The sequence below is a fragment of the Dysidea avara genome, chromosome 2 (genome assembly GCF_963678975.1).
Source record: "Dysidea avara chromosome 2, odDysAvar1.4, whole genome shotgun sequence".
Lineage (NCBI taxonomy): Eukaryota > Metazoa > Porifera > Demospongiae > Dictyoceratida > Dysideidae > Dysidea > Dysidea avara.
The window spans coordinates 27,521,107-27,593,195 of NC_089273.1; the positions used below are offsets into that span (position 1 = coordinate 27,521,107).

The 72,089-nt window shown below is 37.7% G+C and overlaps 4 protein-coding genes and 1 long non-coding RNA gene across 5 annotated transcripts; all 5 read left to right on the plus strand.

Moving 5' to 3' along the window:
- Positions 1–3,956: 3,956 nt before the first annotated feature.
- On the plus strand, positions 3,957–7,035 carry LOC136247972 (uncharacterized). The gene is made up of 2 exons (XM_066039790.1): positions 3,957–3,975; positions 4,991–7,035. The coding sequence occupies exons 1-2, from the start codon at positions 3,957–3,959 to the stop codon at positions 6,904–6,906; spliced, it is 1,935 nt and encodes a 644-aa protein (XP_065895862.1). The 3' UTR covers positions 6,907–7,035.
- A 3,291-nt stretch (positions 7,036–10,326) lies between these two features.
- On the plus strand, positions 10,327–42,598 carry LOC136244071 (uncharacterized). The gene is made up of 2 exons (XM_066035595.1): positions 10,327–10,461; positions 40,185–42,598. The coding sequence occupies exon 2, from the start codon at positions 40,189–40,191 to the stop codon at positions 42,436–42,438; it is 2,250 nt and encodes a 749-aa protein (XP_065891667.1). The 5' UTR covers positions 10,327–10,461; positions 40,185–40,188; the 3' UTR covers positions 42,439–42,598.
- Positions 42,599–51,590: 8,992 nt separating this feature from the next.
- On the plus strand, positions 51,591–53,522 carry LOC136247973 (uncharacterized). The gene has a single exon (XM_066039791.1). The coding sequence runs from the start codon at positions 51,591–51,593 to the stop codon at positions 53,520–53,522; it is 1,932 nt and encodes a 643-aa protein (XP_065895863.1).
- Positions 53,523–53,801: 279 nt separating this feature from the next.
- Positions 53,802–55,880, plus strand: LOC136247974 (uncharacterized). The gene has a single exon (XM_066039792.1). The coding sequence runs from the start codon at positions 53,802–53,804 to the stop codon at positions 55,878–55,880; it is 2,079 nt and encodes a 692-aa protein (XP_065895864.1).
- A 12,397-nt stretch (positions 55,881–68,277) lies between these two features.
- Positions 68,278–68,808, plus strand: LOC136244079 (uncharacterized). The gene is made up of 3 exons (XR_010695049.1): positions 68,278–68,561; positions 68,622–68,650; positions 68,741–68,808. It is a non-coding gene; the product is annotated as an uncharacterized lncRNA (long non-coding RNA).
- The last annotated feature ends 3,281 nt before the right edge of the window (positions 68,809–72,089 follow it).

Consider the following 72,089-nt stretch of genomic DNA (forward strand, 5'->3'; position numbering starts at 1 on the left):
TAGTTGATATGATTCAGCAACACCTCCAGAATTCACTTCAAACTCATGATCTCTCTTGTATGGACCAGGTTTTGGTTTGCCACATGGCTTAATGGGTACATGATAAGGAAGAACTGATAAGTTTTTGGCTTTATGAATTTCCAGACTTGGTGCTAAATGTTCTCCTGATGCACTAGCCTTTTGATACACTGCTGTGATTGTACCATGTGTCGTGCCTTTGCCATCCACAGTGTCTTCAGCAAAGTCAGTATTGTCAATAGCAAAGAAAACAAATGTACCCTTCTTGAGGAATGGTGGTACATAGAGCCCACCAAATTTTTTAGTGTTTTCCACAACAGCATTGGCAATTGCTGTTTCTAGGAGCAAAGTACGGTTGTATGATATGCAGTAGTTCTGTGCATGAAGGAGATTCATCAGTGTCTTGTTCCTAGTGTCATGATGGATGGTGAGGGCCAACCCCAGGACCTGTGGGTTTTCTCGTGAGCGTGGTATCCGGAATGCATCAGAGGGCCTCTTGTGCTTGTGTTGCACTTGTCTCCTGGTTTTGAAGGCGTACATTATATTCTGACAAATGGTCAAAGCAGATCTATCAACTGTCCTATTTTTCACCTCTGTTTGTAGCTCCTCCTCAGATCCCACCAAAATCCACCGTATCAGGTTGTAGAGTTCAGTATGAATATCATCCCTTGTGCTGGATACTATCATCGCATTATTTTTCTCCTCCTCAGCAGATTTGGAAATGCTCTCACGTACCATTTTCGCTGTCTTATATATCATCTTTGTCTTTTCTATTTCATTGGTGGAGTTTTGCATCAAGGAAGTGCAGACCATGTCTTCTTCGCATGCTTCAGGACAGTAAAGAAGAGATGGCTTTCTTCTATCCTTCTGTCTCGTTGACTTTACAGTTGGTAATTCTGAAAGAATTTTGTCCTTCAGCCATTGCCTTGTCAGAGTTGGAATGTGTTTTTGAGCCTCATCCTTTCCACCAAGCATAGATATGTAGGTTGTCTCAATAACATCCTTGGGAAGATAAACTTTGCTTTGGGTATGAACATCTACTAGATTGATCAATTCAATCCAGCATGACATCTGCATTGGGAGGGGAATCTGTGGAGACTTTACTTGATTGCAGGCATCATCCCTTAGTACATGGAATACATGTTGTGTCCAGTATACCTTGTAGTATCGAACATCAATTGCATGAGCATCACCAGGTGATATTGCATTATTTAAACGTGTCATCAATACTGGATTCTGTGAGATTTTAACAGCTTGTTGAAGTTCCTTCCCAGCATTTTCAGTGCATACTGTGAAGAGATCCTGGCCATCACCCTTTTGACAAAAAAAGCAGTAATATTACCTCAACGGTTCTGTTGCAGATCTGGTGAAAGGTGCTGAGCTACTAGGTGCTGTATCTGTTTCAGTTTCATCCATTTTAAATCGTGTTCTTTTATGTCCACGTTTTTTGCAGTATATGTTCTGGTACAAATAGCATGTTCTAAACAATCACTTGCTCGTTGGATTGATATTGCATTTGTGGCATCAGAATAACAGCTACGATGCCACACAGGCTTGTTTTCAATGAATGTTTTACTGCTCATTTCTTTCAAGTATCCATTGATATCAACATATACTCCATCCTGCAAACTGGCCCTTTCTTCAACTGCATTGGGTAATTTCTGATATGATTCAGTTTTGGGATTTTTAACCAATGTTCCTTTTTTAGGAGTAGATTCCTGACAAATAATGCACATTTTCCAGTCAAGTTCTTTGGATGAACTTATAGAGCTTGTTCCCAGTTCACTACTCATGATGTGCTGGGAACCGAATAAGCAACAACACTAAACACATGCACTAGCTTAAAAGGGACAGAACAAACTTACTGAGGAAATTGTGAATTGTCAGTAGAGATGTCAGTAACAGTCCTTCTCCAAACTGTAGTAAACTAAACTGAGCATGTCCTGAAGATTACTGGCTTCCAATGCAAGATTTTAGACACCAACATGCAAAGAATGTTTGATATTTGCAAGGTGTGCAGGATTTTTCATGCTGGTAAGACACCTGTACACAGGTGTCACCTTTGACAAATAAACTGCATACTTTGTGGATTCTAACAAAACTCCACACACACACAGGCCATTGCTCAAATAATATGACACATATAGCTATTGCTAAATTCTTTAGCAGATAAACACCCCTCAGCAATGATGCAATAATCAATTATAACATCATTCCTTCAGATTGTTTATCCTCTGAAGAATCCTAGCTCTACTTGTCTTACATGCAAGAGTGACGATTAAACTACACCCTGTATAATGAACGAAGGAAACTTTCCTATGTAATAAACAAAACTTTTACTTTATGTGACCGTTTGTGATATAGATTATTATCACCAGAGATGTAAAAGTATAACCAATAAATTTGTAGGGGACTTTCTATGTCAAACAATCATTAAATACCAGATATTTCTTATTTAGTTAGCTGCTGTTTTAAAACTGAAAATTGACAACTTTGTAAACATCTGTGCAAATGTAAACATTGATTTTCAGATTCCTCATGCTCTAAGCTTTCCAAAAATATATTGGTTTGCTAATCTCCATAAATTTTGAACAAAAGTACATAGTGAACCTGACTATATAAGCACCACTACTGCAATGGTGCAGGTATAAGCACCATTTTATGAACAGAGGATGCCAATGAACTCCTGTTTCTTTCTGTATAGCCTGATGCTGTTGCCTCCAAAATATCATCTGAAAAGAATCTTCATCATACTGCTTGCTTACACTGTCCTCATGTTGATCTATAACAGTTACTAGGTCATCATGTAGATCTTGTTCAACATTGAGCCCTTGTGTTTCATTTAATTTCTTAACTTTTCTTGTAATTGGTTCACCAACTTGTTGCTACTGTTTAAGTGACTTTGTAATGCTTGTACTCAGAGCGAAACGTCTGGAGCTGTCAAGTAATCAAGGTTGGCATGCATGTGGCTACTCGGAGAAGTAATGGTATGTGAAGTAGGAGATCTAGATGCATCATTTCTTGCTCTGTTGTGTAATCGTGTTGCTGTAGATTGTAAGGTTTTACGATGTGCAGCACACTTTGTATACCTGATCACTCACAATGACTTGACACTACCGGTGTCTAATAGTCTGTCTACTGTCATTGGTAACAATGTTGGCAACCAGTGTTCTACCTATATGTACAATATTAATATAATGCAAAACTAAATATATTATGAAGTATAACTTACGATCTGTTCCATAGCATTTTCCTTTATTGTGAACTACCAGATTAGGAAATTCCAAGCACAGGCTTCCTTCACATAAATGAAAAGTGTTTATTTTATTCAACAATACAATTATATCATTGACACAAGAAATACGAGATCCAACTGGAGTATCTAATTGTGGTAGGTTGATGGTGTAGCCCTCCAGAGTGACACAATATTCAAAGTTGGAAGATATTTGAACTCATACACTGATATGTGGAGGAGAAAATTTCATCTTGGTTAAACTAAGCCACTCAGAAGTACTCTCAACAATGTTCCAGCCTGGGATGCCATTCTTGCTCAAGCGATCATGTAACTCCATCAATCCTTTCACTTTATTATGAGTGAACGATAGTAGTGGTAATGATACAAAATCTGTGTCTGGATTGCTACTATTGGAGGATGCCACTGATTCAAAAGTTAAACTGGCTGCTAGCTTTGCTTTTCTTTTCTTTCTGTAGCCTTTAACAGAAGAAAGTTTTAACTTCTGCTTACTCATATTGATTTACACCTGAAACAAACAAAAAAATGCGTTTTCCCCTGCGCGTTTAATCAAGCAATGGTTAGTACATTGTTGGTGATGAATGACATATTTAAATTTTTTTTTTATTATACCTTACACAGATAAACGATTCCATACATAATCCAGTTCGATAGCATATATCTTGTTTATCCTAACCACGGAGAAATGGACTTGACAGACAACAGTACAGGCTGTTACAGCTAGCAAAACAAAGGTCTGCAAACTCGAGCGACAAGACTGAAACAGCGAATTCAAAAGAAACAAGGCCGCAGAACTATATTGGTTCGATTGGTGATTAAAAGTTATCTGTCCCAGGCAAGTTTGACAAACATCCCATTCAGAATCATTAACTTACGGCTAGCAAAGTGGATACGGCGATGCCCTAAAAAATCGTCTATTTCGAAGCTCCTGACTTCCCGAAAGAAACTGCAACGATGTTAAACGATAAAGGAACAGTTTAGTCCAGCACATGCAGGCTTTATAATGGTAGCGTTGTACTTGTTGAGAATTTTCTCTTCACATTCCACACCAATTAACTAGAGATGCTGATACGCCAGCAAGACTGTACAGACGGTATTGGCTCAAGAGTGGGGTTTCCAATCCCGGGGGGTGTAGTATCTATGATAGTACCTAATTGCTAGATTCACCATGAACCCGGAGGTACGATTGTTGTCATCACAGAAATATTGATTTTAGTAGAGCAGCTCAGGTATTTCCGATCACCATGTACTTTCGGACGCAATATTTCCTAAAGAAGCAACAAGACTCGATCAATTATTACACTATTATGAAGACCTATGACTATAACCTCCATATATAAAATATAAAAAGATTCGGTTATATCGTGTGGCTGAAGGGACCTCGGAAATCCACTGTCCAAAAACGTCGATGCTCGGACAAGGACATGTACGCTCGGACCCCACCCTCTACACCCTTCCCATGCAACTTCAAAAGCTATTGTGTGGTAGTGATTGATAGAACTAACCTTGAGCTACCCCATGATATAAGCAGATTAGATTTTTATTAGCTGGTATTGTAGATAGCCGATTTTTTTCCCAGAGGTGGTAACTTGATCAAACGTCGGACGCAAAAATTCATTTTATTTTCGACTTTTCATTTATTTGTGATAATTTTGGTATTTTATGACTTTCAGTAAAGTACTACCTGAAAAGGTTTTAAATATAGCAATTTAAACTCAGGTATAGGGCATGGTTATCATATCAAGATTCCGATTGAGGACTCTGAAGCTCTTCCTCCTGTTGATTCCTATGTGTATGTAAAGTGGACAGAAGCTGGAGAGGAACCACCTGGTTGGTACAAGGCGCGAGTTGGTCAGTACTTCCTAGACAGATCGTGTAAAATTGTTTATGATGACAGTGATGATCAAGTTGTTTCTGAAGTTGTTGCTTTACATACAATAGAGTGGAAACCATGTGCTAAAAGAGCAAGGAACTTTGTCTCCCTTGATGGGAAACCTGCTTTTACCAAAGCCAACGGGAAACCATCAGTTAAATTTGCTGACTCAATGGAACACTCACTCAAAGGATATGCTGACGATGTCACTTTGATCTCCTGTGATATCGATGTTCATAAATCAGTTTTACAAACAATTGACCTGAAGGCAGCAGATTTGGACTTGACTTTTAAACCATCTAAATGTATTTCCTTTCTATTTGATGGCTCCAAAGTTGCGCCAATGGGCTTGCCATTATCCAAAGGTACAACTGGACCCATCAGAGAAGGCCAAACCAAATTTTTAGGAAAGTTAATTGATGTCTCTTTGAGTGCTACCAAGAAAGCTGCAGGCAAGCGTATGATAAGCCATCTTACTGACCTACTTTCTGCATTTGACTCACTCCCCATCCGTGGTGAGTACAAACTGTGGATTTACCATACCTATATTCTCTCACTGACATGGTTTCATTTGTGTGTTGATGCTGTCTCCAGGGGGACCATCTCCAAGTTAGAATCTATTGCCACGCGGTTTCTGAAGAAATGGCTGAATTTTCCCCGGAGTGCTACACGAGTTATTCTGTACTACCCAGGTGTTTGTTGTCCTAGTATTTCTCATGTCTCCAGGGAGGCAAAACTAAGTTTGCTAGCCTGTTTCAGTGCCTCCTCTGACTTGCGGCTCCAGGAACTTAGCCTCCATTTGCGTCTTGGGAATGTTGCTCTACAAATCCAAGACAATGACTATTCCATCCTGTCGATTGCTCAAAAACAATTATCTGCCTTCCCATCAGCTCGGTCGTTATATATTAAGGCTAAGCACCAGTTGTCAGATTCCATCAAAGCTCAATGCAAAGACCATTTACAGTCACTAACTGTTCAGTCAAAGTTTGAGAGTTCCGCTGAACTAGAGAGCTCCTGTAAAACTTGGAACAGGCTACTGAAGGGATTCCACCCCGGTCAATTGTCATTCCTCCTTCGTGCAGCATCTGACACTCTACCCACCGCTGTGAATTTACAGAGATGGTCCATCCTATGTGAAGCGAAGTGTTTGCTTTGCGATTCACGGCGCCCAACAACTGCTCATGTTTTAAGTAGCTGCCCTGCAGCATTAAATCAACAGCGGTATACCTACCATCATGATCAGGTTCTTCGTGTTTTGGCCACTAAACTTTCTGAAGCATTTGCTGACATCCCATTTGTTAAAGTGTTTGCTGATATACCTAATTTCCATGCTGATAATTCTCCACAGTCTACAATTCCGATGAGTCTCCTTATTACATCCTACCGTCCAGACATTGTTATATATAATTCCCAGAGTTCTTCCATCACTCTGTTGGAACTAACATGCCCTCTGGACTCCATCCATCACATCCAGTCTGCTCGCAATAGGAAGCAGAGCAAAACTGAGTATCTGCAGCTGTTGGCTGAATTTGATCGCCTAAATATTGCTAACTATTATGACACCATTGAAATCACGGTACTTGGTCATTTTCAAGTGTCTTCCATCAAGAATTTATCTAGTTTGTTAAACTTTGTTCAAGCTGATATAAGGATTTCGAAGCACATTATTAAGGAATGGTTAGATGCTGCTGCCTCTGCCAGTATCTCTGCCTCTCAGAGAATTTTTCTAGCACGAAACTGTACAGAGTGGTGCACAAATTAGACAGTTTTATTTTTGTAATTACAGTAATTAGTCTTTTTTGTTGTTGTTTTTGCCTTGCCATGCCCACAGTGTAGTCCTCTACTTTTTGTGTTTGCATGCTGTCCGAGGTTTCACATGCCTATTTGTTTTGTTGTACATCTTTTCATCACAATTGTTAATGATGGTTATCTCTTTGTTTTTCGTCAGTTCTAGGTGGAAGAAACCAAGCTACATATAGCTGTAGTATAGTACGTCTACACAAATTAGCTAAATAAGGCCACTCCTCTTACTCATTTTACACTTTTGAAATTATAAAATCAATTTCAGGTAGTGGAGGTCAGCAATAAGCTGCAACAGTGTACAAAACCTCGCTAACGCACATATGACTGTTCTATTAGAGTAGGTTTATTGGTTGAGTGAATTTCACTTGTTAACTTTCGTGTTGTAAGCTCCTGTATTTTTCTAGAATCTGTTCTGGAACAATTCATGTATGTTGGGTCATGCAAACACGAAAACCTGTACAATTTAAACCAGCGAAATTTGCTCAATACATAAACTACTCTAATAGAACAGTCATATATGCGGTAGCGAAGCTTCACACACTATTGCAGTTTACTGCTGACCTCCACTACCTGAAATTGACCGAAACAATATCAAAAATGTCAAATCAGTAGAGAAGTGGCCTTATTTAGCTAATTTGTATAGACGTACTATACTACAGCTACACTGTTAATATGAGGTGTTACAGGTGCACCGATCGTAAAGGTGTTCATGTACACCCATGGTATTTACAACACCCTAAGGGAGTACTGTAGCACTAGGGGTGTTATTGAACACCACAAATGTCACTTTATTCCCCATAATAGCTAAGCCACTGTAAGGGTGTTTGCCTACACCTTGGTATATTGAAACCCACAATCGGATGCTTATATTAAAAATTAGGTTATAAATACATTTTGTTAACTTCTATAAGAGTGACTTGGAAACAACCATGTGATGAGTATAAAAGTGTTGCAAAAATATAATTGTGTACTGCTAATGTGGTTTGTTGTTAATCATTGCGTATAAATTGAAATCAACATGAAGGTTACCGGAATGTTATAGCAAGCCTACGTTTCTTTTCAACAAAATGCCACTATGGAGAGCACTAGAACACCTTTAAAGTGTACTGTGATGCCTTTATAGCTATTCCTAGAACACCCTTAGGGAGTATTGTAACGCCTTTGTATCACCTTTTAGTTGCTCCTAGAGCACCCCTGGGGAGTACTACAACTCCCTTCAAAGGAGTTTAATTTACACAGTAGTTAGAACTCCTCTAAAGGTGATTGGATTACACCCTATTTTTAACAGTGTATATATGTAGCTTGTCTTCTTCCACCTAGAATTGACGAAAAACATCCTATACCTGTGTTTAAATTGCTGCATTTAAAACCTTTTAAGCTAGTGCTTTACTGAAAGCCATAAAATACCAAAATTATCACAAATAAATGGAAATTCCGAAAAGAAAATGATTTTTTGCGTCCGACGTTTGATCAAGTAATCACCTCTGGGAAAAACCGGCTATCTACAATACCAGTTAATAAAATTCTAATCTGCTTATATCATGGGGTAGCTCAAAGTTAGCTCTATCAATCACTACCACACAATAGCTTTTGAAGTTGCATGGGAAGGGTGTAGAGGGTGGGGTCCGAGCGTACATGTCCTTGTCCGAGCATCGACGTTTTTGGTTAGTAGATTTCCGAGGTCACTGCAGCCACACGATATAACCAAATCCTTTTATAATTTATGTATGGAGGTTATAGTCATAGGTCTTCATAATAGTGTAATAATTGATCGAGTCTTGTTGCTCCTCTAGGAAATATTGCGTCCGAAAGTACATGGTGGTCGGAAATACCTGAGCTGCTCTATTTTGTGAGATGCAAATAATACTTTTAAAATTTCGTGCTCCACACAAAGAACAGGATAAAACTTGCTGCTTAGCTAGATATTATCTAGAGTTAATGTAGTTAAAAAGAACGCACGGTAATAAGCAAACGATTCACTGGGTTCCCGGCACAGGGTTGCTTCCTCTCAAAAAGCAGAAAATGAAGCACGAATTTTTGAATTCAAATTGCCCTACCAGCCAAAACAAGAAAAGCCAACTCTTCCTCATAGTGATGTGATGAGGTTGGATGCATGGTCTGTCTATGCTGTTAATCTGGAAAGGGCCTGAGACTTCTCACCATCTAGGTTAAGAACGTCAAACTTTTCGTGCGTCATTTCAAGGGATTCTCTCAACGGTACCAAAAAAAAGCAGAAAATGAAACACGAATTTTTGAATTCAAATTGCCCTACCAGCCAAAACAAGAAAAGCCAACTCTTCCTCATAGTGATGTGATGAGGTTGGATGCATGGACTGTCTATGCTGTTAATCTGGAAAGGGCCTGAGACTTCTCACCATCTAGGTGAAGAACGTCAAACTTTTCGTGCGTCATTTCAAGGGATTCTCTCAACGGTACCAAAGTTCTTTTCAGTACTTCTGATGCCACACTGGTCACTTAATTTAATTTAGAATGATGATAAATGATGGTTCAAAACGATTTTGTACCTTTTCGGTTTGTTTTGGGATGTTTTGCCGTATAATGGTGATGTAGGGTGATTAATGAAGGTTTGAACTGCTGTGGAGAGTGAGAGGTGAAGTCAAATTTGGACGATTTTGCTGCCTCCCTTGATGCATAGCTTAGAGCAAGGCTTGGAAGCTGTGGATGAAATAATAATGGACAACCGCTGCTACCAAACGTTCAGTGACATCATTTGCTATAGTTTTAGTCGATAATTGATTATTGTTGTAGCTGCAGAGGCGCTGGAAATGGCTAGAAAGCGCGACACGCTTCTTTGATGCTACAGAAAAATGTGACGCTCGTCACCCAGATGATGAGAAGTCTCAGATCTTTTCCAAACTAACAGCATGGACAGAATATGCACCCAACCATATCGAAACACTATGAGAAAGAGTTAGCTTCTCTTGCCCTGGGTGGTAGGGTATTTTGAATTCGAAACTTTGTATTTCTTTGTCTGTTTTTTAAAAGAAAGCAACTCTCTTCCGAGAACCCAGCAAATCAATCACTTAGTTCTTTGAGTACTTTTCAATTACAACAACTCTGGATATGATCTCACTAAGTAGTAAGTTTCATCTGGTCCTTTTTGCGGGGCACGAATAAATTTAGCATCCTGCGAGATATTGAAAACAATATTTCTGTGAAGACAACAATCGTGCCTCCGGTTTCATGGTGGATCTAGCAATGGGATACAACACTGAACATCCCACAATGGTAGGGGGATTGACTTGTAGAAGTCGATTTTTCGGATTGCGGACCCTATCCAAGTTGCATGCAACATTTAAATCACTGCGCATGCATCTCTATCATATAAAGCGTTAATATACGTAGTTAATGAAAGAGTGTGTAAATGTGACAGCTTCTTAAGTTTTATTGAATCTATTTTAATTTAGTAACTAGTAATTGCAACGATTTGCTTATTACTGATTTATTCATTTATTTCTTGAAGCTTTTACAGATACAGTATTCCAACAGATATGTACGTTATCGATGTGATATTGTATGGGCTTAAAAATTACAAATTAATATTTGTATGTGGAAATACTTTAAAATAATTATATTTCGTCCTGAGTGTAATCTGCAAAAATTTTGTTTGAGTAATTAACGTTATAAATGTGTGTATGATTGTTTTGAAATTTACACATATACAATGCCATATGTGAGCCTCTGAGTAAAAACCGGTCATTTCGGCAAAATTATATTTTGTTTAGCTATTAGCTAAAACGTATTGAAATAAACTGGGTAAAAGTACGCGTTCTACAAAATAATTTACACACGTTCCAATCGATTTGTTATGTACACAAACAAATAAAGCCTATACACTACAAGATTTTTTCCCCGGGCTGGATGGACTGCCCTTGCCTACCACCCCCAGCACAAAGAAAGCACGTGCTGGACAACTGAATAAAAAGGACCAGATTGCTGAAAGTTTAAAAGTCCCTGTGCTCATCAATGCGGCCTATCTCAGGAGAGGCATACAAGATACTCATTTTCATTGAACAAGTTACTCCTGTTCACTGGAAGTACAAAAATCTTTGTTTTGTGTTCCAGGTGTTCGTACAGTGTACGATACGTTAGTTATGAGCACTTATTATTATCATTATTATTTGATTAGCAGAGCCCACCTGTGGCGTAAAGCTAATTTTACAAGTGCAATTGTATTTGTGACCGTCTAGCAATAACCCGTCTAGTTAGCACAATCAAACTTTTTAATTCACTCACCATTATCTGCAGTGTCCAAAGAATGGATCACCAAAATTTTAGCCTTCTCTGGTGTGTAGTATTGAAATTAAATCGCTAGAAAGTAGGAAGAACAAGGAAATCGATGTGCTCAGTTACTATACTAAAAATAAACTATAGACGCTTGAATTCGCAGCCATATCTTCATGTTTGGATTAGTCTACAAATTTGGAATTTGGTTTACAATGGATTGGCAGATCAACCAAGGTATAGTTTTAGCCTTGCAGTCACTTTCGCATAGGCGTATTAAGGCGGTTTGTTAGAAGAAACGATAACGATCTTGTTTACATTTACTGCATCATAAACAAACGCACGTGACACCCATACCATTGAAGATACAAAAACACAACAAAGATTTTCGAACTCTCAATGAGTAGGCGAATAACATGGTATATAGTTGTAATCAATTTGAGTTTATCTTTGTCTAGTACTGTCCCCATAAAAGCTTGCATACTTTCTTGTAGCATGCGTAATTTTACGAAATATTTTAATTTTATTCATTTATTTATTTATTATTGCTTTATAGCATACATACAAGATACATACAGTATAAACATTGGTCCTTAAAATCTGGTGTATGCTGAAGGTCCACTGGCATCCAGTGCCAGTGGCCAGGAGTAAGTAGTAATTTTTTTTGTTTTATAGAATAAATATAAGATTAGAACATATAAATAAACAGTTAAACAATTAAATCAAAAAACTGAGTCTGATTGCAACAGAAGCACTTTTTATGTAATGACCTTGTGAAGATCGCGCTCCTCTAATGTACTGGATTGCTGAACGTAGTAAACAAAATGACAACCTACATCTAATCCATCCTAGTACTGTGGCACAAGGGTCATTCCAATTGTCAGACAATAAACTCGCCGATCGCTTGTAAAATACAACGGCTTCATGGCCCATTTCCCCGGAAGCAGAGAACACTAGAGGAGTAAAAGAACAATGTTCCACTTGACGGATTCGCAACTCATAAATTCTCTTCTTTGTTATTTCGTGTTTCCTGTAACATGACTGAAGGGTGGTTCTACTGTTGGATGGTTCAAGTGGGTTAAAACTCTGACGTCCGTATAACATTTTTCATAACGACCACCCCAAAATCCATTCATGGCAATGTCCAAGTGTACGCCATCCTGAGTGTTGGCAGTCTTCTGTTGAAACCTTTTATTACTAAGAGGCTGCAAATGAGGCTCAACCTCCACATCATTGCACACTTCAGTTAATAATTCAGCTGTGATATCCCTCACTTCGTTGTGGTGTAAAGGGAATCCAACGTTTGCACAAGATAGGGCATGATCAACAGAAAAGTTAGTACCACAAGCACAGTCGGAAGGTGTACGAGAGGGCATTCAGCCATACCTCAAAGCAAGGGCATCTTGAAAGGCAGTCTTGTGTAGGGAGAAACCATGTTTTTGTATAGGTAGGGCAGTAAGGGGGTATTTATTTTGCGGATCTGACCGGACCGTAGGACCGGAAGCTCCTGCTTAACAAGCTAGGTGTTTAAAAGGTCTATTTTACGGACCATGCAGACCGGAAGAGGTATAATTAAGGCATGCATGCACGTGGATCGACACTTTCATGATCGTGCGTGTTTTTTGAATTCCGTATGTATACTCTCACACATATATCTTTGTTGCTTGTACAGAATTTTTGGCAGGCTCCAATGAGATTCTTTGAAGAATCACTTTAAATCTGTGTTTACATAGGAAAACTTGTTAACAATGCCTATTATGGATAGTAAAACTGAAGTACTCTACATGCCTGATATAACCATGGAGAAGAAATAATAGAGACAGCATCATTATCATCCTTGAAAACTTGCAATGGCCTACACTACAAGAACATCGCAAATCAGCTAGACTAGTTTTACTATATAAAGTACTACATGATTTATTGATTATACCAAACTGTTACCTCCCATTTAAATCTACTGTATTATGGACCCAACACTCACACAACTTTAAACTAGTACCTTACTAGCCAAGAATTGATGTATATAAATATCCCTTCCTTCCAAGAACTGTACCAAAATGGAATAGATTAGATGCTGAGATTATTGAGACTGACTGTGTTGAAGAATTTAAGCAAAAGTAGCCCCTTCTATGTAAATAGTTAAGTAACTTATCGTAATTGTATATATTTTTATAGTTTAGTATTGTAATTGTACATATGTATATAATTAAGTAACTTGTCATAATTGTATATACTTACATAATTAAGTAACTAATTGAAATTGTACACATGTAATTTCACATCAGCATTATACCCCTAGAGGGTCCTGCTGATTAACAATAAATAATAATAATAATATCTATCTCACAATCTGGAATACATAAGTTTCTTATAACACTTGATACAAATAAAGCTAGTGGTCCAAACTGTATATCCCCTTACATCTTGAAGCATTGCGCAGATGAAATAACACCAATATTACATGTAATATTCAATCATTCTCTGTCAACTAACTCATTGCCATCTGATTGGTTAAAAGCCAATGTATGTCCAGTATTCAAGAAAGGTAATCACAGTAGTGTTAGTAATTATCACCCCATATCTTTGACCTCCATTTGTGCAAAGGTTATGGAACACATTATATATCATTCCATCATGAACCATCTAAACAAAAACAACATATTAATTGAAAATCAACATGGCTTCAGATCTAATCATTCATGCATAACTCAACTAAATACTCTTACAGAAGACATATACTTTGCTCTAGACCATCAGAAACAGATAGATATCATCTTATTGGATTTTTCAAAGCATTCAATACAGTTCCACACCAACGCTTATTGACCAAACTAAGATATCATGGAATTAATGGTAGTACTTATAACTGGATCCAAACCTGGCTTACCCAACGTACTCAGTGTGTTGTTTTAAATAGTGAAACCTTTAGTCCAGCATCGGTAATGTCTGGGATACCACAAGGCACAGTTCTTGGTCCTCTAATGTTCCTATTGTATATAAATGACATAACTAAAGACATCAATTCACCACTCCGCCTGTTCACCGATGATTGCTTGCTTTATAGAGTTATCAATAGTGTAAAAGACATCAACAGAATTCAAGAAGATTTAAATAAACTGTCAGAATGGGCCAACACTTGGCAACTTAAGTTCAATGTTAGTAAATGTACAGTTATACGTTGCACAAGATCCTTATCACCATTCACTCACGACTACACACTTCACAGTCACATCCTAGATATATCTGATCAAAATATGTACCTAAGAGTCTTAATTCATAAATCACTGTCTTGGTCACCTCACATATCAAATGTTGTCAATAAAGCATCTACAACACTCAATTTCTTAAAATGCAATCCAAACAAATGTTCAAGTCAAGTTAAAGAATCAGCTTACCTAACAATGGTGAGACCACAACTAGAGTATGCATCTGCTGTCTGTGATCCCTACCACATTGGAGATATTTAAGACTTAGAGAAAGTACAATGAAGAGCAGCACACTGGGTGTTGAATGACTATGGCAGATTCAGTTCAGTTTCTCTAATGTTGGATCAGCTAAATTATCCTAAATTACAAGTTTGGCGGAAATTATCTAAGTTACAAATATTGCATAAGATACTCTACCAACAGTTATCACTCCAAATTCCTCATTATTACTTACCAAAAATATGACCAACAAGACAATACTACCATCTTCACCATATCTTACCTACCTCATCCACCACGGCATACCAAAACAGCTATTTCTCAAGAACAATAAACGACTGAAACATAGTACCAACTGATACAATTGAAATTGCAGATACTGATCTATTTATGACTAGACTCCAATCATATTCACAATAACTCGTCATCCTCAATCATCTGCCACTACCAACTCTAATAACCAGTGTTCCTGATAACATGTTTTTACCTAGTGTAAGTAATGTAAGTAACTCTTTACTGAATGATTCCTGCCAAAATTCTTTTCCAAACTCAATTTCGAATTCCAATGGTATTGAATCTCTAAAGCTGATTTTTCTGAATAGCCATCGCATTGTAGCGAAACATGCCTCCCTTGCTGTTTTACTTTACGATTATAACCCTGATGTTATAGCAGTGAGTGAAACCTGGCTCTCATCTGATGTTTCCTCCTCTGAGTTCTTTCCTGATGGATACTATGTATTCAGAAAAGATAGGGCTGATGGCTATGGTGGGATGCTCTTGGCATGCCGAAGTTCTATTAACTGTCAAGAACTTGTGTTTGATAATAGCACAGAAGCTGTGGTGTGTAAGGTTACTCTAAACAACTGTTAACCCCTTATAATTTGCTCTTTCTATAGACCACCAAATAAGATATCCAAACTATAGATAATCTGTGTAATTTATTTACAACCATCACTTCAACCCATCCAAATGTTCCCATCTGGCTTATCGGTGACCTTAACCTACCAAGCATTGACTGGGCAAACAATTCCACTAAAGACTCTGCATATCCTCTTATTTTGTGCGATACTATGATCAATTTTTGTTCAAGAATATGGTTTCTCTCAAGCAGTTAATTTTCCAACAAGGGGAAACAACATTTTAGATGTATTCATCACAAATAGACTATCCCTTGTGCATAGTTGCAGTCCATTGCAGGTATTAGTGACCACAAGGCAGTCTATATTGAATCCTCTGTTTCCATCACTCATCAGCAATGTGCTCAGCGAAAATCTTTTCTTTGTCATAAGGTAGATATGGTAGGTATAAAAGAAATTATAAACCAATTTAGTAACACCTTCTTAAGCAAGTACTCCTTGTCTACGCCAGTTGATATTTTATGAAATGAATTCAAACAAATGTGTTTTGACTGTTTATCCCATGTACCAACCAAGCACTTTAGCACTGGGACTAAACAACCATGGGTAACCAATCGCATAAAGCATTTATCACGCAAAAAGCAGCGCTTGTATAACCTAGCCAGACAATCTAATTGCAGTAGGAACTGGGACTCTTATCGATGTATCAAACGTGAGGTCCAAAGAGAACGTCGTAATGCATACAATAACTATATTGAAGGATTGGTTAATTCCAACGGCGCTGTATCAAAAAGGTTGTGGAACTTTATAAAGAGTCAAAAGAAAGACCATTGTGGTGTAGCACCTTTAAAGGTTGAAAACAAAGTAATTATTTATTATTTATTTATTTCATTGCTTTACAGATACACAGCAAAATTACAAGGATGGTAGGTACAAAAATAAGACAGTATGATTGGAAAGGTGATCTGAAGGACAAATGACAATCAATGCCAGATGCCTATAAAACTAACTACTTATACTTAACTTAATTACCAAAAGCCTATGAAACTAGTTATTACAATAAATGATAGTTACAAGGGTTGGAGAGCTTAGCACAATTACAACAAGGACATGCGAAATGGAAAGTACATTTATTATTTGAATTAAAATTACTTAAAAAATTAATGATAGTTCTACTAAAGCTCAAATACTTAATGACTACTTCACCTCAGTATTTACTCCAGTAACAGAAGAAGCTCTCCCCATGATACATGAACAATCGAAACCAGACATCAACCCAATTCTTGTCGAAACTAATGGTGTCCTTGAACTGCTTAGGGCCCTGGATGTACATAAAGCCTGTGGACCTGATGGAATACCTGCAAATCTATTGAAGGAAACCTGTGAAGAGATTGCTCCATCCTTATCTTTTATATTCCAAGCCTCATTACAACAATGTATATTTCCTATAGACTGGAAAAAGGCAAATGTTGCGCCATTGTTTAACAAGGGTGACAGATCCAGTGCTAGTAATTACAGACCTGTGTCATTAACTTGTATTTGCTCAAAACTATTAGAGCACATTGTCTATTCACATATTTATACTCATCTTAGTAAATATAACATCTTGTGTGATCAACAACATGGCTTCCGCTAAGGACAATCATGTGAAACTCAGTTATTGCTAACAGTAAATGATTTTGCTGAGAACTTGAACAAAAATGAGCAGACTGACATTGTTTTTTAGACTTCTCTAAGGCATTCGACAAAGTATCCCACCAGCATTTGTTCCACAAACTTTATCATTATGGTATCTGAGGAAAATTACTAGACTGGATACAACATTTTGTTCTTCAAAGATCCCAGCATGTAATAGTTGAGGGTCAGCAAAGTGATCCATCTACAGTAACTTCCGGTGTACCCCAGGGCACTGTCTTGGCCCCATTACGCTTCCTGTGTTTTATTAATGATTTGCCAAATGGGATATTATCCAAAATTAAATTGTATGCTGATGATGTGTTACTTTATGCTACTATTCATTCAGAGCAGGACTGCCAACAGTTACAAAGAGATCTGGATTCTCTCGGAAAGTAGGCTGATGAATGGAAAATGGTATTTAACCCTCAAAAGTGTGAGTTTCTCAGAATAACCAACAAAAAGCATCCAATTCTAAACCAATATAAAATTCAAACCAAAAATATTAAGGAAGTTGCCCATGCTAAGTGCTTAGGTGTAAAAATTAGTCACAATCTAACTTGGTTTGAACATATAAAGCAAATTACCAACAAAGCTAACAGAACCAAAGGATTTCTGCAACACAATTTGCATAACTGCCCACTTGAAATTAAAAGTAATTGTTACAAAGCGATGGTAAAGCCTATATTAGATTATGCATCCATTATTTGGTAACTACACACACAAAAGGATATCAATATGATAGAAAGAAGTCATAGGCAAGCAGCAAGGTTTGTGATGAATAACTTCTCCCATTATGCCAGTGTCACACAAATGCTAACAAACCTTAACTGGCCAACCCTTGCTGAATATAGAGAAGAACAGAAAGCTGTTATGATGTTTAAGATCACTAATCACCTCATTGACATCTCGGCAAATTCTTTCCTCACACCTGTACCAATGTTACATGATACAAGAGGCCATAGCAAGAGATTTATACAACCAATGACAAGAATTGATTCTTATCTATATTCCTTCTTTCCCTCCGCTATTAAGCTTTGGAATTCTCTACCCCAACACGTGATTGACTCTAACGACATTGATCAATTTAAGCAAAGACTAGCTGGTCTAGCAACAATTATTAATGTTGATTAAGCTATTTGTTTGATGTTTGTTTGTGATCTGTGCACCATACTCTTTTCAGAGGTCTGCACAGTAATAATAATATTATAATAATATCATTGTACCTAATGTATTTGTGTTTATGTGATTCCTGAACACACCAGCATGGCTGACTGCTCAGTAAACAATAATAATAATAATAATAATAATAATAACGCAAGGCTCTAAAGGCAGAAAGCTTGTGCGGAGAACTGATGATTTCGCGTGTTTTCGGGTCCCATCAGAGCTAGTGGTGTTCAGTAGCTATCTCAACATAATGTAGTGTGCCATTGTTTCGAAGTGGACAAGAGTGAAGATTTAGCCGTACGCGAAGTTGTAAGATGGTTGAAGATTTAGTACAGGTGATTCAGAGACAAAGGTTGAAGATCAGCATATAAGGCCATGTGTGACTTCTCTGGGGAAGTATATTTAATTAAATTATAAATTCAATTATTGTAAATTTTGGATAGAGGTGTAGCCTGTGCATTAAAATCACATGCATAATTAAATAATAGTTATACGGGCACAATGTGGAGTCTATGAAATTTATAAACCCGAAGGCCCGCGCTGTAGTACTAACGGCCTGAGGGTTTATAAATTTCATAGACTCCACATTGTGCCCGTATAACTGCTTTAGACTCTATTTCACATTACACTCAAATTACTTACCTCGTCCACGGCTGTTTCTACTGTAGGCTCGGAAAAAGCGGCTGGTTGTCTTACGATAATACTAGCGCCATGGCAACTATGCGTCCTCAGGTGAATAAATAATCGCGCTCGTTAAATCACTGCAAGTGAATAGCGCATATCGATTGGACAAACCCGATTTTGAGCATATGTCATATTGTGCTTAAAGGCGTGGAGTATATTAGAAAACAAGGTGGAGTATATGAGATTTATTACCAACCCAAAACAGCCTAAATAGAGTCTAAGTAGCTATACCCATTAAAAATCATATATTAGATTCTATTTAGGCTGTTTTGGGTAGGTAATAAATCTCATATACTCCGAGCCACCATGTTTTCTAATATACTCCACGCCTTCAGGCACAATATGTGACCGCATCAGCAAAAACCCGACTTGTTCGCACAAGCATGCGTATTGAGAATATTGAAATTTAAAATAATTCGTAAAATTACGCATGCTACAAAAAAACTATGCAAGTTTTTATCGGGCCAGTACTTGAAGAAGAAAGCCTCAAATTGATTAAAACTATATACCATCTCATTCGCCTTCTCATGGAGAGTGTTTCGTTTCTCTAGCTCCAACGGTATTCGTGTCACGTGCGTTTGTTTACGATGCGGTGAACGTAAACAAGATCATCATCGTTTCTTGTACCAAACCGCCTTCATGTCCATATTTGCAAGTATCTACAGGGCTGATACTACACCTTGGCTGATGTGCTGATCCATGGTAAACATTTTAAGCCAAATCGCAACGTTGTAGACTAATCCAAACGGAAGTTATGGCTGCGAATGTAAGCGCCTATAGTATATTTTCAGTACAGTCGCTGTACAAATCGCTTACTTTGCTCTTCCTACTGTCTATCGCTATAATTCCAAAACTACACACCACAGAAGGCTCAAACTTTGGTGGTCCATTCTTTGTACACTGCTAATATTGCTGAGTAAATAAAAAAATTTTAATTGTGCTAACAAGTCGGGTTTTTGCTGAGACGGTCACATATAGCAAATGCTCAAAATCTAGGTTTATCCAATCGCTATGCATTTTTACGTGCAGTGATAACGCGCAATATTATTTTGTCACGTGAGGACGCGTAGTTGCCATGACGCTAGTATTATTAATAAAAGCAGCCGTTTTCGTCGAGCCTACAGCAGAAATAGCCATGGATGAGGTAACTAATCTGAGTGCAATGTGAAATAGAGTCTAAAGCAGTTATACGGCCACAATGTGGAGTCTATGAAATTTATAAATCCTCAGGCCCATAGTAGCGCCCTCGCTTCGATCGTGCGCTACAGCCCGGGCCTTCGGGTTTATAATTTTCATAGACTCCACATTGTTGCGGTATGACTATTATTTATGTTACTATAGTGTCTGAGCCAGTCTGAGCAAGAAATGTTTCGGAAGGATGGTTAGCTGTTGCTGCATGCCAGAGCCAAAACATTGCTTCAGTGTGTATATTACCAACGGCAGACTGATTCAACAATTATCAAATTAATTAATACTTATTCTTCTAATACAGATTAAGGAAAATTGGCCAGTCAAAAAGAATAGCTATAGCTAATTTTATAATACTTCCAATTGAGTTTTACGTACGTATAGCTATAGCATGCTAAACTATGAAAAAACTACTGTGATATTTACTGTAAAATTTTCATGAAATATTGGTTTTGCATAATTATACACAGAAGACAGGAAATCTGACCATGTGGCATTGGCTAGTGGTATCAAAATATGACAAAAGAACTTTCTGGCAGAGTTCAAGAAAGTTCACAATGTGAGTTTAACACCAGATGGGATGAACATGTGTGCAAGTCTTTGTAATGGTTGATTTGTTTAATATGTGACCGGATCTTGGAAAATCTACCTTTTGGGCACAAGCAAACTTTTTGGGAATTCTCAAAAGAAAATTTTAACACTTTCTTTTAAAATTCTTTTTTGCACATTTGGATAAAGTTACTATTAAACCTTCTTGCTGTAATGTTTCACACCCATAGCTTCTTTTTCCTTGGAGATATGGATGATTATATCAGACCATGTAGTAATTTCACATGCATGTTGCTATTGATGCATGTGAGTTATAGCATTGTGATAGTTATCATAATTGTGATAAGTTGCATCCTACAATCATGAAAGTGGCAAAATGTTACAATTGCTCAGCCCTAATTCTACTCAAGTGTTGTGATGTCCACTTTTAAAGTGTGACACTTAATTGATTTGGCCATTAGTGTAAACATATTCACTACTAGTAAAGTAAGCACTTTAGTGGACTTTAACTCTATATTGCTGTTTTGACAACTGGCACAATACAGTAGTGACTGGGCATGGCGCTTAATTGACTAGTCCATTAGCACTGTAATTATGTAATTATGTCCAAAAATTTAATGATGCATGATGGTGGCAGAAATCACTGGATAACTGTCAGTAACCTGACCAGGAATTACATACATTTATGTTTTATAGCATGTAGCTAGCTCTCATGTTTGAGGTCAAATGGCTTGGTTGTGACAGACAGAGAGTCAATGCATATTCTAAATTTTATAGATGCGCATGAATATACACGACAATCTTGATGACTGTGGAATATAAATTATTAGCATTACTTATTCTATTGCTTTGTACTTTGGTTAACAACCTGGATCTTTACTTCATGTATGACCAGCTTATCACCATCTTTAGGAATTTATTTAAATGTCTTCGAAATCAGCACTATAGTTTTCAATATTTCTTATACTATAGTAAAGGAATTTCTATAAGAAGAGGATATTTAAAGCCTGACAGCAAAACGGTGTGATTCTACATTCCAAGGCAACCATACAGATATCAGTGATCTGATGGAAAATGGTACCCTCAGGCCTCTATGGTAGTTACTATGGCAACAAAGATGCGGCTTGGAACAGATAATTCCTTGTTCAGTATTGCTTACAAATTCTGGCTGTGCTTCAAATCATTATCTAGCTATACACAAGCTTGGTTATTTAGCTGTATGAAAAGCTTTCAAGCTGCTACATGTACAGACTGCATGATATATTGTTGAGTAGGCACTATTTTCAATCATTTCATTTGTTTTATCACCTGAACAGCATGCTCGACACTATATTAGTTAAACGTTTGCTGCTGCCAGGCAGCTAAGGACATTATAGCTAGCAAGATTGCTAAGATAATCGTCGTCTCTGATATGAACGAGCAAGCTTCACCTAGGACCGCCCAGAGAAATTAAGAGGCTCAGGGCAAAGATTTAAAGTATGGTCCCAGGGGCAAGATGGGGTTTTCACTCTGAATCACAACTTCACCCAAGCTGCAAGTTAAAGGCCAAAAAAGTCAATAAATGCTGACAATGACAATAGCTACCCCTCACCAACCATATCTCCTTATTTAAAAGCTTGCTACACTGCTCCTCTGAAGAATACTGTGATTGCTCTATTACAGTATATCGATCTTTTAAACAGGTCTTCAAGAGACCCTTGATGCTTGTCTTCATTGTACCTCCTGGGGCTCCTTTCAGGGTGGGGCCCGGGGAAAATTCCCAATTCCCTCCCCCCGTGGGCGGCCCTGGCTTCATCCGTGAAAAGTTGCTATCGAGGTTGCTATTTACTGCAAGCTACAGTTACTGCAGTTAAAATGGCTCTTGAACGTATTAAACACTTGGCTTGCTAAACAGGAACTTCCGATCCGTAAAATAGACATTCCCGATTTTGATACAATAATTATTCTAGATTTAGTAGTGTAACAAGAATGATGTCATCATTAAATTTATCTACCCTCGAAGAAAGAAGAAACAATTCTAAGATAACTACAATGTATAAAATAATTAATGGTAATCTAAGTATACCTACAAATGTTTTTATATCTAATCATTGTCCATCAAGGGAAGGATATTATAAACAGCTTGACACTATGATTGACTCTAATAAAGTTTCCTTTTCCCTTCTACAATCAGACTCTTGTCCCTATGGCAGGTTTCCATCTATCCGCCACAATGAAGTGAAGGATTTATATATTTATATATATTTGTTAATGTACAAACTCAATCATGAGTATATTCGTACATATGTAGTTAGCTACTTATTTACAAATTTATATAATTATTAAATAAATCAAGATATGGAACTCTGATAATATGATCATCTAGTTGGTTCCATAATTTTATATGTAAAAGGAAAGAAGGAGTTCTTATAAGCATCTACCCTTGTTGGCAACTGCAGAAATCTTTGATGGTGACCTCTAGATGTGGTGTTGCTTGGTCTAAACTGCTGGTGAACATTAATATATACCATGTCATTAATTATTTTATATACTAGTGAAGCTCTCAAATTATTTCTTCGCTTCTCCAGTGTGTGCCATTGTAAACTGTTCAACATTTCTGTCACACTAGCTGTTCTATTATAGTTATTCATCACAAACATTGCTGCTCTTCTCTGTACCATTTCTAATTTATAGCTATATGTTATGTTCATGGTATGGGGACCACACTGTACTGGAAAATTCTAGAATAGGGCGAACATATGTATTATAGCAGTAGCATTTAACTGTTGCAGGACACTTTGCTAGATTCCGTTGTAAAAGACTTCTTACTGACTTTGCTTTTGCAGTGATCATGTTAACATGTTGTGTCCATTTAAGATTTTGTCGATAATGGCACCCAGATACTTTGTATGACTTACTGATGGTATTAAGGTATTAGATAGGTAATAGGATGATTGAACATAATTCATTTTATTGGTAATTTTAGTGGTTGATGGACGGCCAACTGAAGAGCGATGACCCCTCAAACACATCACTGCAAATCTTAACAATGAAAAGCAAAGCCTACATCGCAGCCAGAAAAAGCATTTGCTGTAATTAATGCTATGCTTCTACACAGTGAAAACAAACTAGTGAACGTCACTATTAAATGTAGTGAACGTCACTAGCTGATCAAAACAATCTAATAGAACAGTCACCTATTTTACAATTGGAGCAGTCAGAAAATCTGAGGGCCACGTCCAGGCATATTCACTTCCATAAGATTATTATATGTGAATTTTGTTGATTACAACGCTTAAAACCTGATTACATGTGATAATAAATTGGCTGATCGTTATATTAGACGAATTGACTGCTCTATTAGAGTATTTCGATCTGGATAATGTCCTGGACTTTTTGAAGAGAAACTTTTGACATTTTTAAGACAGGGGATAGTCAAAACACCATTTAAGTGGATTTGGATTGTGTATATGTGTGCTGGGTGCAGTAGATAGGCTGCTACTGTCAGAGAAGCCTAAATACAATGTAGCTATTCGGACAAAAAAATCAAGGTGCGGTCATCGTGCATGTGTCTATTTGTTACTGAACGGTAGCTGATGCTCTCAATGTTCATCAAAATAGCTTTGAATTCGATATAGGTAACTATTTGATTTGCACGAGCTTCACATGTGGCCGAATTTAAGATTGCACGACAGAGGTGACTTTGGAACTTTGTAATTCACAGCCAATAAGGACTAAGCCAAATATCTGCATATATTTGGAGAGTATAAGAGTTGCTATTTCATATCAAGCACAGAAAGACTTGATCAGCTTCAAGCATTACGAGCAGTGCCACTCGACCGATAATACATATTTTTGTCCGAGAATTAAGAACATTTGGGCAGGTCACTTTTGCAGCTCTTGCAACCAGACAAAGAAAGTTGCAGGTCTGAAATTTTGCTTTTATGGCCTAGACCTCTTTAAAGGCATAGCAACAGCAGAAATTTTCTTTGTTGGTTTAAAGAAAAATCGCGTCCTAACCTATGTAGGTCGAACATTGGTGGCTTACTCTACATGCAACACAATTACAATAATGATTGTAGTCCGGTTCTAAAAATGTCAGCATCTGCAATTTCAATAAGATCTACTGGTAAACAGTTCCAATCATTAATGTTTTTGAAAAATAACTATTATTATTATTATTAATTAGCAAAGCCCACCAGGGGCAACACGCTAATGTTCATTACAATTACATGCAATACCAATCAGATTGTTCTTAAAAGTGTCAATGTCAATCTTGTCAATATCAGAGATAGGTACTGTTTTATCTTAGAGATAGCTAGTTGGCTCTATTTTGGTGTGTTGTGGTAGATGCATGTGGTAAGATGGATGGTACTGTCTCGTGGATCGTGATGTTGGTAGGTAGTAAGGAGGAATTGCAAGTGATATCTGTTGGTAAAAAACTTTGTGTAATGTTTGTAGTCGAGATAATTTGCGTACTGTTGAAGTTAAGAAAAGGAGGAAGTATGGTGCTGTTTGTCTGGTGCGTCGTGCCAGTTTCACGCCTCTGTGCTTTTCTGTAGATGGTTTATTTGGCTCAGAGGCTGATAATTTTTTGCGCAGGCTTGCAGACTCTCTATCAGTTAAATGGGAAAATAATTATAGTGTTGTGATGGGATATGTGAGGGCACGATTATCATTTGAAATTATTCGAACAGCCTTATGTGTGCGTGGATCACGAACGAAATTGAGATCACTAAGTTTGGCAGATTGAGCAGCTATTAATGAGACATCTTATTGACAGTTGTGACAGATATGTTTAATTGTCATATTTACTGTTGTTTCATTGTGTGTATGCTTTAATGTGTTTTATTTAAATAATAATAATAACAACTTTTCTAAAGAGATGGAAGGCATCATATTTGCAGCACAAGAGCAAGCATTATGAACAAATACAATCAAGGCCCATATTTACAAAATGCCCTACTCTCCTAGATGTCGATTGTGTGGCACATCGGAAGAGACCATTGATCACTTGATTAGTAGTTGTGCCTTCCTAGCTCAGAGAGAATACAAAAGCAGACATGGTCGTATTGCTTCATTGGTCCATTATACACTTTCTAAGCAGGCGGGCTTTACAGTGCCAGATCTTTGGTGGAGGTATTCACCTCCTAGGGTTTGTGAAAATAGTGTTTGCAAGCTACTTTGGGATTTCTCAATTGTGTCTGATGTTCCACTCCAGCATAACCGTCCGGATATCACTTATATCCTTAAAAACAATAATGAAGTAGTTTTAATTGACATCGCTATCCCTGGTGACTCACGTCTATCACACAAGTTTGCTGAAAAACATTCTAAATCTATTGACTTGAAAGTTGAAGTTACACGAGTTTGGAAGGCTAAGCGAGTATCAACCATCCTATAATTGTTGGGGCATTGAGATCTTTTCCCACTGACTTTATTATTATTATTATTATTTATTACAGGTAATTTATAAGGCTAAACAGCCTGTTACACCTGATCAACAGGTAAAAAAAGTACAAGTAGACTAATTACATACATTTATACATAGTGTTAGATGAATATTGGTCAATCAATTTCTTATAATCATCAACTGATGCTGCACATTCTACTTCTTGGGGTAAATTATTATTACTTTTCAGCCAGTTTACAGAAACTTGGTTTACCATCTCATCTAATACAAACATTGTAAAAGACAGTTTTGTATAGCACCACCTCAATAATCAGGCGATTTATGAGTATTTGCCTTTTTGTTGTACTTGTTTAATTGTTGTAATGTAGCTAGTTTTTTGTTGGCCTTTGTACCTATGCTCTTGGGGGTGGTGGCAAGGGGTGCAGGCACCCCGGGAAAATAAAGAACAATAGTGGATTTGCAAGCAAAGAAGTGAGATATACACTGTTAAAACTGAAGTGCCATGGAAGCACCTAAAATTGCAATGGTAGCACCTCAAAGTGCTAAATTATCACTGCTCCTTTTAAAAAAATAGCACCTAGAAGTGCTACCATAGCAATTCAGTGTATTACATTAGATAGTCACGTGACCTAATTATTAAGACTGGCAGGAATTGTGTCGTCATGTCATTGGGATGATGACAAGGTTATTGGATAGGTGGGGATGGGGTAAAACCGGGACGGGGACAGGGACGGGGACGGGGACGGGGACAATAGGGGTAAAACCGGGACGGGGAAAATAAGGGTAAAACCGGGACGGGGACAGGGACGGGGACGGGGAAGGCCAACAGGAGTAAAACCGGGACAAGGACAGCCGAGGTATAGGGACCACTGTTAGAGTAAGCTGTTTTCTCTGAAGGGATTGAATCTTGGATTGGATATAAGTTATGTATAGCTAAGCAATAGCTTTGAGGTAATTTAATCTTTAAACTGTCACTTAAGGTTTGAGAGATTTTGACGTCCTTATAAGCTGGTGCATGGCTTAGCTAAGAAAAAATCAAGTAGCTTTCTCGAGTAACCTTTGAACTACCGTATAAGGTTAGAGAGATTTTGACATCCTCAGCTAGCTATATAAACCCAGACCTCACACTAAGACACTCTTCAATGGTTTTTCAAATGGATTGTGAAGTGGAAGATCAAATCATTCCGTGCCCAGATTGTAATTGTTATCAAAAATGCTCCCAAGTTCAAACCTATAGGAGGTCTAATTTTTAAAAATTTTCTCTAACTACAGTTTTACAACTGTATGTCTATCACTCATCCAGCCATACTGAATAAAGTTATGCAACTAAATATAACTTGTGTACTAGAATTCCTCTTAGTGAAATAAACACTGTAACAGTTGTACACTAAAACTCCTTGCCCCTCCTTGGCCGCCTCCTAGATCCGCCTATGTATAAGATTGCCACTAGCTAGCTATACTGATAAGACAAATGATGACATGATAAACACTGAAAATAATTATAGGATTAGCTATTTAAGACACTAAAATCATGAATTAAAAATGAAGCTCAGTACCTACAGTATAATAAAACAAATGCTAAGAAAAATCATAGACATAACAATGTATGGCATGCAAAACATAGAGTTATTATCTACAAAAGGTAACTGATTAGCATGTGAACCAGTTGAAATTTTCAACTTTGTGGTCATGTTAGAGGAATATTTTACAAATGACTGTTGTTTTGTTGACTTCATACCATAATAATATTAGGGATGTCCATGCCACAATATCTTGATAGAATAATGATGAGTAACAATGACAATTAAGTTATTGATTTCTTTGAGGCCGGTTGATTCTATGCTGATCAGAATTACCCATGGACTTTTATTGGTAAACAGGCATGACAAAACTTTTGATTTACCTTTGCATTCATAAAACTGATTTCTTATACTGTTTGCTGTACAAGCAGATAAAACTGATTTCTTATACTGTTTGCTGTACAAGCAGTAGCAGCAATTCAATCAGCAATGATATATTTTGCCTTTCAAGGTGGCGTGCTGGGAAATTCAGTTCCACAATAAGCCATGACATGGCCTGAGATGGGAAATATGATCCATCAATCCAAGGAGTCAAGCAAAAACAATGAAGTTTAACTTCATCCATCTCGGACTGATAAAGATCCTCTGAGGAGGAAGAAAGATCAAACATTTTATCATTGGCTTCTTTCAAAGAAAGGAAATTGTATGCAGCATTTTTGTAGCAGCTTCATTGTCCAATTCAATATTGGCCAGGTCTAGGTATTCATCCATACAAGCTACAATTAGCAGCACTGCTGTAATGATATCTGCATAATCAGTGTTAAAGCACTGGACTGATGTGTGATAAGCAAGAGCTAACTGAACTAATGTGTGGACAGAAATTCCAGCATGATAGTAAAGCTCCATTTTGGCAGGTTCATTGTATGCTGAAAATACCTGTGGATATAAACAGAAAACTACCTCCACTGGTGATAGAGAACATTTGATTAGCATTAATTGGTGCTGATAAGGTCAAATCTTTATTCTTTGATCAGACTCAGGTGTAACTTAACACAGTGTGTTCCATGGAAGTATTTCAGTTAGACACTCTCCTCCACTACTATATTATGAACTCTTGCCTAGCATATGAGTAAACTAATTTTCAGCTTGCACGGCGGCTTGAGCTAAATAATTCCACTTGCCTTAGCTTCTTTTTCTTGACTTCCCACTGTGCTTCATCTATAGACCTAGATCATAAAGGAACACTGTCCCTCCTTTATAGGTTGGATGGGAGAATTAGCATCCAAAGTGTTGATGTACTCCTTATACGTTGTGTCAGAATTCTCCAAGTGATCTACAACTTGGTTATAGTCCAGAGCTACATTCAAATCGCTAGAAAGTAATTTTTAATACTGTGCAGGCTTCCCGGGGATCTTGTATGCACAAAGACAATAATTACAATCTGGGCACGAAATGATTTGATCTTCCACTTCACAATCCATTTGAAAAACCACTGAAGAGTGTCTTAGTGTGAGATCTAGGTTTATATAGCTAGCTGAGGATGTCAAAATCTCTCTAACCTTATACGGTAGTTCAAAGGTTACTCGAGAAAGCTACTTGATTTTTTCTTAGCTAAGCCATGCACTAGCTTGAAGGACGTCAAAATCTCTCAAACCTTAAGTGACAGATTAAAGATTAAATTACCTCAAAGCTACTTAATATTTTTGCTTAGCCATACATAACTTATATCCAATCCAAGACTCAATCCCTTCAGAGAAAATCGCTTACTCTAACAGTGGTCCCTATACCTCGGCTGTCCTTGTCCCGGTTTTACTCCTGTTGGCCGTCCCTGTCCCCGTCCCGGTTTTACCCTTATTTTCCCCGTCCCGGTTTTACCCCTATTGTCCCCGTCCCCGTCCCTGTCCCCGTCCCGGTTTTACCCCATCCCGATAGGTGGACTCTGATGTGAGTTTCTGATGTTATATTTTAGTGCATGAAATTTGGCCTAATAGAGTAACTCATGGAAGGGCTCCAAAATCGGACGCGATTACTCGAGGTACATCAGAACTTTTTGAATAACTTATATATATGTTTTAAACAAACCCTGGCACAGATCTAACCAAAACCATGATAGCATCACAGACATGTTAACCAGTCTTAAATGGCCTACACTTCAAAACAGAAGAACAATTGCTAGACTCACCTTTCTAGTTTTTCACAGAGAATCGTCAATGATTGGAACACCTTACCCCATGAAATTGTATCTGCACCTAATGTACTGATCTTTAAGACTAAATTAGATGTATTTTTGTATGACCGCCGGTTTGATTTTATTTAGATGTACTTGAGATTGGTTTTTATAAGACTTTGTCTTCCTTATACCAATTAACAAATAATAATAATAATAATAATAATAATATTCACGATTGCCAGGAACTTACCAGCAATACTTGATCATTATTTACCGTCACCAACTCCAGTGTCCTACACCCTTGCTCAACATCCCCTCAAGCTAACTCAATTGCAAACAAGAGTTGATGTGTACAAATACTCCTTCCTCCCTAGAACAATTATTCAATGGAACTCCCTTCAAATTCCTAACATCGACTCAATAGATCTCGAAACATTTAAGAACGCTGTAGGTAATATAATAATGTGATTGTAATGTTCATTAGCGTGTTGCCCCTAGTGGGCTTTGCTATTTAACAATAATAATAATAATAATATATATATATCTTCAGATAATTTAAAGCTGTGGGACTTTGGACACAAAGTATCAGCTTTCTCGGCTTCTTTTCCTGGTGGCAGCAGCCCTTCAAATTCATTTCCGATTAATAAATGCATTACGGAAAAAGTCGATTCACCGACACCTACAGTTTACAAATCAGACTTACATTTTATCAACAGTTTTATATGTTCACGTTGTATATCAACGTATCTACTTTCTAAATATCCCCAGTTTATTTAATTAAATCATTTAAATCACGAATTACAAATAAATTAAAAATTAATGATATGCCACTGAATAGTCAGGTTCACTATGTCAAAAAACACTTTCGTTCAAAGTTTATGGGGATTAGCAAACCTATACATTTTTGGAAAGCTTAGAGCATGGTGAATCTGAAAATCAATGTTTACAGTTGCTCAGATTCCTGCAAGATCAACAGTTTTTAATTTCAAAGTGACAGCTAAAAATAACAAATTTCTAATACATCAAGTTTAATTTTGACATAAAAGTTTGATAAATCGACTCAAAAAATTCTCTGGTGACATTTTTACACCTCTATTCATTAGAAGTGACAGTTAACTATGAATAACTGAAAGTTTTTGCAAAGGGAATAGAAGAACACTCATTATACGCTGCAATAATTCAGGAATAATTGAAATTAACGAATATTCTGTAGTAAAATTGGTGCAAAGTGTATCTGGTGCAATGTATAATTTGACTTCTAATAAAACAGTTCAAGCCTGAAAAATTAGATACTCTAATAGATCAGTCACATAATCTAGTAAAGCAGTCAACTTTTTAGCCAATTATTTTGCTAATGTGTTTATGCATGTTTAGCATAATAATAATATTATTACTAGATAAATTTTGAAAGAATTTTTATTTTCAAAGACAGTAGTTGGAATTTGCTTAATAGTTTTAAAATAACAATTGGCAAGAATGAATTCACGCTGATCACCAAGAGCAATTTTTTGCACCAGACAGACTTGCACCAACAAGTTAAAATTGATATATACACAATCTTGAAAATTAGTATACAACGTAAATCCAATGAAAATTTGCTTTCCAGTTATAGAATGATTGTATATCAGACATATTCAAATAATCCAAAGATTGCCATTGTCGACAAATTGATTCTTATCCAAAGGACATTCAGCACATCTAGCCAAGACATTTTTAATGACTGTCTCACAAGTAACTGATTTAAGCATAAAGTTGGATTAAGGATCAAAAAAGTAAAGAAATAATTGAATAGCTAAACAGTAGTGAAACAAAAGAGGTTGCCTATATACTACAGATGTACTAGTGGACATTTAATCTGCGGCAACCTCTCTTGTTTCACTACTGTTTAGCTATTCTCTTGTGTCTTTACATTTTTTTTATCCTTAACACAACTTTGTTTACTGTTATTGTAACATAATTATGACTGGTGGACCCGCACATATGTTGCATCAAAAGGAGGACAGGAACCTGACAAGCCATTTGTCTGGATGCATGCCCCAACTATCAGTTATGTAGCTAAAAGGGAGGTAGCCATGATCAGGGGCGGATCCAGAGTTTCGAAAGAGGGGGGGCACCTTTCTGAAAAACAGTTGAAGACCAAAAAAACTTGCTGAAAACCAGTTGAAGACCAAAAAAAAAAAAAAAAAAAAAAAAAAGGTCACAACAATAATAGCTAGTTATCCTTACCAACTATATCACATCTGTTATGTAAAATAAAATTCTATTTGTAGCTTCATAGGTAAGCTACACTGCCTCATGAACATTGTGACTACTTTATTAGAGTAATTGACTGCTCTATTAGGGTATCTCGATCTTGTATGCAATTTCTTGAAGGGGGGGGCATTTGCCCCAAATGCCCCATCCTGGATCCGCCACTGATGATGCTTCATTTTCATCTACAGTATGCTTTGCCCATTATATAACATTGCAAACAAAAAACAGCATGAGAAGCATCTCAATAATCAAACATATCAAGAGTATATAATGGGGATGATACTCTTGATCATATTGCTTATGGATAATACAGCCACAGGGAAGCCGTATCACAATATAATATAACATGAATTGACATCTTGCATTGTCAGTGAAGAGAACTAGAACACAAAGGAGGACAAAGGAAAGTCCATGATGCATGTATATATGTGACCCGGTCTGCGAAAAGGGCTCTTATAGCCTTTCCAATTGCATATATATGGTAACCCATAACTTGACTGGTGAATATGGTACAAGCCTACAATTTGGTCATTCAACAACCCTAACCTGGCAGTAGCTGTGGGTGTAATTACATGATGATAGCTTTAGTAGATTAGGCGTTATGATTAGCCAAACATGGATAATTGGAAAGGCTATAAGAGCCCTTTTCGCAGACCGGGTCACATATTGTATGTTGCCAAAATCAAGCCTGTATGTCAAGTTATGCTTGGCGGGAAGCATCAGTCAGTACGTCAGTCAGTCAGTCAGTCAGTCAGTCAGTCAGTCAGTCAGTCAGTCAGTCAGTCAGTCAGTCAGTCAGTCAGTCAGTCAGTCAGTCAGTCAGTCAGTCAGTCAGTCAGTCAGTCAGTCAGTCAGTCAGTCAGTCAGTCAGCATAACATTTTGTTGAATTAATGGTTTAAATGATGTAGAAACTTGTTGGAAGAATTTGGAGTTGACATTTTGGGGCTTGGCTGTATCTAATCAATGCTGCCAAGCTGTCATTGAAGGGAAATTGAGACTGGTTTTAGGGTGATATTTTGAACTGGAAAAGTTCAATTCCATATGATCCCTAATATACAGTATATACTACAGGTATATGATGCACTGAAAATGACAACAGTGATACTGCTGATGATTTTTATGCATATGTATGTACGTACATAGACATGATGTCTTCATATGTAGCTATACCCTATTTCTCAATGTTAATAATTCACTTATTCACTTTAATTGTTTCATGCAATAACTATCTGCCAAATAAATTGCTTTTAGGTTTCTTAGCACTTTAGAGGCCATTAAGTAATGAGTTCTATGATGGGTGTGACAACATAGAAATGGTGTTTGCTGCAATTCACTTTCAATAAGAGGCTGATATATGAAGAAATTAGCACCATAAAGACTGCTATTATCAAACTGCTGATTGACTACCATGCAGGCATCTGTATACAGTAAATGTAAGCAATGATTTTCAATGATCTCCATGCATTCTCCGTGCTCCGAGCTTTATCATTCTCCATGCTCTGAGCTTTTTGTATTCCCATAAATTTTGAACACAGTTATCTTTGACATAATTATATAGCTAACCTTACTATGTCAATGCATGCCACCAACTGACAAAAGTGCCAGTCAGGGTTAAATCATAATTGCCAATTGCTAATTAACAAAATTACCTTTTAGGGGAGACTACTTTATGTAAATTCCAATCATTCTTTCAAACATAGAATTAGCTAATTTCCTTAAATTTATACCCAACACAAGCACACTAGATAGGACGTTCACAAAAGTGACTACTACATTGGAAATAATTATGGAGTCAAAAGTTGACTGCTCTATTGGAGTAACTCAATCTTTTCTGCTGTTTTTAGGCTTGAACTGTTTCTGTGGAAGCCAAACGAACACTTTACACCAGTTATACATATATCTCATTCAATTAATCTGGAATATTCCTCAATTCTTTTTGCTAAAATTTACTCCTGAGTTATCGCAGCACAATGGATGCTCTTCTATTCCGTTTGTTAAAACTTTTAATTTTTCATGAATAGTTATGTCACATCTAGTAAATAGAGATGTAAAAATGTAAACAGATAATTTGTTGAGTTCATTAATGAACTTCTATGCCAAATTAAAATTGATATATCAGGAATTTCTTGCTTTGTGACTAGATTTTACAGAACCGATTCAAATCGCACATCAAACTAACACCACCAGTGGATAGCTACACTATCGTACTACAAGTTTTGATCCTCAGCACTACTCAAACTACACGAGGCTGGTTTTAACAGGCGTATTTTCTGGATGGTGTGGAGTGCTCAAATGGCGGTTTCAGACCTTGTGAAGGACCTGGCTTGGCAAGGATCAGTGGTTTACTGGTGGATAGCCTTATAATGTTGGCCAGACGTGTTCTCTGTTGATTTTGCTACATATCAGCCACTAAGGAGACAGCACAGCCCTATAATCTCGTGTCTGGACTCCAATCGTGGTCTGCCTCCATTTTGAGGTCTATCTCTTGCCCTTCCCGCCACCTCCCACCCTCCACCCTCCACCCCCCACCCTCCAGCCCTTTGTGAGCACTCGTGATACTACTTCGCTCGTCCAATTGCTCAGATTTTTTATCTTATTTGGCGGGAAACTGTACAAGCAGCTACAAGTACTGGATGTGGCTTGAAAGGCAACAGATTGATGCATCTATTGTGTAAATTTCATACTCGTGCTTGCTATCCTTGGAGAGTTATGCTGACTTCAATTCTTTAAAACCGTTTATCTTGAAACTTGGATCGTTTTTCCAAAATCCAGTCACCTTCATTGGCTGCTATTTTGAAATTTAAAAATGCTGACCTTGCAGGAATCTGTGCAAATGTAAACAATGATTTTCAGATTCTCCATGCTCTAAGCTTTCTGAAAATATGTGATCGGATCTGCGAATACCCGACATAATGGCGCAAGCCTAAATTTTCAGTATAAGCTATTGATTTGCAATGGGTAAAATATTTCCGTAAACGAAAAAATTCGTAAAATTTTTAAACGCTTTATTCTTTGTGAAGAAAGGGTCCTATGATAAATACCTGGATATCATCTTATTCGCCTACTCAAGGAGTTCAAAAATCTGTTTCGTGGCAGTAGACTAAAGCATACGTAATTTATGGACGTTTGTTTACGTAACCTCGAAACTATCGTACGCGATCGATTTTTCTTCACTGATTTCGTCTCTGTTTGCAGTGACGAATGGCAATAGAAGAACAAATTTACCCAGTAATGAACCCCCCTATACATGGCAAACACAATGGTGCAAGTTGCAACTCTGTACTGCATTGTATTTGTAAGTTACAGCCGTTTTTATAAGCGCATGTAATTTATTTTCCTAATACTTGCTGTACAAATCGATCTTTCTGTTGTTGCTACTTTATAGGGCTGTAACTCCAAAAGTTGTTGCCATATGAAGCTGAAACTTGGCCAGAGCATACACTTGGCTAGGGTCCTCAAACCGAAAAATCGATATCTTCAAATTAACTTACAAACTATAGGCATGTGTAGGGGTAGGTCCAATCAAGAAAACACTAGAGTGGCAGCAAATTTTGTCTATCTCTTCTATTGAAAATAACACAAAATACCTGGAATTCTATCGATTTTTAGCCGTTGTAATTTGCAATGTTATTCTTTTGGGCCAAAACTCGCTCTCAAGCTTTGAGAGGTTGTCCACTCTTACTATGGAGTATAGGTAGTTTATATAATTAATTAATATTTGGTAGTGACGTCGCGCGCATCGCCGATCGGCGAAAAAAAGACGTTACGTGATCTGGAGTACAGCAGACTTGCAGGAAATACTGAAACATTTACTGCAGTGATCACCTCCAAGTCAAGTACTTGTATGCAGAATATGGTGTAGATTGAAGTTTATTGAACATCTGGCTGAGACCAGCGTCGCCAAATTTAGTAAAAATTCCTCCGCGATCCAAAAAATACTGCAGTCTCGTGCACATAAACACCTGTAAGTGTGTTGAATTATGGAAATGATTGCTCAGAACAAATATAAACTTACAGCGAAGGCTTGATTACTGACGGTAAATTTTACATTTAGCCGATAATGCAATTTATTGTGCAAAACCCAAACTCTCGTAATAAAAATTTTACGGCACTCACATAATATCACTTGCTTGATATGATGATAAATCCCTGAGCACAGTAAGATGATCTTTTCTGTAGCAAGGATGGAGTCCAGAGGTCTCGTGTGCATGGCTAGATCTATATAACTATAGCTATATACATATTTTAAGTATACATGCAGGTTATCATACTGTAGTACTTTTTGATAGCTAAATTAGAGCTTATCCAGTCATCTACTTTTAAGTGATACTCAGATGCAGTATATCATGCAAGTTTTGGTGGTATGCTTTCCAGGAAATAATTTACATGCCTTGAATTCACATCAGCATGGAGAACTATCAAAGAAAGCTGTGATATTTCCTGGTAGCTATAATTTTGCACTATAAAGTATCAACTTATTCAGTCTCAATCATGTCTACTAGCTATTATCACATCCTATGCGAGATATTAAAAATATAGTAGCTATTACTTCCATAACACAAAATCTCCAAAAATGAAGTTTACTTATTTGGGATTTGGAAGAAATTTTGATAGTAGTTGTCAATACAATCTTAAGATAGCTACACTGAAACTTTTAGAAAAGTTTAAGGTACAAAAGAAGTATATACAAGTTACTGAAACAGTGAATTAATTCCACTATGAAGAAACAGATGAGCAAGAGTACTTCTTGGTGCTTTGTAGATGGGTGCACCAGCCTATCATGCTGGCATAATTTTGAGTATAATAGGTGCCTGAAAGCATCAAGACAGAATAATTGTCATACTGTAGGCAAAAATGCATGCCATAGAAAAAATTGACTTACAATAACAGAACAGTCAATGCCACTCATATGGCATGAAGTAGTTATTTGACATGACTGTTATTATAGTTTGTAATGTAGCCAAATTCTTAATGCACAACGAGTACATTTCAGTTGTTCATAAGTCAAAGTTTATCAGTATCCATTAGAAAATAACAAAACATGGGAGCTGTAGCAAAAAGTTTGAGCATAGTTATGAGCATAATACGCAAAATTTTTGAGTATTGCAGCATAGCATAATAGGCAAAATTAAAAGCATAATAGGCTGGTACCTATAGATGACAAATTAACAGGTATACCCAAAACTGCATGTCTTTACAGCATGTGTTATACACAGTCTTGGATGGATTAAATGTAGGCAAAGTTTGCTATCATAGCAGTATAATACATTACACAGCACACGATGATCTAGTTAGAAGTTGGAGGTTAATTTAAAAGTTATTTGTAGTTGCATGTGTAAAGAGTATACATTCTTAATACTTTGTGATACAAGTGGCTCTATACAGTGTATATTGTAAGCATTGAAGATATGCCACTCATGATTCATTTAGCGATGGCCCTCGTATACATATATGTAGAGCATAATTATGTGGTCAGTTCTGAAGAGAATCAAGTACTCAATATCTTAAGGATTTCAGCTGTGCATATGTTAATGGCTTGTGGTGAATGCTGAGCACATTTTGAACTTTCCACTGTTTGTTGCAAATATGATTAGTAAGCATATTTCTACATTTCACGAACTTCTTGCATTAATTTAATTATAGAATTGGAGCAAATTTGCTTTTGATGGCTACTATAATATTGATAATATTGCTCCCATGCATAAGTGGGCTCAGCATGCACATACTAAATATAGTACATTGCATATAATCATGCAAATACAGATACTAGTGCATGATTATGATTATGATTATGATTATGATTACTAAAAACACAGTTACAAACTGATATGTTCAGGTAAGGAAAAAACATTACAAATCACATAGATGAGAGTCAGTTATAATTTATCTAAAAATACTTGTAGAGATTGGGATTCTATTGTGTCAGTTGGTAAATTGTTCCAATCGCGGATAGATTTGGGGTAATAGCTGAATTTATAATGATCTGTTCTAGCAAACGGAATCTCAAAATGGAAGGGGTGGTGGTGGCGGGTGGGATATGTGGTGTTGGTGAAATAATTTGGGACTGTTAAGACTGATGAGGAGTAAACAATGTTGTAGAATACTTTTAATCTAGTCACGTATCGTCGGTGTTGAAGTGATGGCCATTGTAGATCTGCTAACATAGATGTAACACTACTGCATGTCTAGACTATACCACCTGTTGAGTATGAGGAAGAAGATAATTTTAAAAAGGCACAATAGTTTTACTGTAGCATGCAGTATACAGCTATATGCCTGCATTAAATTATATAGGTCTGTTTACACCAATGCAATGTAACTATAACTCTCCAGTAGAGCAGTCAAATGTAATTATAGAACAATCAGAAAATTATATTTATACATTATGTCACTACTGAAATTTTAAACCAACAATCACAATATGGTTATTTAACTGTAGTCAGAGTAGTTGTCAGGTACATTCCACATTTTTCTGTAAAATTAGATATTAGTTACGAGCGGGTGGTTTTGGCAATATAAATCGCGTTTAGCATGCCGTTACTTCTTAAGGTGTATTGTATTGTATTGTGTACTGTGCAGGAATCATGTATGATTATAAAGCACAGGTGTAATTATAAAAGTGTCCAAATCATTACAAAACTCAGTGTGTATGTGGGAGCATTAGCAATGTTCTGGGGTATATTATTCCATAATTTAATCACTGAAGGGAAGAAGTGTACATAATCTAGCCTTCGCTAGAAGTTTATACTTGTTCTGAACAATAATTTTCACACTTAAAGGTACTTGTGTACATGAGATTGTAGCATTTTTTGGATCGCGAAGGAATTTTTACTAAATTTGGCGACGATGGTCTCAGCCAGATGGTCAACAAACTTCAATCCACGCCATATTCTGCACACAGGTACTTGACTTGAAGTTGATCATTGCAGTAAATGTTGCAGTATTTCCTGCAAGCTTGCTGTACTCCAGATCACGAAACGTCTTTTTTCGCCGATCAGCGATGCGCGCGACGTCACTACAAATTATCAATTAATTATATTAAACTTCCTATACTCCATAGTAAGAGTGGACAACCTCTGAAAGCTTCAGAGAGAGTTTTGGCCCAAAAGAATAACACTGCAAATTACGATATCGAAATATTTTTTTTGCCTTTGAAGAAGTGCTATATAAAGGGAAAAGCACAAAATACAGCTACAATACAAACTACTCTACAACTAAACTACAAACACAATTAATCACAACAGTGGTTTGGGAAAAGGAAAATCAGAGTCCTCACACTGCAAAGCCCAGTACCGTAAAATCATACGGGTATTGTTCATCCACAAAGAAACTGTAAGTTGTTGTAACAAATGTTTACGAGCCTGTTTGGTTGACGCACCACTTCTGGCTGTGGTGCGTTCAGCGATGGTACGAAGGGTTTGAAGGGAAAATAGTGACCAAACACCAAAAGTTTCTACAACATCGAAAAATCGATCGAATTCAAGGTATTTTGTGTTATTTTCACTAGAAGAGATGGACGAAATTTGCTGCCACTCTAGTGTTTTCTTGATTAGACCTACCCCTACACATGACTATAGTTTGTACGTGAATTTGAAGATATCGATTTTTCGGTTTGCGGACCCTAACTTGGCTAAGTTAGGGTCCGCAAACCGAAAAGAATTTGAATGAAGAATTTTAAAATACGCCATTATGTCTGGTTCTCGCATATCCGGTCACATACATAGGTTTGTTAATTCCCTTAAAATTTGAATAAAAGTACATAGTGGACCTGACTCGGAGTAATAATCACACCAGAAATTTAAGTATATGAAAACTTGACCAAGTATACGTTGTTTGAGATAAGTTAGCGGAAAATGTGTACCGTATACTTCCGTATACTTAAATTCATCATGCGATTATTACTGCAATGACGTCACATTTTATTTGATTTGTAATTCATGATTTGGTAATGTGTTAATTGAATTGAATTATTAGTGAATATAATTTGATTGAATTAATAATAATAATAATTGTTGATAATGTAATCATAACTTTCAATTCATTAGGTAATGTGTTGTAGTTGTTTTTGTGTTCTAGGTAATGTGCATTGTCATTTACTGTACTACATTATAGAAAGATGATATTTGAATATACACTGATATTAAGTATAGTCAGCACTGTACATGGTGGTTACAATGATCGTCTTCCTCCAGCATATGACCCTAATGAGAAAGTGATTGATTGTAGTAATAAAGCCGACTGTCCTCCAATTCATTTGGTTGTTGAGGCATTAGAATCAATGACATACTATGACTATCGCGATAAATTTGGCAATCCATCTAGCAATACTAGAAGGAAACTCAAAGGATACAGAGCATTTTATAATGAACAAACAAATGATTTTAATGTCAATGAAGCTGACCAAAATATAAACAAGGAAAGCTTACAACCACCAATTATGACAAATGGGGACTTCAGGCCTATCTTTACAATAAATGGTCAAATGCCAGGCCCTATGATTGTTGCAAATAGAGGAACAATGCTAAACATAACTGTTTACAATGAACTAAAAAATAATGAAGGCATATCAATTCACTGGCATGGAATGTATCAAAAGGATACCCCAGAAATGGATGGAGTACCATACATATCACATATGCCAATTTTGCCTAATCAACACAAGATTTATTTATTCAAAGCTGACCCTGGTGGGACTCACTGGTATCATGCTCATGGAGGAACTCAAAGAACAGATGGCATATTTGGAGCACTTATTATTAAAGATACATTAGACCCTGAAGTAGTAGGTGGGGAAATCATAGATATATATAGTCAGCATACGTTAATGTTGATGGATTGGTCAACAGAACCATCACACCAGATAGCACAACAACTTATTAGTACAGTATCATTTTGGAAAGATAATTTACCATACCTTGGTACAAAAGGCCCTGATTATACTGCTGTAGGTCCTTTTCCATTTAAATCAGGCCTGATAAACGACAAAGGAAGATATTGTGTCGAGTCTGAAAATGTAACCAAGTGCCATATCAGTGCTTCAATGCTAAATCATTTTGATGTTGTACCAAATAACGTGTATAGGTTTAGATTAATTGGGGCACAAGCAGCATATGCCTTTAAATTTTCAATCCAAGAGCATAATTTAACTGTTGTGGCAACAGATGGTAACAGAATTCAACCTATAAAGAGTGTGCAATATGTAATAGTTAATACTGGTGAACGATATGATGTACTGGTAAACACCAGTGGGCATGACCATAAAGAATATTGGATATTGGCTGAAACAATAGAGACACGTTTTGGAGAGTCAAATGAAGACTTTTACAGTTCACTACATCTACACAAAGCTGAAGCTGTTTTACGTTATGAAGGTAGCTCACAAATAATTGAAGAACCATCTCAAACTTGGAATTGCAAAACACATTTATGCAAAGTAGTCAATTGTCCTTTTGAAGCAGACTCCAGTGTTGCTAGAGCAATAAATTATGATTGCCATAATATTCAAGATTTCATATCAACTGACCCAATTCCAGATGCTATACATACACCACATGATACATTGATATATAATTTTGATTTTAATGGTGAATATAGTACAAATTCAAGCTCAGTTGATGGAATAAACTTTCGGTTTCCTTCTTACTCTCCACTTACAGATTATAACAAATTTAAACTACATGAGCAGGATTACATATGTCCAGAAAGGGGATGTCCTTATCGCCTATATGAAAATGAAGATGAATATTGTGCCTGTACACATCAAATAAAATTAAACCACATTGCAAGGAACTGTTCTGTTGAAATTGTAATTAGTAACATAAATACCAACCCAGAACGTTTAGGAAGAGGCAGTTCACATCCTGTTCATTTGCATGGGCACAGCTTTTATGTAGTCAGAACAGGTTACCCAATTTATAACAATAATGGAACAGGTCTTTTAAACTATAGTCAAGAAATTGCATGTCATGATTGGAATGAAAACAAATGCAAAGAGTTTAGCACAATCAAACATTCACAGAATAAAATCATGCAAGAAATTAGGTTCGAGGATCCATCACTGGAAAAAATGGACACTTCCAACAGAAGTTTGTCAAAGAAAGATACTGTCATTGTGCCTTATGGTGGATATGTCATTATTCGATTCGTTGTGGATAATCCAGGATGGTGGTTTTTTCACTGTCATATTGAGATTCATCAAATGGAAGGAATGTCAGTTGTTCTTACTGAACTTCTTGATGAAATTGATTACTTCAAAATAAGTAGCGGCAATTTATGTGCAAGCAGTTCAAGGTTACAAATATCTTATTCCAATTTGCTTGAAACAGTAATAATTCTGCTTTGTATTACATTAATTTTGATAGATTAGTATGCTTAAACATTAGGAAGTAGAGATACTAGCTCTTGTAGATTATGCTGCAATGAAAACATAACACATTTGCATTTTATTAACATTTGCGTTAACATATTTGCATTGTCCCAGTAACTCTGTATGCTTTTGTAGTTTAGAAATTGCAATTATAGTTGATGATGACTGACATAATAATCATAATATGTTTTGGAGTATGCTTTATAAGGATGGTTATTTATCAAAACACATACCGGTGTTATCACAACTGTATGTGGTGCGATGTAGACCTCAGCAACTTTATAAGTATGCCAAAGGATCATCAATGACCTGAGAATTTCAATTATATATTCAGTAAGAATTTTTAATTATACATTGGTTTTCCACCCACTCATGATAGGTGTAAATCGGTTTAGTTACAAGTTACTGTATTGTAATGATATTCAGGGGCTGGTCTAAGATTTCAGAAAGGGTTGCTAACAGGGGCATTTGTAATGGCTGGATTGCCAAGAAAAATGACAACTAGTTGTCAGTGGTTCATATGGCAAATACAGTACACTGCTAAATAGAAGTGTTACCATAACACCTCCCAAAGGTGTAGACAAGCAGTCACTATTTGACACCATATAGAGTGTAACCATTACATCATTCAAGGGTGTAGTGGTAATAATGACGTTAGTGTTATGGTTACACTCAACATGTTAACGTAACACCTCAGAGTGTAATGGTAACACCTTCAGATTTGTAATGGTGCCACCTTTCAGAGTGTGTGTAGGAGTTATATTTTAACACAGTGTAATGGTTACTGTATTCCATTACCATGGTTATCCATCTAGGCATTGCACATTAAAATAAAACATCTAAATTAAGAATATCTCAGTGTGAATACACAATAGTTACTCTTAGTCTATGTCCGAGTCAATCCTGTCACTACTTGACCTTGACTGTCACCAGATTTAAAGACTGCACTGTTAAAAATGAACAGTAACAACCACTCTAAAGCATTCCTAGTGTAGGGGGGATTTAACACCCCTGGAGAGTAACCAACACTCTGAAGAGAATAACCATTACTCTGAAGAGTACGTGACACAACCTTCAGAGCATGTGTTACTCCTTTAGAGTAAGGTTACTCTCCATGCAGGGGTGTTAAATCCTCCCTACACTGGGAACTCCTTAAGAGTTGTGGTTACTCTTCATTTTAACAGTGTGTGACTTGCAATTGGTGGCTTAAAACATGTGGACCAGTGAAATTGTCTTCTCCCGTCAGTACATTATCTGTCATCTTACTCAACTTGCAAGTGTGTGTTTCTTTTAGCTGTGTATTGCAGCCTTTCTCCTATACCAACAAAACATTTTGATGTAGTGCACATGCACAGATCATTAAAAGTAAAACATACATGTAGTTATGCCCCACCAGTAGTACTCCTATAGTCTTGAGCTAGCACTAAAAGGGAAACAAATACCAGTACAGTAACATGTACAATTACTGGAAATATTTGTATAAATAAACTTCATTTTAATGCTTTATGGGGGAGAATTATGAATATTTTTGAAAAGAATAATAATTTTACAGAAACGTTTCCGAATTGATAGTAAAACATACCTCTGCTGGGTGGTCCCACCCTTTGCAACACATTATGCACATAGTAATAATGCAGTAGCACTTAATAGCTACTACTTGATGAAACAGAAGAAGAAATGCACACTGGGAGCTCAAGGCTCTACAAGAGAAGGAAATTTATGAAAACACAGTTATGATAAGCTATGCACATACATTATTTAGCTGCTGTGCATACAATAGAATAGACTCAAGAATTGACACAACTATTATTTATTTATTTATTTTTATTTATTTAAATGTTTTTCAACATACAGAAATTACAACAGTATGTGATTATTATATAGGTTTCACTATTTAGTGTGTTGAAGGTCCATATTAAACAGACACAGTATAATCATATTGTAAGAAAACAGTTGCAAGTAAAAAAATCACTACTATTTGCAAATTAGTCTATAACTCTTTGTTGATAGACATCTCTTTAGACCTCGCTTTAAATCAGGAGTGGAAGCTCTGACTGGTCTGAGCTATAAAGGATGTAGTTCAGTATACTAGCTATACTTTTGACTATACTTGCCTCCTGAAAGAATTATTTAAGAGTACGGCAAAGTCGACCAGAAGTAACAAATGGCCAGCTTATACAATTTTAAGTACCTGAAAGTAAGAATGACAGCGGACCGACAAGTTTTATACTCTAACTCATGATATCACACCGTAGATAACAATATCAGCACATGGCAAACATTTTGGATAGGCATGTTGTTAACATAAATATTAAACAGCAGGAGACCAAGCACAGAGCTTTGAGGCACACCACTGAGAACACCACCAAGTTGAAGTTTCACCATTATTAACTGCTCTTTGCTTTCTGCCCACTAAAGGCCTTTTAATCAGCCTAGGAGGTTCCCTGTTAAGCCATATGACTCCAGTTTAGTGAGTAATCGAGTATGAGGAACTGAATCAAAGGCCTTAGCAAAATTGAAATAAATAATGTCAAGTGAGTGGCCCTGTTCAAGAGATTTGGTCCAACAGTTCAAGGCAGTGAGCAGTTCAGTAACACAAGATCTTCCAGCAGTTTGACCATGTGTCCCATTATTTTGTCCTTGATAAATCATTTTAACAATAGGAGAGGTAAGGCTGATTGGTCTATAATTCCTAGTAATAGTGCAACCACCTTTCTTAAAAATAGGAGGAGTGACTAAAGCCTCTTTCCAAGCATCAGGCAAAGTATAAGAGTTAAAAGATTTATTAAACAAAATTGATAGAGGTACACTGAGCTGCTGTCCACATTCCTTCAGTGATAATATTGGCCAATCATCTGTTCCTGATGCTTTGGCTGGGTTGAGCACAGACAACTTAGCATAATTATACTTCTTGTGGTGTAAATTCTGTCACTGGGTAGATCCACAATGAGGGGTATGTAAAGTGAAGGCATGGAAGATAGCTCTTCTTTAGTAAAAACACTAGCAAAATAATTATTTAACAATGTGCACTTCTCACCATCAGAATGTATAACTGTTCTCCAGGATATTTTCTGTCTTACAATTTGCTGATGATTTAAAATTGTTTCATGTAGCTAATACAGGATGATCAGGATTTTCAGCAGTTACAAGATGATATCAACAAGTTGTTGGCTTAGGCAAACATGTGGCAACTTATGTTTAACATCTCTAAATGCTTTTTACTGCATCTTGGTCCGCCACAGGAGTATAGTAAGTACAATATTCAGGGTACACTAATATCTTCCAGTGATAAAATCAAAGATCTTAGGGAACTCATTGATGACAACCTTAAATTTCATTCCCATGTCACATCTGCCATCTCTAAAGCTAATCGGACACTGGCAGAAGACCTTTCATTTCACGCATAACCACATGTTTGTTACTCTTTACAAGTCTTTGGTAAGACCAGTGATAGAGTATGGTAACATTATCTGGGGGCCACACTACACTCTTGACCTCGCTCTTGACCAAAGAAAATCAAAAAAATCCAGCGTAGACATATCAGAACAATTCTATATTTTTTAATGTCATTCAGTTATACAGGTAGTATGAAAATGTACTGTTTGTTCAATTAGAATTAAAAAAACTGATTCTACAAAAACCTGTTAATTTTAGCAACTCACCTGTATAGCACGTATATCATATAGGGGGTGGGTGGGTGGCAGGGTGTGGAGGGGAGGGATGGTGGGCCGCCCACGCACAAAAAGTGTTTGACAGTGAAAAAACAGTCTATAAGTATCATGCAACTGTTTAAATATATTCGTTCTTTGATATTGTATATGCATTAGTTTGCCAGTGATAGTTACCCCCCAAAAACACTGTTGCTGTAAAAAAAGGCACGTCCAAGAAACTACAAGTATCTGTAACTCCATGTAAAACAGATCAGGATAAGCTGTAGAAAAACACTCCATTAAATTAATGGGTAACTGAAGGAGCTGATATCTAGAGTGGCCAAGAATCAATAATGTTACTACAACTGACTATGATTACCAAAGAATACCTTGGCTGTAGAATAGGTAAATAAAAGTAACTGGCAATAAAAACAGCTGATATCTGAAGCGGCCAAGAATAAAAGTTAAGTTGATACAACTTACTACAATTATAAACTTGTAAGATTCAATCCTAATCATTCAAATGTGTTCTATACATTCACCCGTGCTACATCCTAAATTAATTCTTTGTAACTGTAATTGGCTGGTAATTTGGCCGCCTTTTTCAATAGTCAGAGTAAAGAAAAAAGGCAGCCAAATTACCAGCCAATTAGAGTTACAAAGAATTAATTTAGGATGTAGCACAGGTGAATGTATAGAACACAGTTGAATGATTAGGATTCAATGTTGCAAGTTTATAATTGTACTAAGTTGTATCAACTTAACTTTTATTCTTGGCCGCTTCAGATATCAGCTGTTTTTATTGCCAGTTACTTTTATTTGCCTGTTCTACAGCCAAGGTATTCTTTGGTAATCATAGTCAGTTGTAGTATTCTTGGCTGCTCTAGATATCAGCTCTTTCAGTTACCCATTAATTTCATGGAGTGTTTTTCTACAACTTATCCTGATCTGTTTTACATGGAGTACAGATACTTGTAGTTTCTTGGACATGCCTTTTTTACAGCAAAGGTGTTTTTAGGGGGAATATCACTACTTTTTGTCAGTTATATAATTTACAGACCAATGTTCAAGCCATGGGGGATGTATGATGAATTCTGTCTTGTAGAGGTATTGCAACCAAGCAGAAATCTGCTGATAGGTGGTGAGCATATAACATGCATTCCTCTAGTAGCTATTAATTTTTTATTAGGTCAAGGGCCAGTAGAAATTACTGGTCATGCCAAGCAATAATGGCTAGTCAGGGTAACCAAAGATGTGTGTAAAGCACTTATTTGTAAAGCATGCTTTTCTAGGTGATCTTGGGGAATGCCAGCATCTTGAAATAGCAACTCTGAGATTGCATCTGGGATCTGGGAGTGTTTTCAGACTGAGATGTAAATATTCAGCTGTATTGTTCAATGAATGTTCTATTAGAGTATTTTATTGCCTGACTGTTCTGTTAGAGTATTTATTGCTTGACTGTTCTATTGGAGTATATCAATCATTCTGTACTTGTCAATGAATAAAACCTGCTATGACCACTGCCATAGTGCCATGAGGATGATCTATCAACTTGGTTTGCCACTCTTAGAATTAGATGCTTTGCAAAGGGTTATAAAAGAGATCACAAACATCGTACTATGTGACCCAATTTTGGAAAACCATACATCTGAGCACATTGGCCAATTTGTTTTTATAGCTACAATGAAGCACTGAGTGGTTATCTACCTTATGTGAAAATTTTGTGAAGATACGTTGAAAGATATGGCCAATTTACTGTCTAATACATTACAAACTAACTTTTCATTATCAGTTTATAGAACTGAATAGTGATCAGATGTGACAAATTGATGACAAATCACTTTGTTGACAAAGATCACCATTCTTACAATCTAAAGTTAATGAAAAGATAGTTTAATCATGTGTTCTTTATGCTTTTTCTCAATTAAATCACTTGTAATATTGTGAAAATGTTTGGTTTTGAGAATGAACAAATTACCCAATTTGTAAGTTAATTGTTGTCCCACGCATTGTGAAACTACTACAAGGTCTGATATAATTCAGTATATCTCCTAGATAAAAGAAGCTATGGGTGTGAAATTTCACAGCAAGAAGGCTTAATAGTTGCTTTATCAGAATATGTAAAAAAACTTAATTTAAAAATAATCACTGAAATTTTCAATAGAGAATTCCCACAAATTTTGCATGTGCCCAGATGTATGATTTTCCAAAATAGGGTCACACTATTATTTTATTTCACTACATATAAACACACACTTACATCATATACAAGCACAAGACGTCCACAAAATGTGCAAACACTATACACACATGTTCACAAACATACACCACATATTGGTTGTACTCAAGTTAATATCACATCTCTTGTGAAATGCTCTTGTAGGAGAGATGGTAGTGCCTTTACTTGGTGCTAAAAAATTCTTGCAGAAAAGTAAACTGTGTTGTAGATACTGTTTAGTGCCGGTTAATTACACATGTCACTCCATAGTTAAGCCATGAGGATATCCAAGCAAGTGTCTTTGGTGTTGCAACTGATGTTCCAAGTTAGTTGTATGTGTGTTAATTTAAAGTTAAGTTCAGTGCCTGCTTGTTTTGTACAGGTCTCACTTAACCTTGTGTCGTCATGCAGGCATCTGAATAATATTATTGTGCAAGCTGTGTGGAACAACCCCAACTCATATACACAATCATTGACAACCACGAACCACATGCATATGTACATTCAAGCAATCTGTTACAAAAGTTGAAAGCCACAACACAAGCTCATACCAGCAAACCATGAACAACATTCTAGCAATTTGTTACAAACTTTGTTGCACCATGGTATGTTCATAATGAACAATTAATGAAAGCCACAGCACAAGCTCCATGGTGCATTAATGGAAATAAACAAGTTCCACCTGACTGACAATTATCACGTGACCTATTTAGGGGATATCCCTTGGAAAGACCCTGAATAGTAACACTTCAAGTGAAAAGTGAATGACACTTGATACGCGATTTATATTATTATCGATGGCAGTCCATGTCTTGAGGGAGAATTTAAGTATACTATTATTAAACATTAAAGTACCAGTACCATATTGTAGAGCCATAACCAAGAACAAGTTCCACTTATTATTATTATTATTAGCAGTATACAGTGACCAGCACTGCAGGTCTGACAGCAACATGTGCTGCAGCCTTAGGATTACCTAACCTAATTTCAGAGACTTAGACCTAATGACTTGACTTACTGACTGATTTGACTGACAATGATCACGTGGCCTATTTAGGGGAAATCTCATGGAAAGTCCCTGTAACACCTCAAGTGAATACACGTGAAACGCGGTTTACATTAATTATTGATGGCAGTCCATGTCTTGAGAGGACTGAATGCTACTAAATATTTGTTATATTGTAACTGGATTTCAATGGAGTGGCAAAGCGTACTTAACTGATTTGAAACTAAGATACGTAGAGTCTACACCGCTTGAAGAAGAACGTCGAGTGGATACTACATTAAGAGTCGCCGGCGAAAATACTGATGTCCTCAGCTCTTCGTGGACGTTCAGTAACGAAAATAGGAGTGGAGGTTCAGTAACGAAACGAGGAGTGGAGGTTCAGTAACGAAAGGAGGAGTGAAAAAAAATTAGGCTACTGTACATAGTGCCACATCTAATCTCAGGGGCGGATCCAGGATTTTGCTAAGGGGGGCACACAGGTAGAAGTCACTCCAAATGCGAAGCATGAGCTTTCTAGGGGGGTCTGGGGGCACCCCCCCCCCCCCTTAGGAAATTTTGAAAATTTAACGTTCTAAGATTGAATTTGGTGACACTTTTGACTGAAATTTGTTGATAGTTTAAACACTGGAAGATACTGAGTAAAAACTAGAATTAGTATAAAGGCCCTAAGGAAATTTTGAAAATTTAATGTTCTGAGATTGGATTTAGTGGAAAATTTGACTGAAATTTGTTGATAGTTCAAACACTCCATAGAAGCTATTGAGTTAATAACCAGAAGTAGTGTATGTCGCAGATTGAACTGAACTATTATAAAATAATTGAATGTTGTATTAGGCTTAGAACTTTAGATTGTGGGTTTTGTACCATTGTTCATTGTGTGTCACGTGAGTAGGTAAGGTGCGATTCCTTCTCGTGGTTCGAGAAACGAGAACCTGTTCACTTATCGCTAGACTCGTCACATTGGTGCTGTGATTACTTGTCTGTTCGTCGATCGCCCGCAGTTATTTTCTAACCAGAAACGCAGAAGCTGTTGTACCGTGGCACCTGTTTGAGAACGGTACCCTCAAAGGCGAGCGAACTATATTCAGAGTGACTGTTTTTTGTTTGTTTATCTGTTTTAGAATGGAGGAATTGCAACGTAAGAAGACTTCGCGGAAAGGATACAGGTCCCATTTAACGCGCCTCTTTAAGAAGGTGGACGCAATTATGGACTCCGAGAGTACACCAAGTGAAAAAGACTTCGCGACTCTGACTAGTTCCATCGATCAACTCCATGAATGAGCGAAGTTATTACTAGAAGCAGACCAAGAGATCGTCAACACAATCACAGGTGAAGATGAGCTGGAAGCCGAGATTGTTGAGAGTGCAGCCATACAAGAAACGATTTGTGATAAGATAAGCCAAATCAAGAGCATCATACACAAGCTTACTGCCCCTACAACTACCACTCCACCTGTTACACTGAATGTGTCTGTTCCAGAGTTTGTACCACCTCAACATCCAACAATGAGAGAGCCACCTGCCCAGTTACTCACTCCTCCACCCACGGCCAGACAACCCGTAAGTTGACTGCCCAAATTGAACTTACCTACCTTCTCTGGGAGTCCCCATAGCATGGCAGAGTTTCTGGGACTCATTTGATGCAGCTGTCAATTCTAACACTGCACTAGATGGCATGCAGAAGTTTAATTACCTTCGAGCTCAGATCCAAGGTGAAGCATCACAGGAAATTGCTAGGCTTCCTTTGACAGGTGCAAACTATGATCACGCTGTAGCACTTTTGAAGGTGCGCTTTGGGCAACCCCACAGAATCATCAATGCCCACGTGCAAGCTCTGGTAAACACCCCCAAACCAGTTAACACCTTACCTAGTTTAAGACTCTTCCACGACACAGTGGAAAGACACATCAGAGGGTTGACAGCTTTAGACAAGTGTGAGGACTCCTACGGAGCCTTGTTAGTACCAATTATTCTTGGATAGCTCCCTCCAGAGACAAAGAGAAACCTCGCTCGTGCACACACCAACCCAGAGTGGACACTTACTGACTTACAAGATGGGATTTTATTGGAGATTCAGATACTGCAATCAGGAGTGTCACTAGACTACACTGAATCATCAGACAATGCCGTGTCAACCATGACAGCTTCACTTCTCACAGGAGCCAGCAGCAATTTCAGACAGTGAACACAATCAGCAAAGCCTGCACGTTGCACCTACTGTAACTCAACAGATCACTTGTCATTTGCTTGCAATTTAGTTGTTGACCCAAAGAAAAGAATGGAGATCGTCCGGAAAGCCAACCTGTGTTTCAATTGTTTGGGGTGTCATAGAGTCTCCCAGTGTAGATCAAAGGCCAGATGTAGGCACTGCAGAGGAAAACATCACTCTAGCCTCTGTGAGACCACTGCTAGCAAGGATCAAGGCAATACAGGAAAGAAAGCAACTGCACCCTCAGTCAAGCAGAACAATTCTCAAGATGACTCAACTGCTTCACTTACAGTCTCAGTTCCATCCAAGCCACCAGGGACTGACCTACTACCTGGCAGTACATCCTGCCTTCTGAAGACTGCTATAGCTGAGGTACGCTCAGGGCCCAATCGTTGCAAAGCACAAATATTATTTGATGACGGTGCACAAAGATCTTTCATTACTCAGCAACTGGCAGACAGCTTGAAGGTTGACTCGTGCAAACGTCAAAGGATATGTATTTCTGCGTTTGGGGGAGAAGCTATACCAAAGGAATTGCAATCAACCTCTATTGCAATACAAACTAATGATGGTGGAGAAGTTCCCATTTCAGTACTGGTTGTACTCAAGATAGCAGCACCTCTTCAGAATGCCGTACCTCTACCTGGGAACCAGTACACTCACCTTCACGGCCTTCAGCTTGCTCATCCAGTGGGAAGTGACAACAAATTCGAGATCACCTTGCTAGTAGGTGCAGATTTTTACTGGAACCTTGTCCAAGACAAGATAATTCGTGGCAACGGTCCCACTGCTGTTGAGTCAAAGATAGGATACCTTCTTTCAGGTCCTCATTCCCCTTCAGACACCAAGGCCAGTGTCAGCATGTTTCACGCATCAGTCATGCAGTGTAATGAGCCAACGTTTTGGGGCACAGAACAATTGGGCACATCAGTCGATACCCAATCCTTACTAAGCAGTACACAGCAACCCACCTCCTTTATCAACTGCTCAGTCCATCGAGATTCTGATGGTTCATACATTGTTGGTTTCCCTTGGAATACTAATCATCCTCCTTTGCCTTCAAATCGTGGCGTGTGTGAAAAAAGAGCACGGTCTCTTGCACGCAAACTAGCTCAGACACCAGAACTGCTAAAGATGTATGGTGCCATTATTACAGATCAACTTAGCCGAGGATTCATAGAGAAAGTTAAGGAAGCTGATGTACCCCAGAACTGCCATTTTATCCCTCACCATGCTGTCAAGAAGGATTCAGCAACTACTTCAGTGAGGATAGTGTATAACTGCAGTTGCCGTCTTTCCCCCAACCACCCCAGTTTGAATGATTGTCTTGTGGTTGGGCCTCCATTTTTGATTGACATGGTTACCTTATTACTGAGATTCCGTACCTACAAGTATGCACTCACTACAGACATCGAAAAGGCCTTTCTCCACGTGCAACTGGCTGAAGAGGACTGCAATTACACTCATTTCCTTTGGTTATCAGAGCTAGATAATCCTAACAGTGACCTTACAATTTTTAGATTCCGGGTCATACTATTTGGCTCTGTCAGTTCACCTTTTATGCTACACACTGCCTTGAGACATCATCTCACCACTGAAACATCTACAACTGCCAGCGATATTTTAACTAATCTTTATGTTGACAACATTGTGTCTGGCTGTACCAATGAAATGTCTGCTGTGGACTACTATATTGAAGCTCAAGAATTGATGTCAAAGGCCAACTTCAACCTGAGAAGCTGGGACTCAAACAGTCCAAATCTAATGACAAAGGCAAACCATGATCAAGTTGCTGATACTAATACTGCTGTCAATGTCTTAGGCCTACTGTGGAATACAGCCAGCGACACGCTGAGTCTGATGCCAAAGTCATTACAAACATCCCAGACAACTCAGCCAACCAAGAGAACTGTGTTACAAGATCTGTCAAAAATCTTTGATCCTCTAGGAACACTCACCCCAGTAATCATATCCTCTAAATTATTTATGCAACAATTGTGACAGCAGAAATTTCGTTGGAATGAGCCCCTGAACTCCACCCTGACATCTGAATGGCACTGCATCACAGATAACGTAACACAGACACCTCAATATCACATTCCACGTTGGTACCTGAAATCCATTAATACTGAACAGTTGACTCTTCATGTATTTGTAGATGCCAGCATGAAGGCCTATGGTGCAGTGGCCTACATCTGTGTTGACACACATTCATCCTTCGCTATAGCTAAGGCTCGAGTTGCTCCACTGAAGAACCATACTCTACCATAGTTGGAACTGATGGCAGCTGTTACTGGCTCACGTTTGTGTAAGTTTGTTATATCTTCGCTTGACTGTTTTCAGTTCAAAATCACAATGTGGTCAGATAGTCAAATAGCACTTTGTTGGATTTCCAACAAGAAAAAGTTACCACCCTTTGTTGCCAACAGAGTAAACGAGATACATGACTTAGTGCCTACTGCTACTTGGATGTATTGCCCCACCCAAGATAATCCAGGCGGCCTAGTCACTAGAGGGATTTCATTTGATTCTTTAAGGGATTCACGGTTATGGCAATATGGACCAACCTGGCTGACACGCAAATCACAGTGGCCTAAATGGGAACACTCAGAGATATTCCACCTACAAGCTGAGGAAGAACCTGTAGAGGAGCCAAGAAAGGTTGATAGTGTTCTCCCACACCAACACGACCTTTGCTCAATCATGGACATTGACCGCTATAGCACTCTACAGAGATTACTTAGAGTGTCAGCTTATGCACTACGCTTCATTCATAATTGTAAGCAGTCCAACCCAAGTCTCAGGTGTACTGGTCAGCTCCTTCCAAACGACATCGATGCAGCGTTTAATGCGTGGGTCCATTGTGCTCAACGGGTTTCTTTTCCTGAGGAGTCTCTTGCTCTTCAAACAACCAACAAGACCAGTCGACCTCCCTTAATTCGCCAACTGAAGTTGTTTCTTGATACAGACTACATCATTCGTTGTGGCGGGAGGATACATGATGCCAAGATTGACAGTGAGACAAAGTTTCCTTGCCTTCTCCCAAAGAAGCATCCCTTAACTGCCTTAGTAGTACATCACACACACAAGATACATCTCCACACAGGAGTCAATGCCACTGTCACATCACTTAGACAAAAGTTGTGGATTCCATCAGCCAGGAAAATTGTAAGATCTTTGCTACGGAAATGTGTTACTTGTCGTCGAGTCAGTGGAAAGTCATACTCCAGACCAGAACCTCCTCCTCTTCCCAGTGTGCGTACTAAACAGAGCAGACTATTTGAAGTCACCGGAGTTGACTTCACTGGAGCTCTCCACATTAAGACCATGGATGGCAGTAGCAAGGTATATGTGTGTCTATGTACATGTGGTGTAAGCAGAGCAGTGCACCTAGAAATTGTTACTGACTTATCTGTTGAGACATTCTTACAGGCACTTCTAAGGTTTGCTGCCCGCAGGTCCTTACCACGTATTATGCTCTCAGATAATGCTTCTACCTATGAAGCTGCAGCAGATGAGTTAGGGCATCTCATTAACTCTGACAGGATGGGGGAGTCATTATGTGCACTTGGAATCCAGTGGCGATTCATACCCAAGAGAGCCCCATGGTATGGGGGGTTCTGGGAACGTCTGATAGGCCTTACGAAAACCACCTTGAGGAAAGTGTTGGGGAAAGCCCTTGTAACCCTACCCGTGTTACAGACAGTGATCGTGGAAGTCGAAGCCGTACTTAATGTCAGGCCACTGACTTACGTATCTGCAGACTTAAGAGACCCAGAACCCCTCACGCCATCTCACCTTCTTTGTGGTCGACGTGTCATCTCCTTACCACACACAATCATGGATGATGAGATAAGTGATCCTACATATGGAGTACCTTCAGTCAGGGAAACAGTGAAGAGACAAAGCCAATTGATTCAGCATTTCCAATCCAGGTGGAGTAAAGAGTATTTAACATCCCTTCGTGAGTACCACAAGACATCTGGGAAAACCAAACAGGAAATTCAAGTTGGAGATGTGGTTATTATACATGATGACACTCTGAGGACCACCTGGAAACTAGCTGTTGTGGAGAAGCTGATCACTGGATTAGATGGGATCACTAGAGCTGCTGAGATAAGAACCGCAAATGGAAGGACCAACCGTCCTATAACCAGATTGTTCCCACTGGAGGTCAAGGAGGATGAATCTTCAAAAGAAGTTCAGCAAGTTCAACCACCAGAAGCTGATGTCAACACAGAGAATACGATGTTGCAAGATAGACCTACCAGAGAAGCTACTGTTGCAGCATGCAAGAGATTGAAGCAGTGGGCAAACATAGTTCGTGCGCCCCCCGGAGGATGTCGCAGATTGAACTGAACTATTATATTAGAGTTGAATGTTGTATTAGGTTTAGAACTTTAGATTGTGGGATTTGTACCATTGTTCATTGTGTGTCACGTGAGTAAGGTGCGATTACTCCTCGTGGTCCGAGAAACGAGAACCTGTTCACTTATCGCTAGACTCATCACAGTGTAAAGGCCTAAAAAAAATTTGAAAAATTAACATTCTGAGATTGAATTTGGTGACAATTTTGACTGAAATTTGTTGAAACTTTCTAACACTGGAAGATACTTAGTTAAAAACCATGCAGAATTAGTCCCTAATGAAATTTTGAAAACTTAACATTTTGAGATAATTTTGACTAAAATTTGATGAACATTTAGTGCTGGAGGTGTGAATGCTATTGAGCTGTAGTAGCAATGAAGTCTATAAAGAAATTTTGAAAAAATTACTTTTTGAGAATGATTTCGTTGCTAATTTTGGCTAAAATTAAGTTGAATTGGCATATATTAGGTCCCCTGCACAAGTGTCACAAACATTTTAAATATATAGATAATCCTGGCATTTGATGTGCAGCTGGATCTCCAGAGAATTTCTATAGTCGCTAGGGTGTGGATAGAGTCATTAACTCAATTTAGAATAGGTGTGTTAGTTGTTTAAAATGACAAACAGTGTTTATAATTGTTACTCTTTACTGTTTTATTAGAATAAATGACTGTTCTATTAGAGTATTTCAGTCTCTAGACATAGAGGGTGCTCTATCCCACCTAGTTCTCCTTGTGCTATATCAATATTGGTAACAATTTGCTACAGACACATTTAGTATATTACACATAGTCATTAATCGCATAAAAATGTTTGAATTATGTCTAAAGTGCCTACCTATGTTCAATGAGCAACACTATTAAAAAAATTCTGAAGGAGGGGCACTGGCCCCCTGGCCCCCCTGGATCCGCCCCTGGTCTATTCACACTGATTAACCGCGTGTATGCGATTGGTTTTTAGACTGTCAGATGTCTACGCTGACTAGTGCAAGTTCACTGAGACCAAGCTGAAAACTTCTGTGATGGTAACAAGTTGAGTATTCCCGCTTGAAATTATATATCTCATGGATGGATTGTCAACAACGTGTACTTGTACAGACTAAACAGCTTTCAGTATTGTCACTGTAGTGCCAATTTAGAAGTCCTGCAATTATTTGGAAGAAGTACTGGAACTACATGGAAGAAGTAAGGTAATCTACATGGTACTTATACAAGAAAATACTCTTTCACATTGCATACTGGTATTTATGTACAGTTAAACCTGTCTAATCAGGACACTGTGTAATAAGGTCACTGCTGGACCAACTTGTGAATCCTCAAACGTATAAAGTGACAGATTTTTAGCTGTATTGTATTTAATGCCCTCCTGTCGATTTTACAGGTACAGAGTACTTGGTCATAGCATGCGGTTCTCTTACTAGCAGTGCTACATACATAACTTGGCCAGAGCTGCTCTAAACTTGGCAACTAAGATCAAAGTTCGGGGGATAAGTAGACAAAGGAATTTTAAAATGTTATGTGTGTTCTTTAGTTCTCAATTGTCAAGGGTACGTCGACTGTAGTAACTAGGGACCCGCCGATTATGCTGGCATAATAATGAGCATAATAGGTGCCTGAAAGCATTGAGCATAATGCTAGCATAATAGGCAGAACACTTGTGCATTACCATAAATTCTTGCTGATCAAAATACATATCACAGAAAAAATCGATATACTCTAATAGAACAGTCAGAAAAATAAGACAGCTGACTGTTCTATTAGAGTATATCGATCTTTTCTGTGACATGCATTTTGATAAGCAAAGATTTAGAGTCTATGCTGCAGCAACTTACTGTTTTCCCATAAAGTGCAAATTTACTAGAAAAACATGAGAACTGAGGTATAAATATTGAGCATAATTTGAGCATAATAGGTAAATATTGAGCATTAATTTAAGCATAATAGGAAAATTTTTGAGCAGTGCAGCACAGCATAATAGGTAAAATAATGAGCATAATCGGCGGGTCCCTAGTAGTAACATCAAGGACGTTGTGGATCTTCAGGTCAGCAGTGCTACATACATAACCTGCTCTAAATTTGGCAACTAAGATCAAGGTTCAGGCGGTAAGTAGACAAAGGAATGTTATGTGTGTTCTTTAGTTCTCAAATGTCAAGTGTACGTGGACTGTACACCAAGTGTGCATGGACTATAGTAATATCAAGGACATTGTGGATCTTCAGGTCAGCAGTGCTACATACATCACCTGCTCTAAACTTGGCAACTAAGATCAAGGCTCGGGGAGTAAGTAGACAAAGGAATTTTATAATGTTGTGTGTTCTTTAGTTCTCAATTGTCAAGTGTTTGTGGACTGTACACCAACTGTGCGTAGACTGCAAGGACGTTGTGGATCTTCAGGTCAGTCTGTTTGCATACTAAGAAATTTTTGTACTACCTCAAGGGTGTGATGAATTTTCAAATCCCCAAATCTGTTATTTACGTAAAAAGTGACAGATTTTTGGCTCTATTGTATTTAATGCCCTGTCAATTTTACAGGTAAAGGGTAATTGGTCATAGCATGCGGTTCTCTCACTAGCGGTGGTACATATGTAAAGATTAAGGTTTGGAAGAGTAATTTATATGGACAAAGGAATTATATAATGTTATGTGTGTTCTTTAGTTCTCAATTGTCAAGTGTACATGGACGATTTGGCCTGATAAGATCTTGGCATTATATCTCAGTTGATTACAATCTTCTGAATTTCCAGGATGAGGCATATAGTTGCGATGGGACTAACTACAGTGGAACCTGTCTTAGCGGCCACCTGCATAGAAAGGCCACCTCTTTAAAAAGACCAGCTTTAAATTCCCCTAGTGAGAAGTTTATACACTAATTTACCTGTCTAAAGCAGCCACCTGCCTATTAAGGCCAAGAAATCTTGGCCTGAAGGTGACCAGCTTGGACAGTTTCCACTGTATCCCATTTTATTGTCAGAATTTTTTTTGTTAAATGTCACAATCAATTAATGTGATATATTTTGTTATGTAACATTTGCATTAATTAAATGACATGCATGACGAAAGCCATAATGGGAGTGACTACTTGCTGTTAGGGTGCGTGGGTAATGCTATGTAACAAGCTGGTTTGAGCACCACCAGAACGAGTTATTTTAATACACCATGTGTGGTGTGGCAACAAGAATTATGCTAGGAACACTTTCTCTAGTGACGCTACGTTCTTGACGCTTTCACACTTGTTTATAAGACATCTGCCAATTATCAACGCAAGCATGAGGCGTGGCACTAAATGGAGTTCAAAGATTTCTGCTTAGAGCACCTTCCCTAGGGAACTTACGGTTCTACATGCTTTTACAACTTGTTTATCAGACATTATGGCTTGTGTCCACATCGTATCTTTAATAGTTATTGTAGGGATTACAGGTTTGATCGAAGAAAATGCGCGTATGAACAAACCAGGATTAGATAATGTCAGTGCTAGATGGACTGTACAAACATGGCTGAGTTAACTGGTATAAGATGACGCTAGGTGTAACACAAGGTTGAGCGAAATATGTCTAAATACCGGTCTATCAACGCACAAATGGTCCGGGCATATAAGGTCCGGGCGGACCATTTATGCTGTCACAAATGGTCCGGCCGGACCACTTGTGCTTACATAACTGGTCCCCCCGGACCACCCATGCCAGTGCATAAATGGTCCGGGCTGAACATAAACGGTCCGCCTCCAGTTTGCCGTGCATGCACCCACCAATTATGCTGGCGCGGGAATTTGCAATGTAATTATAGCTATCTGAAGCATTGAATTTAAGTATACACGTACATACTGAAAACTACAACATACTACTACTTATTACCTAACTATACTTATTACTACCTATACGTACTTAACTTAACCAATGTCAAAGTCAGGAAATTCGTCCTCAGCAGTAAGCGAATACTGGCGGAGTATCATTTTTGCATTGTACCTCCACAAAGTCACAGACAGTTGCTGGAGAAGTTGCATTTAATATGGTTGATGCCACACTGAACGTAAATAATTTTATTAAATCCTTGCTCACGACGTAGTTCCTGAAAATGTATGCCGGAATATAAAAAATTGACTGACACTATAAATTAGAATTAATAAAAACAACTTCAGGTTTCATGTTTAGGCCACTCCAAATAAATTCTCGGTTTCCCGTCCACCGCCCGCACCTGGTTACTGCCAGCTCTATATATTCCATTATTCCGTATTTTCCATTATTTTCTGGTTATTCTTGTATAGTGATAGGCTCAGTAAAGGCTATCTTGTACAATGTCAGCTGACGTGTCAACAGTGCTAACAAGTCAGCACAAATTTACGTTTGTGTTATTTTTGCAACTTACAAAGGAAGGAACAAATTTAAGCATGCTTTTATGCAGCCTTTTTGGCAGTGCCAGGTAAATAATGGCTTGAAAAGCTAGCCAATCTTATAATGAAATAATGGAAATGTACCGCCCACCCGCATGCAAATACGCCTGAGTCTAGGACGGGAAACAGAGAATTTATTTGGAGTGGCCTTAAGGACATCTTCAGGTTTCATGTTTACGCAGGACATCTTCAGGACATCTTCAGGTTTCATGGTTCCATAATAAAGACATCTTCTATGACATCTTCAGGTTTCATGTTTACGCAAAATTAATAGTGTCAGGCCATAGCTTATACATCTATCTGCAAAAAGAAACAATAAATCATATCTATACTTTTTCTTATCCAATCAAAATATTTTGGGTGACTTCACATGTGGCTAGTTTCAGCAGCTTATTTGTAGCTGTTATACAGGGGCGGATCCAGGGGGCTTTGGGGGCTTAAGCCCCCTCTTCATGTTTAGGCTTTACTTGATCAATATGCTGAGTATTATACTGAAATTTTGTCTTAGCATAATTATATGATCACTAATAATACAAATACTCATAAAACCACCTTATAAACATCTTTCCAAGGTGTTATCAGTGGATTTATACTAAAGTTTACACAACAAGGACCCGGATCATCATTGGAGGTGTTCAAGATCGAGATACTCTAATAGAGCAGTCAGCTAACTACTCTAATAGAACATTCACTGGAAACATGTAGTTGGTTCTGTTATGGAATTTTGCCAAATCTGCCTGCACCTATACATACAATGAAGTGCATTGCATGGCATCTACTTGTGTAGTTAATATGTATGGCAATACTTCATTCAGGTACACAATTTCCATTGAAAATGCTCTCAGATTCAATCTTGTATTGTTCAAATTTCAAAATTTTCCACTTTCAACATTATTATTCTAACATGCACCTATTCTTGGTTGTCTGTACCTACCCAAACTTTTCCATTAACAAAATGCTTCAGAGAGCCATACCTATAATCTAAAGGTAGCATATAAAAGATCTACAGGCAAAAAATATTAGGGATTTTATGTGGAACTGTCTCCAAATTGCAGTATTTTAGCATCTATTTTTCAAATTTTCCTGGGGGGCATGCCCCCAGACTCCCTAGTCCCAGCATGCAACACGTCCCAGCATGTTCGCACACCTTTACACAAGAGATTAGTACCTTGAGTTAGCCCCCCCTCCTTTTATAAATCCTAGATCCGCCCCTGGTTATATATTACTGAACATTTACCAGACCTCTGTACGTTGACTGTTCTATTAGAGTATCTCGATCTTCATGTTATTATAATTATTGTAGTGTACAATTATGGTAGTCCAGGGCCTGGGACCCAAGTGGCCCTGGTTTTGCCTACGCCTCTGTCAAAGAGACGTGGCTGAAACTATGTATGGCAATAGTTATATGGTACGTATATGTAGCTATAACAATTATTTTTGTCACTCAGTATATAATACCACCCCAAAAACACCTTCGCTGTAAAAAAGGCGCACCCAAGAAACTACAAGTACCTGGAACCCAATGTAAAAAAACAAAAAAAAACACCTCAGTTGAAGTGAAAAGTTACTGGTAACTTAAAGAGCTGATATCTGATGCGCCAAGAATACAATTACTAAAGTAGTTTAATCCATGCAAGAACACCTTCGCTATAATACAGGTGTGTACATGAAAGTAACTGGCAACTGAAACGGCTGATATCTGAAGCGGCCAAGAATGAATGGTCATATACAACTAATTCAAAAATTTAACACTGAACCTTTATAATTCAGCTGTGTTCTATATTCACTCTTGCTGCATCATAAAGTAATTTCTTTTAACTCTAATTGGCTGGTAATTTGGCCGCCTTTTTTGCTCTATTATACTGACTATTAAAAAAGGCGGCCAAATTACCAGTCAATTAGAGTTAAAAGAAATTACTTTACGATGCAGCAAGAGTAAATATAGAACACAGCTGAATTATAAAGGTTCAGTGTTAAATTTTTGAATTAGTTGTATATGACCATTCATTCTTGGCCGCTTCAGATATCAGCAGTTTCAGTTGCCAGTTACTTTCATGTACACACCTGTATTATAGCCTAGGTGTTCTTGCATGGATTAAACTTTAGTAATTGTATTCTTGGCCGCTTCAGATATCAGCTCTTTAAGTTACCAGTTACTTTTCACTTCAACTGAGGTGTTTTTTCTTTTTGTTCTTTACATTGGGTTCCAGGTACTTGTAGTTTCTTGGGTGCGCCTTTTTTACAGCGAAGGTGTTTTAGGGGTGGATATCACTCATTTTTGTCAGTGATAGACTCTACATTTGGTTTAAAAGGTAATTTTTTTGGAAATGAGCAATTAACATCAATGCAGAATATTATTTTGGAGAGTCAATAAAATCCATACATAATAATGATTGTTTCATAACAACATAAATTCGGAAGTATGAATTTACGGTGTAGTATGGCTGTTCTATTAGAGTAAATCTATCTTTAATGCCTGCATGTGATGAATATATCTCATATCTGTGCATGTTAAATGCTTCAGACACCTAATTAAACTTGCAAGTGCCTAATTAGTTCACAGTTGCTACAAAGCTATAAATACATTTGTAATTATTATCATCATATATATGATCATAATCATTAATCATCTTATAACCATTTTTTAATATTTTGGTCACAACTTCAGGATTACAGCAGCAGAGAAAGGAATAGAGGACTCAACCATCAAGACTTGTATATGGGAGATGGAACAGTATTGCGATGGACAATGCCAGTACTAACCCCTCAAAGGTGTTGCAGTACAGTGTAGATGCAAGACCAGAACCTCGATCGTCACCTTTTGACTGTGGTCACAACTTCAGGATTGGAGCAGCAGAGAAAGGAATGGAGGACTCAATCATCAAGACTCGGGGAGATGGAATAGTATTACCATGGACAATGCCAGCACTAACCCCATCAAGGATGTCACCGTGCAGTATCGACACAACCACTCCAACCAGTGCATAAGACCAGAGCCTCGATCATCACCTTTTGACTGAAATTTTTGTACTTGAAGCAATTAAAACATAAAAGTTGTAGTACTTATACTTTCCTGAGGGAGCATGTCCCCAGAATCCCAGACTCCCTTGCCTGTTCAGCAGAATAATAGGATTGAGCCTTACTACCACTTTCACCTTTATTCTTGGCCCGGATGTACATATCAGCAACATAATACAGTAGTTGTAGACAATGCTAGTTAATGCCCTTAGCTATAGGCAGAGCTATAGGGGTGGGAATTTTTCCCTACTATCACAGTAGTTCTTCTAGCAGTTCTTTGCCTGGCCATCATCAACTGCTGTCAAAACATTAGTCTCGTCCCCCAGACCCTTCCTCAAGCATGCTTATCACACAAAAATAACTTGGTTTAGCAGTGCACAAACAATTATTGACAGCTTATACTATATTAAAGTACATTTACCGTGTTGAACCATGTATACCACCAGAATCCACCTGATTGACAACTAACACGTGATCTATTTAGGGGAAATCTCGTGGAAAGTCCCTAATTACCTTAAGCGGACACTCGTGATACGTGGTTTTAAATTGAATGGTTTAAGAATGTAACTGGATGGTGAGGCGTACTTTAATCGGCTCGACTTTAATGAGGAACTCGAGCCCCTCGTGAGAAACTACATCGCTTGAGCAACGCTTGAGGAAGTAAGAGTCAAGAATACTGAGATACTCTCTGACATATGCCGGTCTTGAATGCTAACGAAAACGAGGAGTGAAGTTTGTGCAACGTGTCATATCGCCACACACTGATTCACCGTGTTTGTGCGATAGGGTTTTTGACCTGTCCACCAGATGTTAAAAGGAAATTCATTCCACCACATGTTGAAAGGAAATTCATTCCAACTTGTGAAGTTATTGATATACTCATTGTTGGGGTACTGTCATGCTACAACCGGTCCCCCCAAAATCGGTCCCCCCGGACCAGTTGCAGCAACCATACTTGGTCCCCCCGGACTACTTGCAGTACTGCAACTTGTCTCCCCCGGACAGCTTACGCCGCCACAGTTGGTCCCCCCTCTGCCATAAGTGGTCCCCCACTGGCTTTATCATAGACTCGATCATAGATCTTTGAGAAGGCGTATAGGGCTAGGCACAAAGTGCCCCACTGTGCCGACCTAGTTTCCCGCTCCACTGTGGCCTTCGAGGTGGGCTTGTAATTACTAGTATGCGTACGTGTTATAAAGGATCGAGATACTCTAATAGAGCAGTCAATCAATACTCTAATAGAACAGTCACCTAAAATCTACAGCTTCATTGCCTGCTAAGGATATATTGCAAATGAAATGCATGTGATCTTGTGTATATGCCATTCTTTAGGTCTATAATAATGTGCTAGCATGATTGTCACTTTAATGTCCCTATACAACTCTTGATCAATGTAGTCCACAAAAAAAGCAGTATGATCTAAACCATTCAAGATATTTTGTCCTGCAAAAAAGCTTTAGCTTCTGGGGGCACAGATCCCTACTCCATATACTGGCGCACCCCTTTGATAAACCCTGCTGGGATCAGCTGCTGTAAACATTAGGGGTAATAACATTATAGGTAGCTAGCACATACAATGGAACCTCTCTTAAAAAACTCCCCGAATTAAGGACACAATAGAAAAACCTCCATAATAAGGACAAATTCTTTGGTCCCAACTGGTCTGGGAAATACATTTTTGTACCTTTAAAAAGGAAAACCTCTATATTACAGCTAAAAGTGGCCAAAAACTCTGGGTCCCACAATATCCGTAATAGAGAGGTTCCACTGTACAATTAAACTTGCAACTTAATGCTGACAAGATAAATTACATATAAATGACATAATAACAAAACTTTAGTTGATTCTATTATTACTATTATTAGTAGCTAACTATTATAGTGTTCACAGTATTGAAGACTGGCACAATCCACTGGCACAGTAAGAGGCTACTGGAGGTTTATTGACTGTGATGCCTGAGCATATAATAATGTACCCACATACATGCATTACAGCTACAGTGCTATCTAAATGATGATGAAAAGTATAATGGCTTAATAAATGCAATTATAAGAGGTTCTTGGAAGGTAATCTTATGTTGTTGACATGAAGCATGATTAAATTAGGAGCTGGATTTTCATGCAAGTACAGTAACACCACTGATCTCATGTACAACACTATTATGCAGTCCTCAATCCACCTTCAGAGCATGTGTTACTCCCCAGTTACTACATTAGAGTAATGATTACTCTCCATGCAGGGGTGTTAAATCCTCCCTACACTGGGAACACCTTAAGAGTTGTGGTTATTCTCTTCATTTTAACAGTGTATAATTAAAGTACTTGAGCTCTTTACAGATATTGACCATATGCTGCACATGTATATGTAACCGGGCCTGCAAAAATAGGGTATGTGGGCACAAACTACACCCAGTCACGCTACAGGTCATATCTCAGTACTCGAACAGAATATTTGCATTCTGTAACTTGTATCATAAAGCCGATTAAATGCTTACTAAGGGCTAAACATTTCATTGCCATAGCATAATGTTATGAAAAGTTATGAGTCAAGGAAATTTGCAAAAGTAGGCAAAATTCATGTGCCCACATGCCCTATTTTCGCAGGCCCAGTCACATATATACATGCAATATAAAATAATATTATTAATTAAGTGTGAGTAAGTTAGTTATTGATCACATGATCATTCCAAACAATTATCCTTGAAAATGATATCTGGTATCTCTATTGCTTGATATTATGACATTTACTTCTTGTGCGTTATGCTCCTTGACTGCATTTATAGTCTTTTTGAGAATCCACTAGATGCAAATTTTGCCAATGCTGGTATGAATCTCAAGGATTCAAGAAATGGAAAGTGTGAAACTACTCAGCACTGACTCATTATCACAATAGTTTGAAATAAAATAAAATTCCACCTTTTCATCCCAAAAATTTCTTGTACAACTCATTCAGCTTGTCTTTATCAGTGACGTCTACTGACTCCACACACACACAAGTCTGCTGACAACTGCTAAGTAACTTTACTGAGTATACAGTATTTGCTGTGATTGTTCCTGATTTTCTACATAAGTAAGTCCTAAAATGTTAATCCTTGCCGGTTGTCACAATCAGTTGCTCCAAGTGACTGAAAAGTATAACAAGTTAAATTAAAGTGAATAACAGATTTTTTTAAAATGGAGAATCTACATAACTGAACTAATGATCTCTTATTTTCAACTAGCCAAGTTGCGTTTATACATGCATGCTGCTTATATTAGGCTCATTGTCAGAAAGACAGCCTTTTTGCATTAGCTTTGGTTATTCTCTGCTAGGCTTGAGCTAATCATGCTTTGAAAATTGCCTATTATGCTTTTGAGCTGTGCTCAAAAGTCCAGCCAATTATGCTCAAAATTCAAAATTTAAAAATTGTTTGTGAACATCGAGAGGCAGTCAAGATTGAATAGCCTCCACATCGATTTTTGAAACTTAGGTAATAAATGCTGCAGTGTTTAGCCAAGTAAATAAGATATAAGATATGGCTGGTATAGAACAATAAAACCATTGTGTGTGGTGACTCAATTAAACTATTACACGTCACACTTTAATTTACTAACTTATTGGCCTGTAAGAACCACTTAATGTCACCATAATTATACTGCAGTAGTCCTAGTATCATTAATGGAGAGTTTAAAGTTTACACGCTAAGACTAGAATAGAACCCTTCAGCTATAGCCTGCCTGTATATACCAATTTTGCATTGTAGTGGAGATGGTAATTTGAGCATTGCAAGTTACACCGAAGTGATGGAGGTTCCCAGAAGCTTTATTTGTACCCTCTTCTGGAGATGCATCTTAGTGTTATCCTGTCACATACTTCTGGAAACTGCATGTGGATGACTACATGATGCTAAAACATGTCATAGTGGTGACGTACTGTTCTATTTGACTGACTGCTCTATTGGAGTATGTTTGCTCAAATTTCGCTTCACTGCTGCAGGACTCGTATTTCGTGAGGGCAGTGCGTTTTGATCAAGACGTTGAGCTAGTTATTATCCTAGAACTGTTAAAGACTGGAATGAGTTGCCAATTAATATAATAGAATCAAGAAACTTGGATGAATTTATTTACGTACTTAACCTTCACTACTGTAATTAATTATCAAATTGCATGTATGTATGTATGTATGTATGTATTTGATTGTACCATTTGGGGTTTTCACCCCCTGGACAAACCAGCAGAGCTGACTGCCCAGTACCTAATCTTAAATCTTAGTACTGACTGGGAAGCCGATAGTGGAGATTTCATTGGGGGGACCAGTTGCAGCAGGGCGGACCATCTGCAGCAACTTTACATGGTCCGGCCGGACTACTTGAGGTGCGGTAGTTGGTCCGGCCGGACAACTTGCGGCGGGGGACTACCTGCAGCGTGACAGTACACGGGGACATCGATGATCATTTACCAGTCAGCTGTAAGTAATGTCACAACAGAAGGAAAGGAACCATTTCCATATCCCTATGGCATACTGATTTTCCAGGTCAGTTTATGTACACTCAACCACAGAAATGTAGAACTTTGGTTGCAGGTGTAAAATAAACACCTTTTTACTCAGTTACAAGAGATTCACCAAGCTGGGATAAAATGTTGAAGTGAATGTCATTAGTACCAACTTGTTCATCAGGTATTGGACAATTCCAAGTGTCCAGATTATGCAGTTGTCCTCATGTTCAAGTTTACACGTTTAGGCAAGTTCCACAACGTCCTATAATCTATTACTATATCAGTGTGGAATAATGCTTATATAATATTTTTCATATTCCAGGCTTTAGGGTGTATTGTATTTAACACCTGCTTGTTGGTTTTTGCAGGCCATCTGGTCATACTGGTTTATCCAATAGCAGTTGAATGTGATCATGGTACATATGTAAGTTGAGACCATGCAAGAACAAAGATACAGGTGTCATCAATTTCAGGTCAGTTAACGTTCACAGGAATTGTATTATTGCAATTGTTGTTTTTGTAGTTATCAATTATCAGTGACCAGTTTGTGATAGCATACTTTTGTTTGACCAATGACCTAATGTTCTGGTTTACATGCTTACCCAACAGTTATGTTACTCACTTAACCTGCATATGGGATATGTATTTTTTAGTTCATTTTGATTATCCATCCTTTATTGGTACAGCCTGGCATATTGATTTTTTGCACATTCTCTTTTTAATTCAGTGCCTGCTGGATTGTTTCGTCAGATATCGAAACAGGTGTCTTTGGTGTTGCGACCGATGTTCCAGGTCAGTTTGTATGTGTGTTTAATTTAAGGTTGACTTCAGTGCCTGCTTATTCTTTTACAGGTCTCGGTATCGAGTGTCATGAATTTCAGGTCAGTTGACGTACAGAAGAATTGTATTATTGCAATTGTCGTTTTTGTAGTTATCAATTATCACTGTATACTAGTGATGTGAATATGCAGGTCAGTCTACTCAGATGTATCAGGCATAGTGTTGATGGATTCAAATAAATATCCAGCGTAGACTGTAGTGGCATCAAGGGTGTTAATTTCCAGGTCAGTTTACATGTTGTGATTTTAGTGATTTTTTCCTAGTACCCAGATGTTAAGTGTATTGTATTTAATGCCCACCTGTTATGTTTTTAAATTATGGTATATCAGTGTAGACAGTGCAACAGTAAGCCTTCTGTGCTGTAGTAACTATTTGTTTCATAATTGTGCTGTTGTCCCAGAATGGCACAATTTTTCGGCAACCAGTGTGAAGTCCAGTGGTACAAACATTGTATTATGACCAAGTTGTGATAGCGTACTTTTGTTTGACTAATGTCCTAATGTTCAGGTTTGACTTGCTTACCCAACAGTTATGTTATTCATTCACTTATCCTGGGACATAATTTTTGTTCATTTTGATTATCCATGCTATTATTGATACAGCCCGGCATATTGATTTTTGTACATTTTCTTTTAATTCAGTGCCTGCTGGATTGTGTCATCAGATATTAAAACAAGTGTTTTTGGTGTTGCGACCGATGTTCCAGGTCAGTTGCATGAGTGTTTAATTTAAGGTTAACTTCAGTACCTGCTTATTCTTTTACAGGTCTCAGTATCGTCATGCTGACATACAACAAGAAATCATCACTATTGTTGGAACTGTTTTAGTCAAGTCTTGATGTGATGTTGATTAAGGTTTTTACACATTGTTGTATGTTTACCATATGGCAAGAAATTTTCATGGCCATCATAAAATTTGAATATTGTGTAAGTTGTGTGGAACAATCCTAACTCATGCATGGTCACTGGCAAACCAGAAGCCACAATACCACCAACCACATCCGAGCAATCCATTACAAAATTTTGTGCACCATTTGTGTGTACATAATACTTAATGAAAGCCACAACACAAGCTACATGGTACACACTACATAGAGGTGGTAACCCCTAAAGGCTTGTTACCTTTTGTATTCACCTTACCGGCCTTTGTGGTTAATCTATCAAAAATTACATGTAAATAGAGAATTGAAGAGTATGCTTAAAGCACCTTCACTAGTGATTTTGTTCTTCACACCATAAGACAACTGGCGATTTATAAACGCTCGCATGGGGTGTGGCACTAAATCGAATTTAAAAGATTTCTGCTTAAAACGCCATCCCTAGGGAACTTAAGGTTCAGTACGCTGTCACAACTTGTTTATCAGGCATTAGAGTTTGTGTCCACGTCGTGTCTTTAATAGTTATTGTAGGGAATAGAGGTTTGATTGAAGAAAATACGCGTATAGGCAAACCAGGATTGGATAATGTCAGTGCTAGATGGACTATACAAACACGGCTATGTTGACTGGTATAACGTGACAGTAGTTGTAACATAAGGTAGAGAAATAACGTGAAATACGCCTATTTTTTAATTTGCGATGGTTACTTTTTTTATTTTAGCGAGGTCGCAAGAAAACTATGATGACGACTCCAAAAGATTTTTTATCACGTAACGCAATACAAATCTATTGAGAGATATTGCGTAATCTAGGACTAATATTGCGAAACCGGTCCTACACGTAAAAAACTCAAAGTAGTGGCCGCGCGTCTTTTAATTGGACGTGCGCTTTGTAGTTTCTTGGCGGTAGTGAGTCTTGATTATACTATGAACTATAGCTAATCCGTGATGACAAGTAGTGAGTCTAGTTACGAGTGGCTTAGCTTTACCATTAACATTAATTTTATAACCCGGACCAGTTTTGCTAGGGTAGGACCATTTTTGTTGTCACAGCTGGTCTGGCCGGGCCATTTATGTCGAACATATGTGGTCCAGCCGGACCATTTATGCACCCGGACCAAATATTTTGTTACAGGTGGCAAGAAAACTACTACTACTATTACGTAAAAAAAGATTTTTTATTACGTAACGCAATACAAACCTATTGAAATATGTTGCGTAATCCAGGGCTAATATTGCGAAACCGTCCCTACACGTAAATGACTCACAGTATTGGCCGCGCGTCTTTAATTGGGCGTGCGCTTTGTAGTTTCTTAACCGCGCGCCTCACTACCGTGAGTCTTGATAAACGGTGAACAGAATGTAATAAATTTCCCGCCCACAAACAATTAGCGCCTTCGTTAAAATGTCCTTGCTCAAAGACGATTAAATGTCGATGATGTAGTTTTCTGTATGAATACTTTGGTTTGTTTATCATGCTGTAATATTGTGCTAAATGCTCTAAATAACATGTTTTTGGATGTAATAAACGATAACAGTCTTGAACAATTTGTGCACTTGCCAACCCGCTTAGAGAATACATTAGATCTTGTTTTCTGTACTTATTCAAAAATTGTTAACATTTCTACTGTTCCTGGTATCTCAAATCATGATGCGTTAACATTCCATCTTGATATAAACAAGCATACAACTCCAAGTACAAAGCAATACAAAATTACTTTGTATCCCAAAGGTAACATCGACCTAATTAAAAGAGATCTAATAACTTTTGCAAATACATTCTTATCAAGTGACCCACATTCCAGACCAGTTGAACAACTTTGGCAAGAATTCAAGCAAGCAATCCATGAAGCTGTCTCTAACCATGTTCCTCACAAAGTGAAACGTTCACGCAACAATTTACCCTGGATTAATAGGCAAATAAAGAAAGATATGAAAGCACGCAAAAAACTATACAACAAGGCTAAGAGAAGCAAATTAGAGTCTGATTGGAAAGCTTATCGTGATGCCAGGAACCTAGTCAACTGCAGATTGAAAGAGGCACACAACAATTATTATGCCAGACTATTTGATAGTTCATTCAGTGGGAATCGCCGCCAATTTTGGAAGTACGTAAGGGCCAAACGACAGGATAAACATGTTATTCCCACCCTACTTGTTAATGGAAAACCTGTTAATAATTCAAAAGACAAAGCAAAAGCTTTGAACAATCATTTCCAGTCTGTATTCACAAAAGAAAACCTTTCAACAATACCTACAATAAGTAATACTATTAATGCTATACCTGACATGCCTACTCTCTCCATCTCATAGTCTGGGATACAACAACTACTTTCAACACTTGACGAACAAAAGTCTAGTGGACCTGACCTTATTTCACCATACATACTAAAACATTGTGCTAATGAAATTGCTCCAATTTTACAAGTGATCTTTACCCAGTCTTTGTCTACCAGCTCATTACCAAGTGATTTGCTATCAGCTAACATTTGTCCTGTGTATAAAAAGGGTAACCGCAGTAGTGCCATCAACTATCGACCTATATCGTTAACATCCATTTGTGCTAAGAATATGGAACACATTATTTACCACTCCATTATGAAC

Coding starts and splice junctions, on each gene's coding strand:
- LOC136244071 (XM_066035595.1), top strand. CDS start 40,189: ATGATATTTGAATATACACTGATATTAAGTATAGTCAGCACTGTACAT.
- LOC136247973 (XM_066039791.1), top strand. CDS start 51,591: ATGGAGATCGTCCGGAAAGCCAACCTGTGTTTCAATTGTTTGGGGTGT.
- LOC136247974 (XM_066039792.1), top strand. CDS start 53,802: ATGGCAGCTGTTACTGGCTCACGTTTGTGTAAGTTTGTTATATCTTCG.